The sequence below is a fragment of the Lingula anatina genome, chromosome 9, assembly GCF_051362555.1.
Source record: "Lingula anatina isolate TDL-2025a chromosome 9, LinAna3.0, whole genome shotgun sequence".
Classification (NCBI taxonomy): Eukaryota; Metazoa; Brachiopoda; class Lingulata; order Lingulida; family Lingulidae; genus Lingula; species Lingula anatina.
The window spans coordinates 12972486-13033433 of NC_141775.1; the positions used below are offsets into that span (position 1 = coordinate 12972486).

Here is a 60948-nt window from a genome sequence, read left to right on the forward strand (position 1 = left end):
GATCACGGTCTGTGCCCTGAATATCCCGCGGCATAATTACTGGCAGCGCGAGCCAGTTACTTCCGTGATCACAAGATACCGCGAATAGAAAATAGATTTTTAGAAAATAGACTTTCCATGTGAACGGTCCCTTGGTTTAAGCCTTCATCACCGCGGTTGGAGAGAGGTTACATAAAAGTTTAAATAGCTTATTGACCACCATGCTGCTTGTACCCTGACCTCAGCTCATGAGTCATCTCTCGACCATCGTGTTTCAATGGTACTGCAAGTGAAAACTGTGTTAATTACTGGTAGCAATCCCCATACAAAAACAACCGAATCCGGCTGTCATCTAAAGCAGGCCTGCCCTTCTCTGTCAAAGCCCTGAACTTATAAACACAATAGCCGTTTTTGACTTGCGGCGATTTACTTATTTTCATGTGAAAAATGAATTTCTATGAAGAAATCAGTATATTGCGATATGATACATTTTCATTAGCAGAAACCGTGTAAAAGTGACACACGATGCACGTTTAATGTGCAGTGATTCTTCACTTAAGTGGTTTAACCACCCCCTTCTCTTCGTCACCCACTGTGAGCAAGATATCATCATCAGTAGAAAAGTACTCCTGTTATATACGTATTACGGCACATCATACTGATAATGTTTGCTATATATCAACACATTTATCGCTGCTTAACCTTGCAAAATAACAATGGTCTTATATACCAATAGTTATTCAGTTTCCAAGCAAGGTTTTTATGACAGCTAGTTTAGAACTAATGGTTTACCATGGACATAATAATTATGTCCATGGGTTTACTAATGGTTCTAGACATGGTCTATCGAGCGAAATTTTATCGCGGGATGTACTACGATCAGTTGTGGGGCAATACTTATTCATCAAATAAAAAAAATATTTTAATTCATCTCCAGTCAACATTGGTATTAAAGTATTTTGTTTTCTTCTTTTAGCTGGATGAAATATTGAAGGTGACCGTGACGTTCATTGTTGTTAGTCGGGCTTTGTTGAAACTTCCCCGGCCACCAGCGCATAGAGTGACACATCTTTATCCTTTTTTGTTTGCAAGCCATTTTTTAGATTTTTTTTTCTGTTACGGTTTGGCAAAATGAAGAGGTTACAAACGTACACACAACTTAATACTGCGTGTTACCATATTATACATGCATCCCCTACGAATATACTTTATACACAAAATCTTTAAAGACAGTCTTAGCGCGTTAAACCCTTAAAATAGCACGAAAATGAATTTTCCTGAAAATCTCACCAATTTCCCCATAATGACCAAGGTATATCCTATCCAAAACCGTTCAGAAAATGAAGCTACCTAATACCGTTTTTAAGTTCAATTAAATAATAAAAGACGACTCGTCTTAAATACTCAGCTACCACCTCACAGTACGGCTTCAGAACGAGCAATTTCTCGCTAAGGCTTCGTTCACATGCAATGTCTATTTTCTATTTTCTATTTTCTATTTTCGGTATGTCTTATGATCACGGTCTGTGCACTGAATATCCTGCAGCGTAATTACTGGCAGCGCGAGCCAGTTACTATAAGTTACTATAAGTAACTGGCTCGCGCTGCCAGTAATTACGCGGCGGGATATTCAGTGCACAGACCGTGATCATAAGACATACCGAAAATAGAAAATAGAAAATAGAAAATAGACATTGCATGTGAACGAAGCCTAAGTCTCGCGGTTTACTATGAATGAAGTACTACGGCTGAGACCCGGATGTTACTATTTGGCGCCAAAACAGCAAACATGGAGACGCACGTCAAGTCTGAAGAGGAGAGCGACAAAAGGGGACGAAAGAAAATAGCCACTCCAGTTCGAAAGATACGAAAGAAAATTAGAGACAGACGAAGAAGCACTCAGACTGTGTATGTTGGGAGGGAGGTGGGGCGGTGGAGGACACTTAAAGCTGAGTTAGGAGGCAATGGCGAAACTACTCCTCGACACGTGAGTATGCGCTTCACAGGTCTCAAGTGTGTCTCATAATCATATTATCCTGTTCACAATAAATGACAATATTTGTGCTCATACAAAGTTGGTTACGTGTATAAGAGCGTTTTGGGCTTTACGTTTTCTGTTTTTGATCGGTACATGTACCGAAAAGGTGGACAGGCGGCATTTACATGTCTGACAAGTTTCGGTCTGTAGTCGTGACGTCTATCTCATTCTGACTGAAGCCTGCTGTGATTGGTCGTAAGCGTGGGAAAATCGAGGTCGTGACCTTGAGCCGGAGGTACTTCCGGCTGTGCTCCGAAATCATGATAAATAGTTTTCGTTTTCTAATTTTTTATTCTAGTTGTCTAAACAGAACTTTTGTGACCCAGACTTATTAATATAATAATAAACAATCTCACAAAACACAAATCTGACCAAAGTTTTACATAGAACCTGCTTCTATACATTAATCTAACCCACTGAGACTGTCTTTAACAACTTCCACAGGACTTTCCTGTACACTGTCCCCTGTCCCATCAAATTTGATATCTAAGTGATTACTATGTAAGCCTGTGGTATTTTTATGCGGTAGAATGAATGACAAATTAGCGTGCTATGGCTCTCTAACAGCTTTATTTCTCGAAGACTCAGAAATCACTTGTACACAGGTGTTGGCATAGCGCCGCCGCAGTTGGTCCCGCCCGCGTCTCAAACGTCAGGTGACTTTCTAACGGTAAGTGATTCTTTCTCCAAAGAGGTTTTAGAGCCGTATTTATACTTTCTTTAATAAATAAAGTGACCACATAAATCTAATTATACAATCAAAATCTATCAGTATTACAATGTGCACATGTGCGGGCCAACAAGAAAACTGCTATTATATCCAATACTGAATATTTATTTTTGGCTCTTATTAGAAAAACCAAGTACATGGCTAAGTAATAACTATGTAAACCCAAAACCTATATAATAAGTTGTGAAAGCTTAAAGATAATAAATATATAAGCTGACCAATAAGCTTAGAGACCAGTGTGTCACTGGGAGACAGCTAAAAGTGAAATATATACTGAAGATACCGGTGGTGACACTTGGTTTGTAAACCTGAATGATAGAGTTATTTAATAAAAGCTACTTAAAGTAACACCGGAAGAAGGAGTCATTAACTAGCAAGCCTTGACAGGTGCTCTTTGGAGTTCACTTAGTAGGCCTAATTTTGCACTAAGAGCGACAAGTAAACTGAAAATTATATTCTTACTCACATCACTGCGTGATAATATGACAAGATATACACACTGCATACATATAAATGTTGCTTAAACCTTAACAGATTAAAATAATAATTTATGCAACAGAATGTCCTGTGTAATAATATGCACTGGACATGCCCCACAGTGAACACGGAAACCAAGAAGAAGACGACAACTCTTTGACAAAAAAATAAAAAATGAAAATTAAATAAATAAATAAATAAATAAAAAGCGCACTTAATGCATTTAAGAATTATCGTCTTTTTCTTGGCAACAGGTTTCCTTAAAAAAGCGTCCTTTATCACATAAGATCAAGTACTATCTGTAATGTATGGCTCCGCAAGCACCTCTTTCTACGTGAATATTGCATTGACCACCCCCCCCCCCCCCCTCCAAATAAAATCCCTTGTTATGTTCAAACTTAAGTTGTGACACCAGTTGACCGAGTAAGGTCTGCCCAAGTTCACCAGGAACACATCTTTACTGTTACTTAGTAACCCACATAGTTAGGCCAATTCACATTTCTAATGATATTTCAATTTGCATTTTACTACCGAATCCTTTTTCAACCCTTTTCTTAATGACTGAAGTGCTTATGGTACACTGCATTACAGATAGTACTTGTTGGTTGTAATATACTAAAATTTGTTTTCTCACACTGAATTTCAAAGCAGGTAGCATCCTTTATAATTGAGATAAGTTATTATTGCGTTGTTCTCGTGGTCGTTTCTTTGTACATGTATATAAAATAACATTGATCTCAGATACTATATATGCTTTAATTAAACAAAGTTATGTTTAAAACCCGCGGAAATTCAGGGCGAGAAACCTGGCGTAGTTCGTTATCAAAGTGTACAAAACATTTTCATTATCAACACATGTAAAAAATCGTTTTAAGATGTGCAACTCATCAAAAAATGTGTGCAAACATAAACAAAACATATTTTCAATGAACATACAAATCCCTTTGATCGTTGCACTTAATTCATATCTTACCCTTACAATAAAGATGTCGACTTCTTCGATCTTATTTTCATTTTTCCTTTTTTTCAAAATACCTACAATCAAGCATTAGCAATAGCTCTTCTTGTTCATAATCCGTAACTTTAAAGTGGCTTACACTTATCGGAACTCTCGTCTTCAACACCTTGACTCCACCAGTAATATCCAACATATTAATCTCATATTCTTATTAATATGAATAAGGTAATCAAAACTATACAACAAGTAACATTTTTGCATTTACATTGGAAATAAATATAACAATGAGGTAAAAAAACATGCAAGTCTTCTGCCCTACATGTATCAGTAGAGTACAACCGTGTTGTTCGCATTGCTATTTTGTGTCAACTTGCATACGAAGTTCTCTTAGAACTAGATCTCTGCTTAAAGGTCTATCACACACACGTCTCCTTAACCACCACCTTGCTTTCCTCGTCCACCGTGTCTTTGCTCTCACCGAGAAGACTGTCTCTACTTGTCACTGACCCATCACTGCCCGACCTCTGGTGTGACTTCTGCATTTTGATTTGAGCAAAATTTGGCGCCGATGAGACCATGGCGTCCGAGCTTGACAGACCGATTCCCGAAGATGCTGCCGCCATAATTAACGAACGTTGCTGCTTGCCCTGATTGATTTCGTTGACGGAGACTGACTTGCACGGAGGCAGGTTGTCTTGACGATGGTCGCGACGTCTTGCGGTCTCGTGTACGTCCGGCACAGAAGACGAATGACCGGCCCCGTCTCGGTTTTCAACCGTAACTGCGGTACTGTCTGCCTCACTAAGAAGACCTGAAAAAAGATGTCTTTACATGTTCATTCGAAGAATTTGTTTGGAAAAAATGAATGCTTATTTTTCAATACTTCGTTTGCAAAGAGTCTCTTTCCGAACTATTATTCAGCAAATGAGAAAAAATAATACATGAAGCCCTAAAATGTAAATAAGTAAATGTACTATAAATAACCACACTATGAATAAATACATGCATAATCGAAAAGTATTGCTGTAAAACTACCACTATTTCACGCCCCTTGCAGTTACATACAGAGACTTGAAAATGTATGTAAAAACACTTAAAGCGTCTGGGGCCGCATATCTCAGTTTCTGTTAGGTCAAAAACTGGGTCGATGAATTGTGCTGCTATAGAAACAGTAACATCATTAACATTGGTAGTGCGTGTGTGTGTGTGTGTGCGCGCGCGTGCGCGTGGAATTGGGTACATGTACACCTCATCTACATGAACAGTGTTGAATGCCTCACGTATCTATTTTTCAAGTTTCAACTTACCTTCAACTACCTTCAGTATGATGTTGGATACGTTCCCTTGACCTATATCATCCAGAGCCTGCAAAAGAGCTGCCACTGTGGCGTCGTTGGCGCGTTTTTGCTTCCACGTTGCGAGCATTCTGTGCACTCGATCTGCAAGCGGTGCACTGACGACTGAAATATACAAGAATATGACCAACCTTCCTATAGGAATTACTCACTCTTGTCATTCTTAGTTGAAATTTTCTTGCAGCATTCCTCCATCTTATCTTTATCTACCCCATAACTTTGTTGGCTCATGTTTACATTTATATATGTTTCTGCCTTGAAACATCTACCTAATCATCGTTTCAATAATACACAAAAATTAATCATCAATTATTTCATTTATGTGTCTTTGTACGTACATAGTAATTCGTTAACATATTTTTTAGTTTTTAAACAAAGTATTTTTGCCAAAAAATACTTGACAGTTGTGATGTTTTGAACTTACTAGGATATTCTTCATATATTTCATAACGCTTAGTATCAAAATTCTCCAACAGATGTCTTCCCAATCGCTCCCAGTTTTTACCAATGTTATTTTCCACCATTCCAAATGCTTTATGCAGAGCTAAAAAAGGGAGAAAAATGAAATTCGTGTAAAAGCTGGACGACTTTAAAATGTAGCAAATCACGGTTTTGGAGCTGTTTAGTAAACACAATCAATGCACACTGCAGGTTTTTATAGCAAGTTTCAAAAGAGATCAGAGAGAGCGAGAGAGCAAGAGGCGACACATTTCATATTTCAGGTTTTCTCAACCCGATCTAACTAGTGATCTCTTTCATAAGGAAATGAAGTACTCTGACAAGGTATCAGTATGATATCATACACAACGACTGCGTTCTCATACAGGCCCGTAGCCAGTAATTTCAAAAGGGGGGTTCTTTCTGAAAACGTGGACCTTTTTCCATAAAAACTTCATGTACCCTGATCAATTTTTACCCAGAGTGGACCTTTCCCAGCCAAAGGGGCGGTTCTTTCGAACCCCCCGAACCCCCCCCCCCCCGGCTACGGGCCTGTCATACATAGATTGATATATCAGGATCGATCCATCTCCAGAGGGTTCCTCGCTAAATTGCTTTCAGCTTAAGCGGCTTAGATGTCTAGCACACCTACTGAAGCTGCTTAACGATATTAATTACCCTTAGCAGCTTCAGTAGGCTTGACAGACATCTAAGCCGCTTCAGTTGATTTCAATTTAGCCTCGATCCACAGCGTCTAGGAATGGTCCCCTAGTATATCATGAACCCCTACAATCCCAATTACCTTCCCTCTCCAAATCTTCTTTATTGCTCAATCGGTTCAGAATCTCCTGTCTATTTTGCTCGTCATCCATTTTGTTCGTTGTTCGCTTTTTATCCCTCCGTTTCTTGACACAACATACAATAATGACTAGTGCACCTATAGCACTCACAGGGACCATCACGCCAAGTATAATCTTTAGCATCTTAGGCCCTTCTGACTTCTGCTGCTGTGAAGAACCCGTCTGGTTGCAGTCCTTGGTCCAATCTGAAATAAGAAATTGCACAGACTCATGTTGAATGTCGAGTTTTCATAAATTTAAGAATGAATTCCAAGTTACAGTATAAGTTTTTTTTTTTTCAAAATAACAATTTACAATTTAACTCATGATTATTTGAACTCCAATATTTCAGTGTGTCACTTGGCACCTTAATCATAAAAAAGCAGTAGTGCAATTTTTTTTAAAGTTTAGCTAAGCTTCTGCGTTGACGAAACTATGATTACAACCGAAAAAATACTACTGAAAAAATTATATGCTGTAAATGAATTCATTATTTGTCATTTCAGTTATATAGAGAGCATATGTTGAGTAAACGACCATAACAAAAACTTAATTTAAATGACTGACGGACGTATAATTTTAACATAAATATCAAATTATTAAACGCACCGTCTTGCTTCAATTAAGAAAGTCAATATACATCTGTGTCTTCCTTCGAATAATGTCCTAATTTTGTCTATATATTTTTTAATTGATTTAAGATTTTACCTGTGAAGTTGGCTGCGCTGCAAATGTTGTCGGCGGTGGCGTTTCCCTTGATTTCCACACACTTCCCCTCTCTCCGACAACTGAAACATGAGACGATTGTTTATATTGTGTTAGGTGAGATCTACCGGTACGTACATTGTATTGGTTGCGCTCGTATTGCTTTTCTCCGCACAATACAACAAATATCATCACCGAAGACCTATTCGGGGCCGGTTTCATAAAAAGATCTACCTAAAAATATCTCTTAAAATCTGAACTCACTAAATGCTTTATGTATTTTATCAATTTCTCACTCACAATCGTTGTTGTTAATTCATAATAATTTCATATGAAGGTATTTTATGTAGAAGGGAGACTAAGACCAAAGACGAGAGTGGAGGGGGAGGTCATTGTTACTCGCATTCACGCATGCGCGCACGCACATGCACACACACACACACACACACAACGGATCCAACTATGTTTATTTCTAGTTTTTCTGGGACTTACTTCGTGTATTGCTTGCAGCTGTCACCGTTCTTGAAAAAACCCTCTGGGCACTCGGGGAAACAACCTAACAAATACAAAAAAATTATAATAACAGTTAAAAGCAGTTCATCCACTTCCCTCATGCTTGGACATAATAACGAATTTATGTCCAAGCCTCATGCATTCATTTTGACATTTCTTTTTGTTACAAATTCTTCAAAACAAGGCGCCGAGGGGTTCAACACACACCTGTGCAACGTACATGTATGACAGGAACTTTTTTGCTATAAATAAATGATTAACAAATAAACAAAACGATTCGTTCAAAGCGACAAAGTGATTCGTTGAAGACGCGGTGAGTTTTTCTGTGGCTTTGAAAGTCAATTCATGAACGACAACGACCACAGCGGGGACAAGAAAAGTGAACGGCTTTGGGGAACTCTGCTACTGACAGGTGATAAAATAAAAGTGACATAAAGTAAAATAAAATACTAGCAATAAGTAAAGATCCTTGAAATTTTTATTTTTAAAAATTGGGATGAGGCGGGGCAGAAACTAGCTCCCTATCCATGGCCTACAGTGTGACATGGTTCTGTAACAAAATATTAATCAGCTTCATTCTGTTCAATATCAACCTACATTTTGTAACAGCGATAATATAAATTGATGCAATAACAAACTATGGATATTGCCCAAATCCAGGAAAGGTAAAATTCGCCAGGGAACATCCGCTCCTTGTTCACCATTATCATCAAAATAAATCTGGTGTTCCTTACAAGACAGGAGTCAGCCATGAATCGCCGAAAATAATCAATGAAAAATCTTGAAAAGTTTGTGCAATCTTGGGCGGCAGAGTGCAGTCTTATCAATGCAGGCTATCATGTCTATGAATCGTCTGCAACAATCGTCTGTGACCCGGGAGCATAACAGTTTAACGCGGTCTGTCCTATTTAGGGAGAGTCAGATGGAATAAAAAAAGTGCTATGGTATCTGTAAAGTTCTATAGAGCTATGGGTTAGTTTTACTTCTATATCTAAAATTGTGCAATTTACTCTGCCTTATAGTAACTCTATGCAACCGAAATATTTTGCTAGCACCTTGATACATCTTCCACTTGTGTCTCCCCCATAAAACGGTCCAAACTAAAAAATCGATAATCATATGGCAATTTTATACAGGCAATTGACCTACTTTTTAACCTGTGTAGTTATCTTCGCTATTTAGTCGGTTTACAAATTTGCAGTTAAAACGTGATACGGGTCTAAAAAATGATGGTAATATTTTTTTTACGTTATAAAAATAAAGATAAAGAAAAACGCACGCCCCAAGTGACGAAATTTGTGAGTGAAAGGGGGCATAAAGCAAATCGTTTGACCTCTATATTCATTAATTTGTTTATCTGTTTGGTAAATGCAATTGGGACAACTTTGTACTTTTCCGAGAACGTGGACATTTCGAGAGGTTACATGTAATAATTAAGGACTAAAACTTGAAAAAAAGGAAGAGAATTCCTGGGAAACAATCGAGATAGCATGAAAAGATAAATGAATATCTGAACTTTGATGATCAAAATAACATATAATTGAATAAAAACCAACAAGAGGGAGATGTATAATTTTTTATCACTTGGTGGATGATATTTATACTAACAAGCACCCTCACCTGTGCTATTTTCCTTGGTCGTTTGACCAAGCGGACAAGGAGGTCTCGACGTGGTAGGCCGCACGCTGGGGTCAGGCATGCATTCACCGAGTGTTTCGTGCCATGTGCAACCTTGAAGACACGAGCAGGTCGCGTCCCTGGTCAAACTCCCGGGGTCCTTGACGGTGGTGCATTTCTGTGTGTCTGGATTCTGATCCAAACAACGTTTTCTTTAAATAGATACATATAACGCCGGAATGAATTTTATGATATTGATATTAAAGTATGATACTGATATTTATATATGCTATTAAGAAAAACATATATTATGAGTGGAGGAAATCACGATCTATAAACCTGTTTTCGAGCTCTAAATGTAAATTTCTAACAGTTAACAGTCTAAATCTCCATACTGGTAGAACTTTTAAAACCGTTTTGTGTACGATTTTGGAAATAGTATATAAGCTGTACATTGAACGGGACACGTATCTAAATTTATTTCCAGAAGAAATATTTGGCTGTGCAAAAGTCTAACGTACATGTAGTGTGTGGTTTTAGGGGTGTCAACTAGCTTCAATATATTGCCGATGTTTGTCCCTTTTAACATTGTGCTTTTAAAAAGATTTATGGAAGAATCAAAGGTTTTGATCGACTATTAGAAAGGGAAAGGCTAACACTTTAAATTATCCCCATAAATATCTTAACTCCCCCCCCCCCCCCCCCCCCCGAGCCTACGGCGAACACACACAAACGTACACAGTTGAACAAATAAAACGTGAAACAATCACAAAATCAATACACCTTTCGTTCCCATTCAGAATTCAGTGACTTACTTCAGTTTGCATTTTGTACCCAGGGGATTCACGTTATCGTCTTGATAGTGATCGTCTTCACAAGGGACGCAGCGTGACGAATCCCTGTCATAAGGTGTGCACAGTTTGGCATACTGCCCTGGAATTTTGAAGAACGGTAAGTGATGATTAACAACCCGTGTCATAAACCTATAGAACGACCAAATTCAAACCGTTTAACGAGGCAGTTGAGTCATCACGTACTGATCAAGAAAATGTGTGTGAGAAAAAGAAAATTCATTGACGTCATTGATATTCTTAATCATACACTTTCCATTTTTTTCTTTTTTTTATCACTTTTCTTCACCTGTACAGAACACGTAGTATAAAAACACAAATTTGGGGTATTTATAAAAGAAAACAGGAAGAAAGTTTTGACAGCAAAATAACACGTCTTTAAAAAAATGAAATAAAAAACGTAACGAAAGGTAGGCATGCAAGTACTGGAGTAATTACGCCGTCAAACGGGCAGACAGACAGAAAAAAAATACATACAGCATTCAGTGAGATCAATACATAAACATAAATGCGTTTAAAATAACTAATGAAACCTGTTACACTAACTATCCCATTGATAATAATACGACTCTACATGTATAGTGTGGTAGTTTTGTAATATTGTCCGAGTTCTAAGTTAAGATATGACACAATAAAAACTAAAAGCGCACTCAGAGCAAGTTGATCCGCGGACCAACAGATAAGTGGGGTCGGCCATATTTAGGCCGTGGAACATCTGTTCTAAATGCGACCTAAATGTAGAACATGATAATCGCAATGTTATACCTCTTCGGGAACAATCCAGAACAAGTAAGATAATACAAGTAGGTTTATAAATCAATTCGGTTGTGCCATAAGTCATGGATTCGACGGCACGACGGCAAAACGATGCAATCATCTACAAAATGAATATTAACCATAGCTGCTTCAAATCCCCAAATCCCCTGGTTTGAAAATACAGTTTTGAAATTAAAAATTAAAAACGATCAAACTGCTTGGATTGCTCATTAATACCATTATTTTCATTTGAGATTCTCGGCGAGGTCGAGTTATATACCATGATTCAGAAAGACGATGAATTAAACTGGATAAATCAGTCGAAGCTTGCGTGTGAATAATAAAAATAGTTTACAAAGGGATCCAAAAATGATATAATACGTTTCCTTGCGGGGCCTTAACTTAGGCCTGAAGCGTATAGTTACTTTTCCTGACACAAGCGAGGGGGAAGCAGACAGACAAAAATACATACAGCATTCACTGAGACCAATACATAAACACGCATTTATGCCTTTAAAATAACTAATGAAATCTGTTGTGCTAACTATCCCATTGATATAAATTCGACTCTTCAGTGAGCTAATTTTGTAATATTGTCCTAGTTCTAAAGTAAAATCTGATACCGTAAAAACTAAAAGCGCACTCAGAGCAAATTGATCCGCAGACTAACATATAAGTGGGGTCGGCCATATAAATGTAGTACATGACGTAAAAACTCTCCGGGAACAATCCAGAACAAGATAAGATAATAAATGTAGGTTATAGAATAAACGGTTGCACCATTAGTTATGGATTCGATGGTGCAATCAACAAAATGGTGCAATCATCTATAAAATGAATATTAGCCATAGCTGCTACAAATACAGATTTGAAATTAAAGATAAAAACTGATCAAAGTGCATGAATTGCTCATTGCAACCATTTGCAATTGAGATTTACGGCGAGACCGAGGTAATAGACCATGAATGAGATCTAGAAGGACGATGAATCAAACTGGATAAATCAGTTGAAGCTGGCGTTTGGCTTATAAGAAGAGTATCAAAAATGCGATCGCAAATTTAGGAGCTTTATATATGCATAACCACTTGCGGGTCCTTTAACTTTAGGCTTGAAACGTATAGTTACTTTTCCCGCAACTAGTGTCGTGCAGAAAGGGCGGGGAAACCTCTTGCCTACACTTGCTTGTATTCTAACACAGGTAGTTCATTGTCCATACGCTACATTTAGGCTAAGACACCTAATTAGAACAAATGCTCTAACAGTTAAAAATGATTTTGAGGATGATTAACACTTTTTTAATACGTTTAGATTTCATACTTCTTTTGAATAATCCAAACTGTAAAATGCATTGTACAGTTGTACATGTACAAGCATAAAACCGAATTCCTTTCACTTACATCAGCCTACCTCAAACTTGACTGATAACAGTGGGTAAACAAAAAAAGACCAAAATGAATAAAAATCAACAACAATGGTTATAAATAAATAAATTTAATCAACGGGTGTGATTAAACAATCATCAACTAGACCGATTAAGTGTTAGAACCGCAAAGATGAAGAAAAAAACACTCCCTATGTAAACTGTCTGGGTTAGGCCCAGAATTATCAATTACCCCAACTAAAAAAACGCAGACTTTTGAAAGTTATTTCAACGTACCTTTCCCACACTGGATCTCCCTACACTCAACCATTTTACCATAGTCCTCGTTCCAAATATGAATGTAGCGATATTCTGCCCCTACGTACACATTTGCCATGGAAAACAGTCCTAGCAAGCCTAAAATGTAACTGCGTAGAAGGGAACCCATGCTTGTTTTGAAGGGTTACCTCAACGTCAGTGCTTTTGTCTGTCCGAACGGAGTATTAAGGCCACAAGTAGACCTAGTTGACGTCCAACAAAGGTATCTTTAATTTAATTAGTCGATTGATAATGACTGTATCTCCCAAAATATAAAAAAGCACACCAAACCGCCTTGGGTTAAAAACTGGGACGCTGATCGCGACTAAAACGTAAGCCTTATATTAGGTCTTGATATCTGAAATCACAGTCCGGCTCCGCTACTAAAACACTGTCAAAATATGTAGCTCCCGATCCCAAAGTAGTAATCCAGCAATACTCGAAGTCCACAAGTTCTGCGATATCTCCCCTTTCTGTTGATTTTGTACTCCTGTGTGTATCTTTTCTCTGCAGGCATCAGTATCTACTAGTGACTGGACGCGACCACATGGGTATATATATATATATCGTGTGACCTAATTTAAAGTGTGCGGTTTTTTTTGTGTGTGTGTCATAGTCCTAAGTGAATCAGCCGTGCTGTCCCAGATCGATGTCAGGGCAAAAGGAGGTACAAGGGCGTGATTAATACGAATAAAATCAAAAAAGTGTTTTATGTTCAGCAAAGTTTTATTTTCATACATGTTTAGAATTAGATAAGATGAAAACATATAGACGTTACGGGGTAAATGGGGAAGTTAATAATGAAGATGGCATGAGAATAATGTGAATGGCCAACTAAATACGTGGCAGTGCAAAAACTGAAGTAGCCAGCTATGTACTGCAAAAAATCAAAATTTCACCTTCTCAGTCATCAATCATATCGTGTGTCTTGAACTTCAAAGTATTATTTTGGTGCCCCTTAAAAACAATTTTGACGAGACACTGTTACAGCACAATGTAAAGGGCACTCCAGAAAAGGCAATTTTTTTCTTTTACTAGACTAGTCTAAACAAAAGGGACTTTTAACGGATTTGAATAGATATCAATGTCATAGCCGAGTCATGTTTTAGGAATGTCTGAAAATCAACCGCGACTACATAATACATAATATCAGCTACTGTTTACAAACAAAACCATTTGACATGTTCCTAAACCACGTTGATACTTCGCTTGAAAATGTAAATTATTCTCCGTCCGCTTGCATTTTGTCTTTCCCGAGAGAAGCAAATACCTCCCCCCTGCCCATCCTGAGTTAAATCATGGGTTAAGTTTTAAGTAAGGGAATTTGGTGGAGATAAACAAAATATTGGGTTTGAAAAAAAAAACAAATAAATTAAAATGCTGGGATTGCCAATAATTTAGGGAAAATGTAAAAGAGAATAAGTTTCGTTTTATGAGGTATGCATACCAATAATTACCCCCCCCCCCCCAAAAAAAAATGCATATTATTGATCAATGAACTGACCTGGCTGCCGCGCTGTAAATAGATAGCATTGATTACGTTCCCGGTGTGACAGGAATGGAAGTCCTAGGAATGGAAGCCCGGGCCCATGTGATTAGTACGGGTTAGGGTTAGTAGGAGTATTGGGGTTAGTATATGGGACGAATGTCACTTGTACAAAGTTATGGGGAATGGACTACGGTTTCTAAAGGACTACCATTCCTGTCACACCTGAGCAGATTCACAGTGCTCTGCAATATAAATGAACACGTCCATTACCTAATTAAAAAGTTTAAAATAACTCATGAAATCTGTTACACTAACTATCCCGTTGATATAAATCCGACTTTAATTGCACTAATTTTGTAATACAGTCTGAGTTCTAAATTAAGATACGACTCCATAAAAATTAAAAGCGCACTCAGAACAATTTGATCCGTGGACTAACATATCTATGATCGCATTCAAAACGAGTTGAGCCAGGCTTTACAAATCCTGGGGACTAAATATGGCGGACGTACATGAAAGAAAAACCGCCTAATCTTTTAATAGTCTCTCCGCTTCTCTCACGCCTCCCCACACGTCGTCCCTGCGGGGGGACAGTCATTAAATCTCGGCTCCATTGGGACGACACATAAGTGGGGTCGGCCATATTTAGGCCGCGGATCAGGTAGTCCGCGGATCATCTGCCCTGAATGCGACCTAAATGTAGTACGTGACGAACGCCATGTAAATCCTATCTGGGGTCAATTCAGAACCAAGATCAGATAATATATACATGTAAGTTACAAAATAGTACAGATGCACCATTAGTCATGGATTCGACGGCGCAAAAGACAAAGTGAAGCAATCAGCTACAAAAAAATGTTAGCCGTAACAGCTACAAATCCCCAGCCCTATGGTTTAAAAAAAGTGGTTTTGAAATTAAAAAAAAAAAAGTCACACTGCATGAATTGCTCATTAAAAGCATTATTTGCATTTGCGATTCAAGGCGAGATCGAGTTATATACCATGATAGAACAAGACGATGAATAAAACTGGATGTGTATGTAAATGTATAGTTACTTTTCCCGCCACCAGCTAGGGGAAAGCAGGGAATCGCCACGTTTACTGGGACATTTGTTTATATTCGTGACATTGGTAGTTCATTGTCAATGTACTACTGGTGCATTTAGGACACCTAGGTACTAGTAGAAGCAGTGTTAACTGATTTTGATTATGATAACCACCTTTTAACTATGGATCTGATATAGATATGATAATATTTCATAATTCTTTTAAATAACCCAAAATGTAAAATACATTGTACAGTTATACAAGCATAAAGCCGAATTCCTTTCGCTTATCGTCGCCCTACTTCACAATCGACTGAAAACAGCGGGTAGACAAAAAAGAGTAAAATTAATAAAAACCAGTAACAATGGTTATAAATAAATAAATAAATAAATAAATGTAATCAATGGGGGTGATTAAACAATCTTTAACTAGACCGATAAAGTATTGGGACCACAAAGATGAAAAAATACTCCCGTATGTAAACTCTATGGGTCCGGCCCAGAATTATCAATTACCCCACCTAAAAAGGCAAACTTAGCAAAGTTATTTCAACGTACCTTTCTCACACTGGATCTCCCTACACTCAATACGTTTTCTCCTCCCGTCTGTTTGTTCGTCTGTTAAGCCTCTCTTCTGGTCCTCAAATCAAGTTCGGTCCCTTGGTTCTAAACTGTTTACAAGAAGCTCTGTACTGGTCCTACACCTGTAAATGTCCATCATGACGAGTTCAAACGTGTTCCCCAAACGTGTCCTTGGCTGACTCTATTATGGTCTCCAATATGTGAGGTTTAAAACTTTGAGAGGCTACCAAAAAACGTGCGTAAACTGAATGTTAGAAAGAAATGCATTTCAATTACTTAAAATTGTATTATATTTGCTATAATATATTCTCATATTTTTTAAAGAATACAAAAGTTTTGATGCGTGACTACTTTTAGGATGCTTAATACTACTACAATATTTATGGCGTTCTCTGCTTCTTGTTTTTAAGACAGTTACCTGTATATATACGTACATTCATGGTGATTGTGTGCATGTATGTGGGGGGGGGGCTACTCACTCACTATCATGATCGTGAGTTCTTTATTCCGTTTCAAGTTAGTATAACTAAGCTCTTATTTTCATATGGACGCGTTTATTCCCGTGAATTTCCTAAATGTCCACTGGACTGTCAAGAACTATAGTGATTCAGAGCTTTTAAAAATCAGAACTTAGTCCTTTATATAGGCACAGTATAATGGATTTTTACTGCATACGTTTTATAAATATATTAATACTGCAATTTATGTAAAGAGCTCCCTATGAAGGATAGTCTAGCTACTGTATTCTTTTACGCGTTTTGTTTTCAGAATTTTTTTTTTTTTCAATTTTCAGGATTTAGGGTTTAGGTATGGTCATTATAAAACTGCCAAAATGTAGGCGTTTTGTGCAAGTAGTAGAAATGGATTATATTATTTTCGAATCAGCGGATCTAAAATAAACAAAGTTTATTAATAAACGCGCATTATATTCGTAATTAAAGCCTATTTGCCTGTTTGACTGCATTTAAACTAAGACGCAACTGACCATAATGTTTGTTTGTTTGACGGGGCTGGTTTAGAGATGTGCTGCATACCTTGTTGGTATTTATACCTAGGCCTTCACAAGCTATATATCCCATATCATTCGGATAATGTTTAAGAGATGTTTTTCTACAGGATGACAATTTACCATCTCAATTATATTGCTTTAGGAGCGTACAGTGAAGATATTCTGACCAAAGATATTGTGGCGATTTGATCGACTAATGGTAGAGGACAGATCCAGTATAACTACGTAGTATAAGTATGCATACCAATGCAATTTACTGTTACACAACGCCGTACTCCCTTGGGCAAAATTAAAGGCTAACATCCCCGTTTCAATTTACCACTTCAAGGGAAAGATTCAGAACAGCGCCCTGGCCTGAATTTTGATCTTACAAACTGACCCCTAGAAACCACAGAATTTTCTTTAATGCCCGAAATCTGTGAATTTAAATACTCGATCCTACGGAGCTTTGTTAGTAATGAATTGTTGTAAAGACATGTAGGAAGCAGGGTGACTATATATGCTCGGAATTTTGTCGGAGAGGGAAATTTCTCGAGTTTGTTCACTGCCATGTGAAGCCATATTTTGTGGCCTGAGATGCCGTATCCGTTACTTCGTGACCTGACCTGTCAAAAGCACGTCTGGGCGCTCTTTTCATCTTTCGATTCTTCCACATAAATCAAGATACGGAGTAATTGCCCGGGGGGGGGGGGGGGGGGGGGGGGGGGGGGGGGGGGGAGGGGGGAGCATGAAGGGAATAAATAATTATAAGTAGTATCCTTGCGACACAAGGTTACTCTGCAATTTATATCTTTCAATTTATGCTGTGAAATAATAGCCAGCTAGTCTGTTGATCTCGCGAATCAACCAAATGACCGTTAGTTGAGTTGCTTAACTGCAAGTGATTAATCCCCTCCCCTCCCCCGAACGTCATACTGGCAGGTTTCCAAATGAAGACTATACCGCAGAAAATGTTTGGGGCCCAAAAGAGAGTCAGCCAAGGACACGTTTGGGGAACACGTTTGAACACGTCATGATGGACATTTACACGGTACAGGTGTAGGACCAGAACAGAGCCTCTGGTAAACAGTTTAGAACGAAGGGACCGAACTTGATTTGAGGACCAGAAGAGAGGCTTAACATGTGTCCACTGAGCCACTTTATTGTGTACAACAACTGCATGTATGCCACCTGTGCAACTCAAGGGCTACCTTAGGGCTATCGGTCTTAGTAAATCGATCCAACTCTGCGGGGACTCTGCGCTGAATGCAATCAGTTTAACAGATTAACACGAGCCCTCCTGGGGTTAAGTAGAATACAGAATACAGAAGAGCTGGTGATTATACAAGTACTATACGTTGGAAACAAGAGGTGGAGTGTCATTCAGTTAGGCCGATTGCACTTTGCGGTTCCCGCAGAGTTGGGTTGAACTACGTAGCCCGATAGTGTCTATGGGAAATGCGTCTATGAGCGCATTCAGATTCACACATCACACTAGCTGGGTCGATCCAACTCTGCTGGGGATTCTCGTTGAAGTGCAATCAGAGGAATCAGCTTAATTGTCTTACTCGTCTCCTTGAGCAGCTATAGGGAGTAATTAACTATAGTTTGTTGATTAAGCTGATTCCACTGATTGCACTTCAGCTAGTATCCTCCGCAGAGTTGGGCCGATCCAGCTAGTACGATGTGTGGATGTGAATGCCCCCTATGGCACAAGACAATAGAGACGACCTTGGAACATTAATGTATCCTTTGATGTCAGGGGCTTGTACAATAAAATAATATACAAAATTTAGGTATAAGCCCGTGTGGGAAAACATCCACTTTAACAGTCTGGTGCAATGAAACTACCTCCCCTACCCGCCCCCTAAACAGTGGCACTGCAGTACAGAAGGATATTGTTACCCTCTGTTATCAGCCCCCCTAAAATACGCTACATAATCACGCTGATTTTCAATATTTTTGTACCAGACCACTAGCGCACCCTGTGGTCAGAGAGTAGATAATTGTAGGGTTGAGTGTAATCACTCAGCCGGGTAGATCTGTCTGGACTACCCTCTACCCTCTATTTTTGTGGACAGTTTTTGATGAGGCGATTGTGTTTTGACACCAGACCAAAATGACTGTCTATTTATCTAGAGACATATCTGTGAAAAAATCAACCTGTCGTCCTGGTAGAGGGTAGCCTATATCTGGACCAAGTCTGAGACTTCTCGCTATCTTTTGATATCGTGGGCTTCTTAAATAGTGTACAAAATTTTAAATATGCATTACGTATCATAGGGATGCTGTACTCTGCGCCTACTGTACGTGTGAACCCCCCCCCCCCCCCCCTCCGCTGTCAAATATAAAGGGTATGACCGGCTAGGAATGTGTTCCTGTTGATTACTCGAAATATTCTTGTGTTCCACACTTTTGTAACAGACTACCAGTGCACCTTGTTATCAGGCAACGCATATGCAAACAGAAATAAATACAGCAGTCAATTTTCAAATATACGAACTCTGTTTATCTTTAACAAATAATTTTATTCAAATATAATTAAATGATAAGCGAATTTACAATCGGGCGTCTCAATATGTAATGCTGTCTAACCTAACCATAGTGAGAAATACTACGCAACTGTGTGATTTTGTTTTATCTTATTTAACTAACTTAAGTAGCTATAAACAAAACGTGTTTATTTAGCAAGCCTCCGTGTGTTTTGTTCTGTGTAGGTTTTTATCCTACAATGAGACATATTTTTAATTTAATTTTTAATTTAATTTTTCAATAACGGCTTGGCAAAATACTAGCATGGTTTAGTAAACAGTACAAAACGAAGAAGGCATAAACGTATACAGAGCTTATAACAGCGGGTCACATATTATGCATGCATCTACAGCAAATATACTTCATACACAAAATCTTTAACAACTTCCACAGGACCTTCATGTACACTGTGCCCTGCGTCTCACCATATACTTGCCTCTGGTATATACATGTAGATTGCACCTTAAATGATTAAAATAATAACTGATAGACTTTTATTTCATTTTTTAACCTTGCTTTTTAGTTTCTTTGTTTTAAATTTGTTTACGTATGTCTTTTAATATCCCTTTATTCTTATTCACTAGTGGTTTTATTCAACTATGATGCAATGATTGTAATTATCCAACCCTCGGGTTGCAAGATTGATAATAATAATAATAATAATAATAATAATAATAATAATAATAATAATAATTTATGCAATAGAATACCCTTTGGTAATGACATGCATGGACTGGACATGTCCAATATAGTGAGCACGGGAACCAAGAAGAAGACGACAACTCTTTAACAAAAAAAGAAAAAGCACTTAATGCACTGAAGAATTGTCGTCTTTTTCTTGGTTCTCGTGTTCACTACTGGGCATGTCCAGTGCATGTATGTCGTTAACAAATGGCATTATATTGTTTTCTTTAAATAAGCGTCCTTTGTTACTCGAGATCAAGTACTATCTGTAATGTATGGCACCGCAAGCACCGTCTTTCTCCGTGAATATTGCACTGACCAAACTCCCCTCCAAATAAAACCCCTTGTTATGTTCAAACTTAAGTTGTGACACCAGTTGACCGAGTAAGGTCTGTTCAAGTTAACCAGAAACACATCTTTACTGTTACTTAGTAACCCACATAGTTAGGCCAATTCACATTTCTAATGATATTTCAATTTGCATTTTGCTACCGAGTCCATTTTCAACATTTTCTTAATGACTGAATTGTATGGTGTACACCATTTCAGATAGTACTTGTTCGATGATATAAACTAAATCTTGTTTTCTCACACTGAATTTCAAAGCAGGTAACATGCTTTATAATTGAGATAAGATATTATTGCGTTGTTCTCTTAGTCGTTTCTTTGTGTGTAAAAAAACATTGATCTCAGATACTGCATATGCTTTGATTAAACAAAGTTATGTTTAAAACCTGCAGAAATAGAGGGTGAGAAACCTGGCGTAGTTCGTTATCAAAGTGTACAAAACATTTTCATTATCAACATATGTAAAAAATTCGTTTTAAGATGTACAAATCATCAACAAAAAGTGTTCAAACATAAACAAAACATATTTTCAATGAACATACAAATCCCTTTGATCGTTGCACTTAATTCGTATCTTACCCTTACAATAAAGATGTCGACTACTTCGTTTTTTTTTTTTCATTTTTCCTTTTTTTCAAAATACCTACAATCAAGCATTAGCAATAGCTCATCTTGTTACCGCAATTCATAATCCTTAATTTCTAAAATAGCTTACACTTATCGGAACTCTCATCTTCACCGCCTTGACTCCACCAGTAATAACCAACATACTGATCTCATATTCTTATTTATATGAATAAAGTTATCAAAACCATACAACTAGTAACATTATAAAATTTACATTGGAAATAAATATAACAATGAGGTAAAAAAAACATGAAAATCTTCTGATCTTTCAGTTGAGTACAACCGTGTTGTTCGCATTGCTATTTTATGTGTCAACTTGCATACGTATACGAAATTCTCTTCTAGATCTCTGCTGACAGTCATATCACACACACGTCACCTTAACCATGCCTACCGTGCCCTTATTCTGAGCGAGAAGGCTCTCTCTACTGGTCACCGACCCGTCACTTCCCGCCCTCTGGTGTGACCTCTGCATTTTGTTTTGACCCATGGCCTCAGAGTTTGACAGACCTATTCCCGAGGATGCCCCGTGTACGCCCGGCAAAGGCATGTGAACGGCCAAGTCTCGGTTTTCATCTGTAAAATTGGTACTGTCTGTCTCACTAAGAAGTCCTGAAAAAAGAAGATGTACTTACAATTTCGATGTTCATTTGAAGAATTAGTTAGGAAAAAATTAATGCCAATTTTTTCAATACTTCGTTTGCAAAAAGTCTCTTTCCGAACCATTATTCAGCAAATGAGGCAAATAAATAGGCCTACTTGAACGCCTGTAATGTAAATAATTAATATATACTATAAATAACCATATTACTGTACATACAGAGACTTGAAGAGTATGTAAGAAATACTTCAAGTGTCCAGGAGAGCATATCTCAGTTCCTCTTACGTCAAAAACTGGGTCGTTGAATTGAGTTGCTATGAAAACAGTCACTTCAGTAACATTGGTAACGTGTGTGTGTGTGCGTGTGTGTGTGTGTGTGTGTGTCTGTGAGCCAAATGGTTTACCTGTATGTCACTTTTTGGTGAAATGGGTACATGTACACCTCTTCTACATGAGCAGTGTTGAATGACATCTATCTTTTTCAAGTTTCAACTTACCTTCAATTTTTTGCAGTATGGCTTGGGATATGTTCCCCTGTCCTATAAAATCCAGCGCCCGCAGAAGAGCCGCCACCGTAGCGTCTCTGGCGCGTTTTTCCTTCCAGATCGTGAGCATTCTGCTCACTCGATCTGCAAGCGGTGTACTGGAAGCTGAAATGTACAAGAATATCATCCACCTTTTTATAGGGATTACTCAATCTTTTCACTCTTATTAAATTTTTTCTTGACGCCCTCCCCCCTCTTTTTTTTATCTACCTCATAACTATATTGGCTCATGTTGACATTTATACATGTATCTGCCTTGAAAAATCTACCTAATCATCGTTTCAACAGTACACAAAAATTAATAATCAGTTGTTTCATTTATGTATATTTATACGTACACGGTAATTCATTCACATATTTTTTAAAAACAATTTTATCATGCTTATTCACTTATTTACTTTAGAAAAGTATTTTTTGCAAAAGAAATTGTGATGTTTAAAAACTTACGAGGATATGCTTCATATATTTCAAAACGCACAGTAGTATCAAAATTCTCCAACAGACGTCTTCCCAATCGCTCCCAGTTTTTACCGATGTTATTTTCCACTATCCCAAATGCTATATGAAGAACTAAAAAAGTTGAAATTTATGTAAAAGTTGGACGACTTTTAAATGTAGCAAATCGTAGTTTTGGAGCTGATTAATAAACACAATCAGTGCATACTGCAAGTTTTGATAGCAAGTTTCAAAAGAGAGAGAGAGAGAGAGAGATGCCACACATTTTACTCTTCAGGTTTTCCTAACCTAAGTCGTGACCTCGTTTATAGGGAAATGAAGAATTTTGACAAAGTAGCAGTATGATATCATACACCAGTACAATCCCAATTACCTTCCCCCTCCAAAGTTCCACTAGTCAGTCGGGCCAGAATCTCCTGTCTATTTTGTTCTTCATTCTTTTTGTTCGTTGTCCATTTCCATGCACAATAAGCTATAATGGCTAGTGCACATAAAATAACCCCAGGGACCGTCACACCAAGTATAATCTTTAGCATCTTAGGCCCTTCTGACTTCTGCTGCTGTGAAGAACCGGTCTGGTTGCAGTCCTTGGTCCAATCTGAAATAAGAAATTGCACAGACTCATGTTGAATGTCGAGTTTTCATAAATTAAAGAATGAATTCCAAATTACAGTATAAGTTTTTTTTTTCAAAATAACAATTTAACTTATGATTATTTGAACTCCAAGTTTAGCTTCTGCGTTGACGAAACTATAATTACAACTGAAAAAATACCACTGAAAAAATTATATGCTGTAAATGAATTCATTATTTGTCATTTCAATTATATAGAGAGCATATGTTGAGTGAACGACCATAACAAAAGCTAAATTTAAATGACTGACTGACGAATAATTTTTAACATAAATATCAAATTATTAAATGCAAAGTCTTTCTTCAATTAAGAAAGTAAAAATGCACCTGTGTCTGCCTTCCAATAATGTCCCAATTTGGTCTATATGTTAATTTCTCAAAATTGATTTAATATTTTACCTGTGAAGTTGGCTGCGCTGCAGATGTTGTCCGCGGTGGCGTTTCCCTTGATTTCCACACATTTCCCCTCTCTCCGACAACTGAAACATGAGACGTTTGCGTATATTGTGTTAGGTGAGACCCCCGTGCATTGTATTGGTTGCGATCGTTTTACTCTTCTCCGCACAAAACAAATGCCGACATCATCATCAAAGACCTATTCGGGGCCGGTTTCACAAATAGATCTACCTCAAAATTTCTCTTAAAATCTTAACTCTCTAAATGTGTCATGTATTTTATCAATTTTTTACTCACAATCGTTGTTGTTAATTCATGAACCACATAATTACCTCCGCAAAGGAAGTTATGTTTTCACCCGTTTGTTTGTTTGTTTGTTTGTTTGTCTGTCATCAACATAACTCAAAAAGTTATGGATCGATTTTGATGAAATTTTCAGGAACTGTATGAAGTGGGCCAAGGAACAGATGACTGGTTTTTGGTGGTGATCTGGGTCAATAATCAATAATTAATAATAAATTGCTGCCTTGGCGGAGGTCTGCGCTGTCGGAGTGCTTTTCATTAATGTGGAAGGGAGACTTTGACCAAGGACGAGAGTGGAGGGGGGGTCTTCGTTGTTCCTCGCACGCACACACGCACAACGGATCCACCTATGTTAGTTTCAAGTTTTTTCTGAGACTTACTTGGTGTGTTGCTTGCAGCTGTCACCGTCCTTGAAAAAACCCTCTGGACACTCGGGGAAACAACCTGACAAATACAAAATAATAATAGTAAAAAGCAGTTTATCCACTTCCCTCATGCATTCATTTTGACATTTCTTTTTGTTACAAATTCTTCAAAACAAGGAGCCGAGAGGTTCAACACACACCTGTGCAACGTACATGTATGTCAGGAACTTTTTTTGCTATAAATAAATGATTAACAAATAAACAGAAAGAAACCACGAAAAATCTTGCGATTTGTTAAAGACGTTGTGAGTTTTTCGGTGACTTTGAAGGTCAATTCATTAACGACAACGACCGCAGCGGGGACAAGAAAACTGAACAGCTTTGGGGAACTCTGTTACTGCTTTCATTTTGGATCACCTCGGCCTCATAATAATTATGTCACAAAGGGTTTTCTCGGAAGTTTGAATCGCTTAGCGCATTATAACAAACAAAATAAAGATAAAGGTATCTCAATACTAGGTCTAAATGTACAACAGTCTGACTGATGCTTGTACACAATGTGTATGCCTGGATAATCAATTGTATTACCTTACTGCTAGCGTTCAAATATTTACTAAAACAAAAAGAAGTACCGGTACAACAATTTTCAAAACCTCAAAAAAAAAAAAATAAATAAATAAAATAAATAAAATAAAATAATAATAATAATAATAATAATAATAATAATAATAATAAAATAAAAAGTGGGTGGGAAGCATTTTTGATTTTTTTGGTGTTCCTTACAAGACAGGATTCAGCCATAAATAGCCGAAAATAATCAATGGAAAATCTTGAAAAGTTTGTGCAATCTTGTGCGGTAGAGTGCAGTCTTATCAATGCAGGCTATCATGTCTATGAATCGTCTGCAACAATTGGGTGTGACCCGGGAGCAGAACAGTTTAACGCGGTCTGTCCTATTTAGGGAGAGACAGATGGAATAAAAAAAGTGCCATGGTATCTGTAAAGTTCTATAGAGCTATGGGTTAGTTTTACTTCTATATCTAAAATTGTGCAATTTACTCTGCCTTATAGTAACTCTATGCAACCGGAATATTTTGCTAGCACCTTGATACATCTTCCACTTGTGTCTCCCCCATAAAACGGTCCACACTAAAAAATCGATAATCGTATGACAATTTTATACAGGCAATTGACCTACTTTTTAACCTGTGTAGTTATCTTCGCTATTTAGTCTGTTTACAAATTTGCAGTTAAAACGTGATACGGGTCTAAAAAATGATGGTAATAATTTTTTTACGTTATAAAAATAAAGAAAAAGAAAAACGCACGCCCCAAGTGACGAAATTTGTGAGTGAAAGGGGGCATAAAGCAAATCGTTTGACCTCTATATTCATTAATTTGTTTATCTGTTTGGTAAATGCAATTGGGACAACTTTGTACTTTTCCGAGAACGTGGACATTTCGAGAGGTTACATGTACTTATTAAGGACTAAAACTTGTAAAAAAAGGAAGAGAATTCCTGGGGAACAATGTAGATAGCATGAAAAGATAAATGAATAACTGAACTGATCTGATGATCAAAATAACATATAATTGAATAAAAACCAACAAGAGGGAGAAATATAATTTTTATCACTTGATGGATATACTAACAAACACCCTCACCTGTGCTGTTTTCCTTGGTCGTTTGACCAGGCGGACAAGAAGGTCGTGGCGTGGTAGGCCGCACGCTGGGGTCAGGAATGCATTCACCGAGTGTCTTGTGCCATGTGCAACCTTGAAGACAAGAGCATTCCGCATCCTTGGTCAAACTACCGGGGTCCTTGACGGTGGTGCATTTCTGTACGTCTGGATTCTGATCTAGACATAGTCGTCTGTAAATTAAAAAAAATTATATTTATATGATACTGATATTTATATTTGATGTTACGAAAAATACAAATATTATAACTTATCTCCATTCCTCACACAAAACCATGGAGGAAATCACCTGTTTTCGAGCTCTTAATGTAAATTTCTATCTTTTAACAGTCTAAATCTCCATTGGGAGACATACTGGTAAAACTTTTAAATCCGTTTTGTCTCCGTTTTTGGATAAGGTATACAACCTGTACAATGAATACAGATCGACTTTTAGAAAGGGAAAGGCTTACACTTCAAATTATCCCCATAGTTTACCCTCCCCCCCCCCCCCCCGGCAGCCTACACCAAGCTTACATGCACGTACGCGAACAAATAAAACGTGAAAAATCACAAAATGAAAACACCTTTCGTTCCCATTCAGAATTTAGTGACTTACTTCAGTTTGCATCTTTTACCCAGGGGATTCACATTATCGTCTTGATAGTAACCGTCTTCACAGGGGACGCAGCGTGACGAATCCCTGTCATGAGGTGTGCACAGTTTGGCATACTGCCCTGGAATTTGAAGAACGGTAACTGGTGATTAAAAACCCGTGTCATAAACGTATAGAACGACCAAATTCAAACCGCTTTACGAGACAGTTGAGTCATCACGTACTGATAAAGAAAATGCATACGAGGTAGAAAATTCATTGACGTCATTGATATTCTAAATCAAACACTTTTCATTGTGTTATATTCCATTACATTGAATGCATGAATTGAGGTTTTTAAAACTTTTTAGTGTCCTTAAAAATATTTTAATCGCTTTTCTTCACTTTTGCAGAACACGCTGTGTGAAAACAAAAAAAAAATGGGGTATTTAAAAGAAAAAGGGAAGAAAGTTTTGACAGCAAAATAAAACGTCCTTTTGAAAAAAAAGGAAATACGAAAAACGTACCGAAAGGTAGGCAGGCAAGTACTAGACTAAGCACGCTGTCAAACGGGCAGACAAACAGAAAAAAATACATACAGCATTCACTGAGACCGATACATAAACACGCATTAATGTGTTTAAAATTACTAATGAAATCTGTTATACTAACTATCCCATTGATATAAATTCAACTATTTAGTGCGCTAATTCTGTAATATTGCCCAAATCTAGATAAAAAGTGACAGCGTTAAGACTAATGTCGAATGCAGTACATGATCAGTGCCATGCAAAACCTCTTTCATACATGTATATGATAAGATTAGATAATACACAGGTAGGTGATTAAATAGTACCGTTGTACAATGAGTCATGGATCTGTAAGGCGCGAACGACATGATGCAATCATCTAGAAAATTAATATTAGCTATAACTTCTACAAGTCCCCAAAGCCTGTGGTTTAAAAATACAGCTTTGAAATTAAAAACCAAAAACGATCAAACTGCATGGGTTGCTCATTAATACCATTATTTGCATGATTGAAAAAGACAATGAATCAGACTGGATAAATCAGTTGAAGCTGGGGTTTGAGTAATAAGAATAGTGTAAAAAAAGCGATCCAAAAATGACAAAATACTATCCTTGCGGGCCCTTGACTTAGACCCCATTTCCAGAGATTAGATCGATCTACTTTAGATCGACCTAACTCCCTGGGGTTCACGCTAAATAGCTGTCAGCCGAGCGGACACGAAAGTTAATTACCCCTTACAGCTTGTAGTAAGCGGGACGGACATTTAAGCCGGATTATCTGACAGTAATCTAGCGAGACTCCCCGCGGGGATAGATCGATCTAAAAGCTCTGGGAATACAGCCTTAGGCTGAAGCGCGTAGTTGCTTCTCCCGCCTCCAGTGAGGGGGAAGCAGGGAATCCCCCCCCCCCCCCCTTCAAACCCCCCCCCCCCCCCCCCCGCGCCATGCACGTTTACTAGGACATTTGCTTGTATTCGTAACATTGGTAGTTCATTGTCATTGTACTACATTTATGACACCTAGTTAGAACAATGTTAACTAATTTGGATAGGCCTAATGATAACCACTTTTTAAATACGTTTACATGTCATGATTCTTTTAAAAAACCCAAAATATAAAATACATTGTACAGTTGTAAAAACATAAAGCCGAATTCCTTTCACTTATGTCGCCCTAACTCTACTGAGTGGGTAGACAAGAATAAATCAAAATGAATGAAAATCAGTAACAATGGTTAAAAATAAATAAATATAAGCAAACGGGAGGTGATTAAACAGTTTTCAACTTGACCGATTGAGTGTTGGGACAACGAAAAAATACACTTCCTATATAAACTCACCAGGTCAGGGCCAGACTTTTCAATCATTCCCCCTATAAAAGTCATAAAAGGCAGACTTAGCAAAGTTATTTCAGCACACCTACCTTTCTCACACTGGATCTGCCTACACTCAACCTTGGCACCATAGTCCTCGTTCCGGATATAAATGTAGCGATATTCCGCCCCAACGTTTACCACTAAAAACAGTCCTAGAAAGCCTAAAATGCAACTGCGTAGAAGGGGTCCCATGCTTGTTTTGAAGAGTGACCTCAGCGTCAGTGCTTTTATCTGTTCGATCGCAGTATTTAGGCCACAAGTAGATCTAGACGACGAAAGTACAGTAAATATTTTGTACTGATTATTACTATTATGTTTATGTCTCTTTCTCTGTCCTCGGCTGTCCGATTGTTGTGCTCTCATCATCTATCTAGTGTGTCCACTGGCATTTAACAGGTAAGTGCATGTATATATTGTTATATTCCATGACGTCACTGTGGTAATAAACCAGAATCAACCGGTCTGCGCGCAGTCACATATAACGGAGTAGGGGATTTTTTGTTTTCTATAAATAGGAACAAGGTTATGCCTGGTGATTAAAAATAAAGAAAAGCAACGATATTTAAGATTGTTCAACAAAGTTTTATTTTTGAATATGTTTAGATACTCTAATATGAAAATATCTACACGTTATCCAAACCCGTAACCGGGGGTGGGGGTGGGGGGTGGGAGGGGGGTTCGAAAGAACCGCCCTTTTTGTTAGGAAAAGGTCCATTCTGGGTAAAATTTGATCTATGTACTCAAAGGTTTTATTGGAAAAGGTCCACTTATTCAGAAAAAGACCCCCCCCCCTTTTGAAATTGCTGGCTACGGGCCTGTTATCGTTATGGGAAAGTTTAAAGGTGGCAGGAGAATAATGTAAATATGACGCTCTGTAAATACACGGCAGTGCCAAAACTGAAGTAGCCGGCGGATTTTGGGGAGGGAGGGGGGCTGCCCCCCCCCCCCCAAAAAAAAAAAAAAAAAAAAAAAAAAAAAAAAAAAAAAAAGAAAAAAAATCGCCTCTGACCCCTCTTCAAATAATCCTGGATCTGCCACGATTCCAAACTGAAAAAATAAATTAGTAGGCCTACTTTCTCAGTCATTATACCTATAAAATGTGTGCATTGAACTCCAAAATAGTTGGTGTCCTTTTAAAACATGTAAAATATTGGCTATGGCAGTGTTCAAATTTTGTTGAAACACCGATATACACCACAATACGAAAGGGCAGGCCCGAAAATGTGTCTCCTATTTTTTTTTTTTTTTTTTTTTTTTTTACTGTTATGTGATGCGTTTGACTAAAAGGGACTTTTAACGGGTTTATATAAATGTCACTGCCAAGCCTGAACGAGTCACCTACTAGGAATGCTTGGAAGCCAATCACGACTAATATTTACATTAAGGGCGTAAGCTTCTGTATACACAGACAATCAATAAACGACGTATCTATTTTTATAACCAAGTTTCGGTGACGTTTACGCTCCCCTAGTTGAAAACAAACATTTGTCATCCGCTTGTAATAATGGATGAATTATAGGCCTACGACAAAGGCCAGTCCCCTCCCCCCAAAAAATAAATAAATAAATAAAAGATGGTATAATTAGCGAATAAGCAATTTCCCATCACTAAGAACTGAAGAATTGTTCTCCTTTAGCATTTTGGCTTTACCACACAGTGAAAGGCTCTGGTGAAAATAATATGTAAATCACAATCATCTGGATAAAGTGTTACGATTGGGTTAAAAAATAAATAAAGTCAATAAATGAGGGTTCCTATAGGTGGGTAGTTATCACAGTTCACGGGAAATATAATGATCAATTCAAAAATAACAGTAAATAAAACTTGATTCATAACTAATTGATAATGCAAGTCGAAAGGTCTGAAAATCAAGAAAGGGGGAGAATAAAAGCCCACATTCACGAGTCACGGGCGTGGGGTGCGTCACGGATCACCCTTCAAAATATGAGCGTTTCACGCGTTTCAGGAGGTAAAAAGTGGCTTTTACGGGTTGCGATAGGAAAATACCCTTCTAAGTGGAATTAGCAGGGCATTAAGGAAAAAAGCTGCGTTGTAAATAATAAGTATCTTACAGACTCCAGACGCAGAAGTTCCATGTGCATTGCAAATTACATGAACGCACTGATTACCTCCTACAAGGAGATACGTTTTCTCCTCCCGTTTGTTCGTCATCATCCTAACTCGGAAATGTTATCGGTGGATTGTGATGAAATTTTCATGATACGAGTGTAGGTTACATACGGGCTTACTTAAAAATGAGAAAATTAAGGTTAATTATTAATCAATTAATGCAGGCCCGTAGCCAGGGGGGGGGCGGGGGGTTCGAAAGAACCGCCCTTTTTGTCGGGAAAAGGTCCATTCTGGGTAAAATTTGATCTAGGTACACAGAGGTTTCATTGGACAAGGTCCACTTATTCAGAAAAAGAACCCCCCTTTTGAAATTGCTGGCTACAGGCCTGTGATGGTTAATCTTCAGTCAATTACAAGTTAATTTACCTCTCTGCTGGAAACATGATGCAAAAAGTAATGGAGAGATGGTGACCAAATTGTGAGGAAAGGTCGGGAATAGGTACTTTTGGGGAACCCAAAAGGGGGTGAATATTTGTAGCTTCTTAATTAGTTTATTAATTAGTTTACTTATTTATTAGTAAGTTATTTAAGTAACTAACCATTATGACGAGCAATTAATCAGTTAGTTAATAGTACATTAGACAAAGTGAAGATTGAATTAATTTGTTGAATAACTAATTTACAAAAGAATGCACTCTCCGAGTGCTATTCTAGTCAACTGAAAAAATTATCATGTTAAATGGCTTATGTTGCACTTTTTTGAGACTTACAAATAACCTAAATGCTTTATTCTAATATATTTGCCTTCAGTCCACATCCTTGTCACATATCATCATTAATTGACTGCATTAACTTTACCAATTCACAGCCCAAATGACTTAATCTTACCAAATGGAATTATTGCAAGTTGTGTGATATTTTTTTTTGGGGGGGGGGGGGGGAGCTCAGCATCTAATGGATAAATGAAATGCTGCTCAATAATTTGAAAATTAAAAATAGAGTTAGAGTAAAAACAGTTCCAGTAACATTTTATAAATGAGTCAGTGGTTAATGAGATAACAATATTTAAAGTTTATTTTAAATTATAATATAAATACACTTATACTTTCAATTTTTTAAAAAGTTTTTATATTTTAGTTTCTCAATAGCATATCAAACATTCTTTATACATTGCAATCTTAACCACTTCCAACAGAAAAAGAACAGAGCTTACTATTTTTTTTTATCAAATAACCAAACACAGCAATTTCTGCCAATAAAAGAATTGTTTCCACATTTTTGAAAGTTTCATTTTTTTCACTCAGAAGATTACCATACTGAGCATCTGCTTATAAATACAGCATGTACTAGTACATTTATTCTTTACAGAACAGTTTCCCTCTGTAACACCTTTTAAAAACTTTTTCATCTTTTCTTACCTTGGAAAAACAGAGAAAACTTATAATAAATGGCAATGTCTTTCTTTCTCTAAAGTGGAAAGAACACAAGTGCTTGTTGCTAACAGAGGAAAAATAAATTAGCTCCAATGTGCAACCGTCACTTTCGAATTACTATATGCATTCTTTTATTTCCCCACAACACTTTTCCACCCTGATTTCTAATGGTTCAGTTCATAAAAGTCCACTTCAGTCCCAGCCCCTACACCAATAGCACAGCGTTAATACAGCCATCATTTTCAGGGTTATTTGTAATCTGTGCATATTTTCCCCACACCACTTTTCCACCCTGAGTCACAAGGCCCAGTTCACTAATGTTCACTTCAATGACAGTGCCCTTGGTTAGCACTCCTAGTGAGGTATACAGGGGGGAGCTGGGGTTCTTCTTCACTCCTATGATAGGGAGACAGAATGTGGCTTTTAACTCGGGGTGTGTCACATGGGCCTTCTTGTACCTCAGTCCCATTGGGCGAATAAATCGTTCATATTTTGGAGGTTTTCGTGTGAACCCATCCCCAACAAAGCATGGTTTGGTCACCATTCTCTTCCAAGCTTTCCGCTTGGATTTACCAGTTCGTACAACTTTGAAGACTTCAGCCTCGCTGACGCCTCGAACTTTAGGAAGTGGCACCTCCCACTTGCCAGCTTTTTCTTTTCGTTTTTGTTTCACCATGTTTGATAAAACCTTGGCTCTGGACTGTCCTTCGCGGTCCAGAAGATAGGCAGGCACAGCGCCCTCTGGGACCACGTCATCCTTCTTCTGTTTGGTTTTTCGTTCTTCGTGCATTTTGATGGTCTTTTTCATTTGGACCTTCTCAGCATGTCGTTTCTTGTTGTACAACTTGGCCTTCAGACCACGTAACTTCTTTGCTTTCTCTGCCATCTCATGGGGCTTTCGGCTTTCTTTCTTTCTCCTTGAAAATAAAATTTAACAAGGCAGCAAAGCTGTCAAATGTACAGACAAAAAGCAGGAAATAACAAAATACGCTACTGTCAATTCTGATGTAAAAGTACATTATGTTAAACTGCAAATTCAACATAAAATTTTAATTATGCTCAACAGGTAATACCAATGTAAGTAAAATGTGTAACAAGCATAAGGCTTCAGGCCCATGGGAGTTCAAGTTCACACTTTGAAAATGTAAAACTTCCAAAAAAAAAGTCAATTAGACTGCTTTTCCAACTCGAGCTGCATTTTAGTCCTGTGTTTCTTTTTTAAAAGTTTGACAATCATAAGTAATATGGTTTTCCCATGATGGTCATCATGGCAGCAATACCCAATATTGTGTTTTCTTCTATTTTGATGCAATATTTCATAATGCTTAACAGCATAAAGAACATCAGTTTTTAATAATAAAATATATGTATCGTGGATTTTCAGAAAATGTGACTAGCATGGGTCTTCAAGCCCAAGGTGGTTCTAAGTCACACCTTGAAATTGCCAATGTGTGAAAAATTAAATTTTCACAAAAAACTGATTAACTGCCAGAAAAATTTACCAAATAGACTGCACTGCCTAATGAAACTGTATTTTAGTCCCATGTTTCTTTCCTGTAAGTTTGAGAACAGTAAGTGACATGATTTTCCTTAAATGGTCATCAAGGGAGCAGTGTCCAAAATAGGGGTTTCTTCAAATTTTGATGCAATATTACATAATGTTTAACAGGATAATAACCATCAATTTTTAATAATAAAATATTAGTATCATGGATATTCAGAAAATGTGACTAGCAAAGGTCTTCAGGCCCATGGAACTTCAAAGTCACAACTTGAAAATGCCAAAATGTAGACAAGACAGTACTGTCCTGAAATGCATTTTTTTCCATTTTTAACAATTTTTTAACATATAACAAAATTAACACTTTACTGCCATTTTTACCAACTAACTACCAACCATTTTTATCAACTAAGAAAATTGATGAGATGGGAAAAATATCAATAGAACAGTGTTTAATGTCCAATTTCCTCCATTCTGAGTTTCTGAACATAGTGAATGAATGAATGAATCTGACAAACTGCAATGATAAGAGTTTATTTCCATTTTTGAAACTCTATTATACAATACATGATAACAAGCTTACCATCATTTTTACATAATCAACTAACAATGTTGTAAAGATGCAGGAAATGTTAAACAAAGACTTTTACGTATCTTATTAGTTAAATAATGAGACTGTTAACATGCCTAAGAATTGAATCTGAGGAAATGTGAAACAAGACAGTACTGTTATGAAATGCGTTTATTTCCATTTTTAACACTTTTTTAACATAAAACAAAATTAACAGTTTACTGCCATTTTTATATGATCAACTAAGAAAATTGATGAGATGTGAAAAATATCAAAAGAACAGTGTCAAATGTCCAATTTCCTCCATTCTGAGTTTCTGAACATAATGAATGATTGAATCTTACAAACTGCAATAATATGAGTTTATTTCCATTTTTGACACTTTATTACACAATACACGATAACAAGTTTACCATCATTTTTACATAATCAACTAACAATGTTGTAAAGATGCAGGAAATGTCAAACAAACACTTTTACGTATCTTATTAATTAAATAATGAGACTGTTAACATGCCTAAGAATTGAATCTGAAGAAATGTGAAAAAACAGCATAACTTATAAAATAATGGCCCGATTATGCTGATTTTCGAACTTGACCTGCGTTTTAGTAAGATTGATTACTCTTGTGAGTTTCATGACAACAGGCCTATCAGTTTTCATTGAAATGTGTTAACAGTGTTGCATATATGCTGAAAAGTGAAAAAACAGCATAACTACTAAAATGGTGGCCCGATCATGCCGATTTTCGAACTTGACCTGCGTTTTAGTAAGATTGATTACTCCTGTGAGTTTCATGACAACAGGCCTATCGGTTTTCTTTGAAATGTGTTAACAGTGTTGCATATATGCTGAAAAGTGAAAAAACAGCATAAATTCTACAATAATGGCCCGATCATGCTGATTTTCGAACTTGACCTGCGTTTTATGAATATTCATCAGCTCTGTAAATATAAAGCCAAAAAGTAAAACTGTCTTCCACTTATGGTGTTAACGCTGAAAGTGCACGGCGACGGCGACATCGACGGCGACATGAACGGCGACGGCGACGACAGACGCAGGTGATGGCAATATGTACAGACACATCTGTGTCTGTACATAAAAACAATGTAAATTTTCTTTTCAATTCCACTGAATACTTATCATATGCATCGAAAGACTTCTCTTTTTAAAACCAGACATTTTGAATAATTTACTTTTTCTTTTAATATATCTCTATATGCAATATCTTATCATAAATCAACAACCATTTACTAAACAAGATGGAAACATAATGATCTGGTTACAATGGAAATATTTCCTGTGGTTTCATACATTTGATTCCAGTCCTGTGTAACTGGCACATTTTCCAAATTTTACTCTGTGCTTGCAAGAAGAAGGACATGACAGACTGGGCAATAATAACACATTTAGAGTCTCAATCAAATGTTTCTCTCATACATTGTTGTTGCCTACTGGGGTACAGTAAACAAGCTAAACAATATCCACCTACCCCCCAAGTCTCTTATTCTTAATATTTAATATACTGTAACCAAAATTATGTTATTATTAAGTGATGACTTTGACCAATGTTTCTGCTATTCAAGTAAATTTATTGGGGAATTTATCCACTTATTTCCTTTTTTTTTTAATTTAACTTTTATACTTATTGACTAGTAAGATTACAGCATATTTTCAACCCAGTGATGGCCCCAGCCCTCACAATATTCCAATGACAAAGTTTCATGCAAAAAACATTGTTAAGTTTGTAAATAATTATGTATCCAAATAGCCCAGACACTGATTAAAGTCACCTAACAAACTAATTTAGAAAAGATACTGAAAGTCACAGAGTTAAATAGTGGAGATAAATACTGTCAAAGTGCCCTTGTGGGAGTGCAAGATTGAATGACTTAATGAATGTCTTTTTAAATTAAAAATGTATTTGAGCACTTACTTTTTCTCGTGGTAATCCAAGCGGTAGCCATGCCGCTTGCGATGGAGCTCTATGTGCTCGTTCTGTGGCATATTTAGGAGTTGATGCGGTTACTTGAGCAAGAATCTGAAAACAGGAATTTACGTTGTTGTTCGATGAATCGTTAATCATGTTTATTAAAACAAAAAACTCCTTATTTACCTGTCCACAATTAAACACACAATGAAATTTGTAAACGAGAGATTTATAAACAGACAATATGAAATACTGGACTTGCCTTCAAATAATTTTAAAACGTGTCGAGAAGAAATCTTGAATACTGATTTTAGGAGCCACGTCAGCTAATTGTCTCCACAGGTTATCGAGGAAGGGCTTTACTAAAGTAACTGTATATTCCATCATTATAAGTTCAACTTTAATAAAACATAACTGATCTTACCTATTCAATTTCGACTGAATGTGGAAATTATCTTGTTGACCACGAGGGAACAACATGGAAGTCTTGCAGTATCGCTCGCTAGTTTATCTCCAATGAAGTTGAAAACGAGGCTACGTGAGGACGAGGTGAGAAAAAGTTTATTATTGTACTTTAAAAGTACCCAGGTACTCTTCGCGTCTTTTATTTACCATGCTGATCCCTTAGATTACTTCAAATATGATGCATATGACAGGTTTTTAGAGAGACATGAGAAATCTGGAACAGAAGACTAGATTTCATACTAGGCTCCTGCAAACAAACTTGCACTGAATGAAAGTTGGAAATATGATTGGAAATGATACTGTGAGTGTTAACAGGGGGCATTCTCGCAGCCCCCAGACGTAACTTCAGATACCTTTCTTGCGCAGAAGTTCTAGCTTTACAACGAAGAACATGCACATGTATTAATGTCCATGGCTGCAAAAGTAAAACTGTGGTGTTAGCAAACTCCAATCCCAAAGAATCTCTGTAGTGTAATTTATTACTGAAATAAATTACAGCAGCTACATGTCAATGCAGTGTCGCCATCTATAACAACACAGTTACTGAAGTGGTCTTTTTGCCAGAGTGGTGAACACGATCTTGATGTGACTCTGATGGGGAGTGAAAAAACCCAGAAGATCCATCATTCTGCAGACATGTCTACTGTACATTTGTCATATTAAGTTCATAGCATGTAGTTATAGTTACTATACACAGGGATGGAGGGATGCCGTCTTCTGGGTCTTCTGGCAGATGATCAGAATTTTTTTAGTTTTTATTAACGGGCATCATATTTTTCTGTCGGAAAATGGTCAAGATTTGAGGATGGATCAACAGATAATTTAAAAGACTGTCGGAAAATATCTTTGGATCCGTCCCTGCTACATTACAGTGTTTAATTTAAGGATTAACTGCCCAGTATTTGGTACGATGTAAATATTTGAAAGTCTTTGGAGTCCTTAACCGTCTTCAGAGATAAATATTAAATAAAACTTAAAGGGATTGTTTAGCATATCAGATGATTTTTTTTCATTTCCAGGATGCATCAAGCCTTAGGCCAACAGCTGGTAGCAGGCAACAAGAGCAAGCAAAGAGCATCATCAAATCAGTCTCCATATTTACATATCTTACCAACAGACTAATGTAACCAGGCAACCAAGCTGCTGTAACCAAGTAAAAACCAATGTTACTAGGCAACAAGTTAATGTGTGTTGGTAACTAAACTAATAAGAATACAGTCCACATGCTGGATTCCCGTGACCTGCTGCCCATCCTTTTTACCCACAATCCTCTCTGTCATGGGGTCCATCGGTGAGATTGAGGTCTGTCTCCCCGTCCCTGTGTTTGTGGCTGCTGTGAAACTGACCCAGGAACAGTCCGTGGATTACATAGGAGCAGACAAGCATGGTCAGTGCGAGAAACGAAAATGACATGGATGTGCCTTCTGGTCTCATTTCAGTTAAAATTTTAGAATTTTTATATGGAAACTTCAGCACTTTTTGTATAATTTTTAATATATGAACCTTTATTTTTTTAAGGATATGCAATTTTTTGTAAAACCTTTAATCATTATGAACCTTTTTTCAAGAACATTGTATTTAATTTTATTGTCCAAAATGAATGTCACCAGTCAACAACAGAAATAATTCAAAAATTAAAATTAAAAAGACCAGTTCATAGTTCATAATTATGTCAACAGTTTTGGAATTGGGTTACCTTGGTGAGGAATTTTCTCTCTGAAATTAAAGACTTGCTACTAGTATATAAAGGTCTGATGCTTGTTACGTTAATCCCCCCCCCCCCCAAAAAAAAAAATAATAATAAATAAATAAAATAAACTAATTGATAACTTGCCTTTGTTTTGGTGTAACATTTTCATTTGGCTAATGTTCTTCAGTAGTCTGCATAACAGATTTTTCTCATTTCCCCAGGTGTCTTGTGAGATATTATTTAAAGCATTTTAATATAGGAATGAAAGGAACTTGAAGTTTAAATTCTGTTATAATTGTACCATAGGAATTTTGTAACATTGTTTGGTGGTATTATCTGTTTTCTTAAGATAAATATTTTTATGTATTTTTCATCCAAATTTTATATGAATTGCAACAGATCACTAACATATAATTATGTCTTACTCTGTCCTAGTTGGTTTATGATTTGTTTTCTGTTATAGGTGACTATAAGTATGGCCTGCACATAACACGCAGTAACAAGTTAGTGTCCATGAAAGTCTCCCTGCTGCGCTCTGGGGACAGCGACGGCCATTTCAAGATTCAGATTGGGGATGTCATGCGAGTTGTTGCGCCTTCTAGTGACCAATCTCATTCAAACTCTCCTCACCTTGAGGCTGTTTCTTCACCAGAAAAATACATCGAGGTATCCAAAGAGCGTCGGTCGTCACCAGACAAGGATGTGGAGTGTCTTGGGACTACTTTTGCTCCAAATCCAAGGCGTAGTCTTGCACCAGAATATACAGGAACACGTAAGCGTAAACTAATGGGACGTTTTATTGGTTCTCTCACTTCTGCTCCCCCAAACAAAGTCAATTTACTGTCATCGGCTTTAAGGAGGGATTCTCAGCAAAATGTGAGTGGTGAGTTACAGCAAAGACAGTCTAGTGGAATGGTCAACGGTGGTGTCCAGCCTTCCCTTGACCACCTGACTCCCTCTTCTCCCCCGTCACGGCAAAGGAGCACCTCCCACTCCTCCGAGGATATCAATAACTCCTCTCAAACTGACCTGAGGATCACAGATGTGAGGACAGATTCAGCGAACATTAATTTCACAACCCCCAATGCTCCCACAAATAATGCTTACCATTCCCAGAATTCCATGCCACAGGCACAGGCAATATACGAGGCAGGCGAGTATTTCAGTTTAATGAACTCTAGGATCAGTCCAAGTGTAACGTCATTAAATGCCAGTATGCAAAGTGAGGGTGCAAGTGACACTCCGCAGCAGACTGACCCTCAAGGTCAAGTTTATATTCCTGTGACCTTGAAAAATGATGGTCAAGGTTATGAGGGGGTGCACATAGAGGCTAGTGACTCTGCAGCGACTTTCACCTCCTCGAATGTATTGTCTTCAGTCACCACTTATGAAAACAAATCTATGCCTTTTGATAACCGATCTCTTGCAAAGAAAGTCAAAAGGAAATATGTCAGCTGTAGATTTTGCCCAATATGCAACACTCCTCAGAGAAACTTACACACGCATTTGGAGCGCGTGCACCATCTCAATCGCGACGCTCGCCAGGAGTGGTTGCAGAGAGAGAAAATGGCAAGGCTTGAACGAAGGAACAATTTGGTGCGACGGATGACCCTGCCTCATGTGCCAGTGAGTTCTGAGTTACCCCAGTCCGATCAGACTGTCAATGAGGAGGGATAAATGGATAGAACTGATACCAGGAACCTGTTCTACAATATAATTCTAGCACAAAAATTGGTCTTAGTCTTTAGACCAAAAATATAACCTTCTTCAGGTTAAGATAAATTCAATAAAAATCCAATAATGAATCAAGTAGGTTGTGATCTACAATGTAAACCTTGTCTGCTAGGCTTCAAAACAGGCGCAATGTTTCATTTATTTAAACAGCTGCTGATTTCATTTATGTCATAGTAAATTAAAATTTTGGTCTAAAGGTTTTGGACAATTTCCTGGTGGAATCTCCATAATGAGGCAAGCACCATGGCAGACGGCTATGGCATGAACTTACAGAGACACCTTTACCAAACACAGAAGTCATGTCCTATGGAACTTAGCTATTATTTTTACCTATTTTTCAATGCCTTGTTTGGTATGCGGTGTCTAACTCAACTTCTACACCCTGTCAAAGGACTGGAGTTTCTTGTTTTTTTTTTTAAAACTGAGAATAGAGAAACTTGTATATAGATTTAATAAAACCATAGAAAATAATCTTCCACACTGGAAGATTGATATAATGCTCACTGGAAGGTATAGAATTAATTTTGTATCAGAGAATTCTTGAGAGATTTGTAATTATGTGCAAAGAAATGTAGTTAGTCAGTATGGTTATTTTTCATGAAATCGTAATGATCATTATTTTATTGGAATTCTACAAAGCTTTGCTTTTGGGAATTATACGTGACAACATGTGATAGCAGTGCTAGAAATGTTTGTTAATAAACTGATGTGAAAATGATGGCTTTTAGACACTGAAATAAGAAGATGTTTAAATTAGGAATAATTACTATGAACATGGAGGCATTCTTGAAGGGTCAAATGTTGTTGTGCAATTATAAGAGAGGTTTTCAGTTCTGTCCCTAAAATATTTAATATTTAAGGCAGAAACAGAACAGTCATACTTTTGTAGGTTCAGATATTGTCTTCAAGTTTTTAGATATTTGATTTTATTATGCAACAAAATGAAAATGTATACAAGACGTAGATTAACCCACGAATGAATATTAACACTACATTGTGTAATTTTATTTGTATAGACTCTCTGATTATTTTAATGCATTTTATTTTGACAGCAGTCTGTTTTCTTTGACTTACGTTTTAATTTTTTAAAAATGCATGGTGTGATAATTACCCAAATAAGAAATTTATATGATAATAGATATAGTTACTGCAACAAGTGGAAATGATAGCAAGAAAGGCATCGAAAGAAAATTAAAAGGTTAGAATCTCATTTCTATAATTTTGAAGTGGCCTACTTACAGACTTCTTGCAGGCTGAATAGAATTTCAGTGCAGTCAAGAAACCAAGATGCCTTGGTATCATTCATAGAGCGCATTCAGAGCTGCAGACTAACAGCAGATCAAATATGGCGACCAACTAAAAAGTTTGCCACTTAATTCCCATTTAGACACTGAATAGATTCCCTGAGGGAATTATGCAACAAGTATCCAAGTGGGTCAGCCATATTTGATCTGGGATCAGTAAGTCCACCGCTCTGAAGGCGCTCATATACATGTAGAGAGATCAAAAAAAGATGATTTTAGACTGGAAACCCCCCACAAACTGTCCGTATAGGATGGGGCATTCTGGACACATGGAATCATATTCATTGCTACACATTGTTATAGCAGTGCCCAGATAGAAATTTTATTACTTGCTGCATATTTTTCACATACAAGGCCTATGTAATGTGGTATATGCATGGAGTTATAGGTTTAGCAGATTTATTTGCCAAAGTGTTGAATTCAGCTAAAAACATAAGATTAGCGCCATGCAATTAAAAAAAACCATTACTAGTAACCAGTAAGACATTGCAATATTTGTTAATTAGTTATCTGTTTATGTTAGATATAATGCTTAATCATAAATGCAGTCAATTCTATGTACTAAACCTCTCGTCCACTCACCCGAGACTGTGATGGTTGCTGATGACGTGACAGTAACATAAGTCATAGAGGATATCTAATATTGCAAATGTTGGGGCAATATGATGGGAGTTGAATTATGTCTTACATTGATGTTTAATTAATGCTGCTTAATAAACTACATGGTTGTTGTTGGAGAACTACTCGAGCAACTCTCCTAGGCTGTAATTATATATACAGTAATTTTAAAGGCAATACACAGATTGTAAAAAAATATATATATAAATCATAGGTATACTGTATTATATAAATAAGGCAAGAATTCAGTAAGGTATAGTAAACAGGAGTTTATAGATAGATATGTAGATGATAAGAGTTCTTACTTATAAAGATATTTTATATAACAAATACTAGTGCCACAAATAGCTGGTAAAAGTTAATAATACAGATTTGTACAGAGAATGTTCAGATTATGTACAGAATATATGTTATATAAAAGCAATAATACAATCGAAATGCATGTGTGTATTTACATCTTGATTGATAATAGAGTAATTAGCCTGATCAAGATTCAGTTCAGTGGTATATACCTACTCCCAGGGTGGGGGCCAGTCCTGTGGTGCCCTCTGACTCTCAGGGTGGGGACCAGTTCTGTGCTGTTCTCTGACTCTCAGGGTGGGAACCAGTTCCGTGGTGCCCTCTGACTCTCAGGGTGGGGACCAGTTCAGTGGTGTTCTCTGACTCTCAGGGTGGGGACCAGTTCCGTGCTGCTCTCTGACTCTCAGGGTGGGGACCAGTTCCGTGGTGTCCTCTGACTCTCAGGGTGGGAATCAGTTCTTGCTGCCCTCTGACTCTCAGGGTGCTGATCAGTTTTTATTTTTTATGACCCTTTAAGACTTCGGGTGGAGACTACATGACTGAATACAGTTAAACAATGACCAAGGTTGTGTCACCTGCAGAACGTATTTGGCACAAGTTGACATTGTCACCGCTTTTCTGACGAAACACACTTATCGTCTGAAGTGTCAACATACCTGTGGTATTTCCATTACGAAGAGAGCAAGAGATTTCCGTATAAAAAATACAAGAGACTTTTTTCTGGGGTTGTGAACATTTCTATTGTACTTAAATGAGTCAACCTTGCAACTGTCAAGTATTAAATCATTAAAGAAACTTCTCATAAAGCAAGTGTTTTCAGCCAATTAATATTTCATCTAGCTATCTTACCGAAAAAAGTAACTTATTACAAAATAAGCCCTAAGTATTATTGCGATTAAAAATTACCCTGCCTCGTTTTCAAAACCATCGTGCATGAACCTATACCTTTCAAACGTCCATAAAGTACATTCTCCACTTCCAGTTTCTTTCACTAAATCTCCCTCCCAGTGTATGCACAGTATCTGGGATCCAAAATTTATCTTATCTCTTAGAAGTAATACTGTCAACTAAAACTGAAGGTTGTCCTAAACAAGAAAACTGTAAGCGACTTCACCGCCTCGGCTGTGGACCCTGTTACATTAATATAGGGCGCACTCAGAACAAGTTGATCTGCGGACTAACTAGTCTTTCTTACGACGAAGGACGAAACAAACAATCAAATATATTGATATATTAATGTACACAACTTACGGTCCAAATTAAATGGTTTTTTGTTGTTATATAGAGCTCTATAATCGAAACAATACGACATCAAAAGTTACAGTCCTGTATATACCAGTATAGCGCCGAATGCAAATGCTGACGTTTACATGTACTTGCAAAAGACCATGTTTTGCTAAGGAGTTATAACTCCTTGGTTTTGAATACAACAAATAACATAAATAAACCATCCGCAGATTTCACCAAGCACAAAATGCTGCTCATAAGGCCGCTTTCTAGCCTGCAGGCGAAGACACTGTGAACAAGATAGACTGCCAACAGTATATTATGTGCTATATCAATTTCTCGTTATTGTCATTATAACGGTGCGACAGATGTCGTTGATGCCTGCACTTTGGGAAAGTTGCCTTGCGCTTCATTTCTCGTAGTTTTGCCCTCTGTGTCCTATAAGCTGATTATAAGCTGATCAAAAAGCTACGTTTAATGATAATAAAAAGAGCGTTGTTTTTTATCGTTTGGTAAAAGAGGATATTCAAAATTCAAAAATAAACTTTTCTCCATTGTCTTTCTCTTCCTACCTATCACTTATCTCTTCTCTGTTCTAATTATCGACCAAATGAGTATGGCATTACCACTTGTTTCGAGTTTTTATTGGATTTGGTAAGGGTACACAAAATGGGTCTCTCTTTCCCGTTCGAGTTCATCATTAACTTGTTTTCCTTATTATATGAATCATCATGACTGCGGTCATAATACAATGTTTCTATCTCAGCCTGAGGCGGGTGCATTGTGTTAGGCTAATAGCGACACAATAACTTGGCAAAACCCCGATGAATTTCGAACAAAATAGATTTTGCCTCTGAACACAGAAATTTCTCTCCGTTTCTCTCCTTTTATTCGCCGCTTTTCCCCCTTTTGCTCATGCCTGTTTCTCATTATCTCTCTCTAAATAAATTTAAAAAGAAAGAGAGACATGAAAAATATTATCAGATTTTCATGATTCCTATTTCATACTGAGCAGTATTGGAGAATAAGGAAGCAATGATTGAAAAAAATGCTTAAAGAAACAGTACGTTGGGAAGATATCGCCTACGAATATGTCATGGCGTATGGCTACATCTAAATCGCCATCCTATCTCTCTCTCTCTCTCTCTCGTTTTTTTTTTTTTTTTTCTTTTTTTGATAATATGCAGACGAAGAGAGGAGTAGATGAATGCAACCCACGTCGCTGCCTAAAATAAAATTCATTCTTCTGCAAGGAGGCAAAAGACAATTTGACCACCACACTCCCCCTCCCAAGAACACACAAACACACACACACACACACACACACACAAACTAGCTTAAAAAGTCCTTTCCTTTACATGAGGACCAAACGAACATTTTCATCCCCCTCCCCAACAAACACATATACATTAAATGTCTAGGTCGTTATATGTGTACCTTTTGATAAAAAAAGGCGATACGCACCCGTTTCCTCTTTGGCGAGAACAGTTGGAACGAAACGTGCGACGTGCTTTTATTTTGGCTCGGATGTGTTTTTATATGTTATTTGCCAAATTTTCCCAATATATCAGATTCGCACCTGTCATCTGGTTTATTATATTTAGCGGATAAGCATTCTCTTCGTCTGACAGGTGTTGTCGAAATGTTTTACATTTATGTCGCGCTCTTGCTTTCACAGTAGGCGCCATTAATGTAACAAGGAGGGACGCCAGAAACGAAATAACGGGAAAATTATCAACGAGAACTAAGACTGTGGACTGTAAAATCGCGCCAAAAAGCCATGATGAGGATCATTGCAAAGGGATTTTGTTTTATTTTCATTTTTATCGTCGTTTTGTTGAAAAGCGGCTGCTGTGAATTAACGAGGAGCGCTTGCGCGGGGAATAAACAGCGAAGTTTAGTAAGCGATCCGGAAAGTTGTAACAGGTATTTGTAGACTTCAGTACTTTATTGCTCAAGTTGATTCATTTTCATTATTAATTCAGCACAACGAGATGACGCTGGAAGATGAAAACAGCAATTCCAAAACAAAAAACAGAGCTAATTTGCGAGTAAGAAGAATTTCTGAAAGCTTCTCGTCAGCTGTTTTGTGAACTCTTTTATTAAAGCATTTTAGCGACGATTTGTATAACGGTGTTGCATTTCCTCAAAATCAACCGATCTACTTTTCGTTTTCTAGAAATAAATAAAAGGACATGCAGTGAGGAAAATTCAAAGGGCGAAGGAGGTGGGGGGAGGGAGTGCATGTCTCATTTTAAGGGTATTTCAACCCTCCAGGGATCTGTCATGACTTACGTTAAATTCCCAGAGGGGTAAAATAATTAATTATCATTTTTCTGCCTCTCTTTGCACGACATGTTTACAATAATATATGATAGGAGTGAGTAAGTGTGTGTGTGTGTGTGTGTGTGTGTGTGTGTGTGAATGGAGGGGGCACCAACCCCCTAGATCTGCCCATAGCTTATCTATACCCTCTACTCCAGGGTGGCAGGCGCATTTTCCTCCAGCCAGTTAGAAGATTAACCATATTTAGCCAGAGACATTATCTGTGAAAATCTAGTGAAAAACGAATCAATAGACCTGGTACAGGATAGCATATCTACATGTATATAAGTTCTTTTTGTACGGCAGGTTTATCGTGTGTTGGTACGGCTACCCAGTGTACACGCTGTCCTGTCCAGATGGTCTTCACTGGAACCCAGTTGTACACACCTGCGTCCATCTCCGGGATTCTATATGTGACTGTAAGTAGTCCAGGGAGAGTGCCTTATTATTATTATTATTTTTTTTTTATTATTATTTTTTATTTGTGTGTTTTGTAGAGTTGTGGATTTTTACTGCCTATTGTGTGTATCTCGTAAAATCGAAAAAAATCGGATTTTTTCGTTTGTATAATTAGTATATAATATTTATTTAAATAATGCTCGGAGCCTATTTGTACCAATCAACCAATGAGCGCATATTTTACATGTGGATTAGTCATCTGCCAATACCAGTAAAGAACGTGCTTAGAACTGTAATACTCGTCTACATTGTTTGACACCCAACGGACTTTGATAAATGGACCCCCGCAGCCTAACCATAGATTTTAACATTTTCAGCATTAATAGGTGGTCAGAGCTCATTCAGTTTTGAAGGACCGTCCAGTCACCCAGGTGGCACGAAGACAGACTCGTCTGCTGGCGGTGATAGCGAGGCCTCGTTATCGTCAGCCTCCGCCCTGACGTCATCAGAAGCATCAGGTGATGGGGAGGAGGATTTATATGTCACATCCAAGAGTAAGGGGGGCTAAAACTGGCATTACCATTTTTTACCATTATAGCCCGTATCACAACCTTTTTAATTAACTTTGACATCACATAGATATCTACAGCATTTCCTGTCTTCCAGGTGTGACAAGTACACTTTATATAGGGCCTACATGTATTTCTCCTTAAAGGGCATTTACAAATAATAATAATAATAATAATAATAATAATAATAATAATAATATACAGGAGACGTTGTTTATTCGGTATATTTAGTAACCTATACTGGATTGGGCCCGTTTTTGTCTGTGAAAATATATTTCTTTACGAATGTCATTTCAATATTTCTTATCATGGCGTTGTTATATTACAGTACACCACTTGTGTATGAAACATAACTGGGGCAATAATCCGGAACCGACCGACTGCAGCCGATATCTCTCCTGCTCTGGCGGAACGGTCGTTGCCAGGATGCGACCCTGTCCATCCGGTTTGCTTTTCCACCCCGGACTTCAAATCTGCACGTGGCCGACTGACGTAGATTGCGGAGATCGCCCTTATCCGGGAGTAGCACCTGTTTCAACCACCTTTTCTGGCAGTAGTACTCGAAGAAGTACAACAGTTCCTACAACTAGAAGCACTGGCACCGATCCTCTATGTATGACACGCAAGTATGGCAATAATCCGGAACCAGACGACTGCAGCCAATACCTCTCTTGCTCAGGCGGAACTGTTGTCGCTAGAAAACGGCCCTGTCCATCCGGTTTACTTTTCCATACTGCGCTACAAATTTGCACATGGGCAGCTACAGTTAACTGTGGAGATCGCCCTAATCCAGGTGCTACTTCTATCACTGCTCAGACTACTAGCACTACTCCTGCAACAATGCATACCATAACAACGGATACTACGACAACCAGGCGTCCCATGACGACGACATCACCCTCTCCAGCTATGACTAGTAGTGTTATGCCTATTTCCTCCACTGCTTCTATTAGCACTCAAAGAAGTACACCGAGCTCTGCAGCAGAAACTACAAGAAGTACTGACCCTCTTTGTATGACGAGGAAGTCGGGAAACAATCCGGAACCTTACGACTGCAGCAAATATCTCTCTTGCTCTGGCGGAACCGTCGTCGCTAGGATGCGATCCTGTCCATCCGGTTTGCTTTTCCACCCTGCACTACAAATTTGCACATGGGCAGCCTCAGTTGATTGTGGAGATCGCCCTTTGTCAGCTGCAACCACTTCTTCTACCACTGCCCAGACTACTAGCACTGCTCCTGCAACAACGCATACCATAACAACGGTCACTACGACAACCAGTCGTCCCATGACGACGACATCACCCTCTCCAGCTATGACTAGCACTACCATGCCAATGTTCTCCACCTCAGGCACTAATAGCCAAAGTAGTTTAACACCCTCCTCTAACTCCGGGACAGGCGGCGGTGGGGTGGACCCTCTCTGTGTGAACGATGGGGACAACCCGGACCCCAGTAGTTGCAGCCTCTATCTGTCATGCGCACACGGCCGGGTTGTTGCTAGGATGCGGCACTGTCCCACTGGACTCTTGTTTGATTCTGTACTGCGGATGTGCAACTGGCCCGCTTACGTAGACTGTGGCCACCGCCCTTTGCCTTGACTGGACCATGCTACTTAGAAAGAGAAGGTAGAACATTAAGATATGTCGTTTTGTCTTACGTGGTGTCCGTAGTTAATAGTATTTCCTCATTCAAATGTTGAAATGTCTTAGATACCAATATTGGACAATATTGAAAATCGCAGTATAAAATATATCATATCCTTTTATTTTATGTTTATGTATTGTAGTATTGGTATTATATCTGTTTTACTTAAACGTCACGTCTGTTAGCGAGCGGAGCAGATATCATAGAAATGATGTCTCTCTTCATCAATACAGAATAAAGGATTAATTAAAAAGTATAACCTAAATCATTGTAATGTACTTTGCCATAGATATTTGTGTATATATAAAATACTTCGGTTATGTCAAAATCTTACCATATGCGGCATCAAGCATTAAAAAGTTGTGGCAAGGGGTTCTCTTTGATTAAATGCTATTAGAACGGCATTTACAAGTTGAGCTAGCTTGTTCCAAGTACGATGAAAGTTCACAACGGTTTCTCGTTGACTGCCGTTTTATATTCATTTTGTATTATATATGTTCTGTTAATATTATCTGAAGGCCTATTCATAGATATACACTTGCAGAACTTCTTTTTAGAAAAATTAATAAATTTAAGTATCAGAAAATAAAGATGGATTAATAGTGTCATGAATCCGCGTGCATGCAACGACGTAAAAGAATTATATGTTATCAAAATATATTGGATTACGGAAAAAATCATCCACTATATTTTATGAAATTTTGCAAAATGCTGTACATTGTTACTTGCTGGTGTTTAATGATAAAATAATTGTTCCAAAATGCTTTTTGTGACATTACGTTTACTCATGTCTCGTGAGTTATGCTTTCTGAAATCACTAATATTCCATACCACGACAGCGATCTTTAATAATCGATTGATAAAATGAATCAATAAATGGGATGCACTCTTAGTTGCGAACAGTGAGTGTGGCGACTAAAAAAATGCCTTATTGTTTATTTTCCTTTAAATAATATTCTTCATGATTTAAAATGAAAAAGACAACGTTAAACGTATTTTTCTAAAAAAAAAAAAAAAAGAATAAATAAAATAGATACCTTGGAACCAATTTTACTTACATTTTATCTTCTCCGGCGTCATTTCTTCATATTAAAGAAAAAAAATGTTGAAAAATAGAAGTCAATATTGCGATATTATCTGTGTTTTTGAAAATTATTAGTGCTATAAATAGTGCTATAAATCAGCAAAAATTTTGTGCTGAAGGACCCTCCACCCCAACGTCGCTTGCGCTATGAAAGCCTTGTTTGTGTATGGTTTCCCTATACCTATACACCCCCTTAGTATTAATTGCGTTAGTTGCGAACGCCAATGCACGACACATTCAACTTAGTTCTCAGTTCGAGAATGCTTTAGATGTGACGCGCAGAACATTCTTTGAAATGCACTTGCTCTCTTTTTCTTACTCACAATCCCCACAGCGAGAGAGCTTTCAGTGCCCGAAGCAAAGCTTTTGTTCATAATAATATGTAAAACTGTCCTCCAGTAGCTGAAGGCAGCCTTGTTCTGTTACAACGGTCGTCTGCCTAGCTGGCCCTTGTTACGTACAGTAACAACATACGTACAGCTACGTGTTTATAGAGTGAAAAAGAGGAAATACCCGATTCTAATACCAGGTTGTAGAAATTTTGGATTGTAGAGGTCCATGTTACTCCCTACCCTGATTCTAACTGAAATACCGCTTGCCACTGAAGCATGGGCGGGGGGATATACAGTGTATAACAAATTTCCATCTTCAGTGCCAACTCAAAAGTCCCTTTATTCTGGCTAGAATGTATGCTTTTAAGCACTTTAAAGTACACTTTATCTGTACATGGAATCAATATGCATGCCTCGGTGGCCCCAACTGATCTACATACCAATTGTTGTGCAATGTTAATAGGTGACTTCTTACTAATAGGGGTTTTAGATGTGCATCTGTATCAGGCATTCCGGCCAGAGAATGATAAATATTCATGCAACACGGAAGCAAATATAATGATACTCTTTTGACTGTATATGATAATACAATATGGAATAAGGGGGGTCCACACGCCTTCAATTACTTCCTTTCCCACTAAAATTGGTTACATAATTCTGTGGATTTTAGTTTCCTTTTTAGAGCCATCTCAGTATCATAAACATAGTTTCCCTTTTAAACGATATTACGCTTCTCACAGATACCTTTTATAGGAGGTCTTTATTACACTTTAATCTAAAACACTACCAACTACAAAATATTCAAATATGAAATTTTAATATTTAATACTTATATATAATATCTATGCCACAATTACTGAAAAATTAAAATAGGAATTCATCCAATAACATGTCTTCAATCTTTCTTAACTGAGACCCATTATAATTCAATTATATATTATTCAATTCAATATGGATTGGAAATACTAGTTGTGATTTTCATTAGGAGAGTGTTTCCCAAATAAAATATCCCAAAATCAAAAAAAAAAAAAAAAAAAGGAATTGGTTTATAGATCATAATTCTGTCAAAAGTTTTGGATAGGAAGTGCCGCCGCCATTTAAGAAAAACGGCTAGAAATTGCTGGGGAATTGACATTTTACTACACTGTATGTACATGTAGAAAGGTGTGGCCATTATTGCGTGCTTTTTAAAGTTAATCGCAACCATCCCTCTTGGGCAGCTAAAAATAAGCTTTGGCATACATCAAATAATAAAGGGACGTGGAATGAAAAATTGCAGCTTTTGTTTTATGTAATACAGACTGTTCTAACCCATATCACAACATTCAGTTATTTAGAAAGCTTATAGATGGAAACGCGTTGTACATCAGGCCCGTATAGCCAGCACTTTCAAAAGGGGAGTTCTTTCTACCCCCCTGACCCCCCCCCCTCCCTCTCCTCTGGCTACAGGCCTGTACATATATATGCTCAAAGAAAATAAATTTACTATTGCAGGTGCGTAGGGACCGAAATTTAAGTGTGTGTGGGTCGTGAGTTGGTACACCTCTTGTATTATATAACACAAACGGTTGTGGCCCATATTTCAATAGCCGTACAGAGCCTTTGGATGTAGACAGTGCCTTTATTATCACAAATGAAAATTAAAATTGAGGGGGGGGGGGAGGGCGAGTCGAAAAAAAAGTAGATTGTTCCCATTAGCCGTCTATTTCTTGGGCCTACAACACGTGGTTACAAAAAGTGAGGGTTGGTTAGCCCTGCCCCCCCTCCCCACACCCCCCCCTCTCCCCGCCCCTACCCGGTTCATATTTGTATCATGGGTAACGAGTGACATTTTTGTTTTGAGCGTGCTTAATTTCTACAGTACCATTGTAGGCAATATATTAAGCCATATTTCTTTAAAGGGATAATAACTCTTCGTATGAGATCTATATTTCACAATAAAACATTGTGAACAACTCATAGAAATATAATATATTCTGTTGTACAAGAAAAAAGGCAGTTAAAACTATTATTCTGATATCTGAGCTTGTCTTAAGACCATGTGACCTCCATTGATGGCTATACTCTGTAATAAGAGATTATATAAAAAAAAAAAAACTTTTAGAAAAAACCAGGGACTAACTTTGAATGTAAAAATGGATTCATTAACCATTGGTAAGTATGGGAAAATTGTTGTTTACTCCAGGAAAATTCATTTTTTGGCCAAAACGAAGAGTTATAATCCCTTTAACAGACACTGACGGTTTAGTCGGGTCTTTTAAACAGTCAAAATATCATATTTTATTATTGACGAGCCGGCTGATCCAAAGCTTAAGAATTAAAATAAAAGATAAATAAAGGGCGCTCACTAAGTGCAGTGTATATGGTCATCCCCATGCGGCTCGTATACATGTAGTTTATAAAGATCGTACCATGCGTCATATATGATAGACTATAAGACAATGAGACGACACTGATATGCGTATCTATATAGTTGTTGGTCCGATAAGCTGTACAACGAATCGGTCGCGCTGGACGTGAGTCGCGCAGGTGTATAGGAAGATGTACATGTAGTTTTTCTCCGCCCTGAGGTTCATTTCAGGAGCATTGAGACGCAGGTCCTCACAAGTACTGTGAAATTTAGAAGTGTCACATTCTGCAAGGGGATTATCGAGCAACCCGTAACCTAACTCCGTACAATAATGACATCCTCAGATGGGATCTACAGGGGTTGGATTATACTGGCAATTTCTATCATTTTATTTATGGTGAGCACGGGAGCTGAATCGTCATGGGGGACGATGATATTATGTTTTCGGCGGGACGAAGACTTCCTGGAATCGTCGCTTGCACAGCTTGGTAAAATCTTTTTTGTAGTTGCCTTTTTTAAAATTAATTAATGAATTAATTAATTAATTTATTTATTTATTTATTTATTTATTTATTTATTTATTTATTTATTTTTAGGGGGCAGGGGGTAGTACTAGTACACTAGTTGAAATAGGTTTACAGATTGTAAATAATTAAGCATTGGTCCTTTAGGGAAAATTATATTCACAGGGAAGTTATTATTATTATTATTATTATTATTATTATTATTATTTGATATGAAGGTCTAACGCCAGTCAGTGTCTTTTAAGGCCTATATGCTGCAGTCCAATATGTTTACTCCCCACATTAAGACATTAATGTTAAGACGCGACTTTGGCAGAGTTTTGGACTACATTAAAACGTGGTGGTATATCATTAAGGGCCTGACACTGCTGTTATAGCCACCTATATAAAGGCCGAGTCACTTGTCTATTTTTTTAACGAAAGAGACGTGCAAGATTAACATTAAGATTAGAGACCAATTTTTTTAATCAGCATCAACATCATCATTTTATATGTGGTCGTTTGGTGTTTTTTTTTTTTTGCACAAATGTGAGTCATTGTATTCCACTATCGGTCCCCATTTTTACTTCCGGTATATATTAAATTCTAATTGGCCTATGTGTTTCAAACGCATCTAGACGAATTCAGAACAAGAGACACACTGGCTGTGGCATTCAAAAAAGGATACATGTTACCTAGAGGAATCATTCGCTGGATTGAAATTATTTTTTGTTGTGCCTGTCAGTTACTATCACAAGAGACGAACCAGTTACAGTGTGCGTTTTTTTTTATCCTCACCACGCATTTTATTTTCCAGGTTCTCCTCTCACCGTGTACTTTGCATTTAAAACGGCCCTGAGCAACCTCGTCTTTACGGCACTGCTCAGATATGGAGAGTTCAGCCTTCGCCAGTTCGCGGCCCTCGGGCTATCTCTCATGGTGACGGGACTATTTCTAACGTCCTTTGGGAATGGGCCCCAACCCGTGGCAGTATCTTTTGGCATTATGTTTGGTACTGGATGTGGATTGTATCTAATTACTACGTATTTGGTGATAGCACGCTGGTTTCCGTGGACGCATCGGTTCCACGTATTTGCAGCTAGTGCGATGGCCGTTATGATTTTCCTAGGTTAGTAAATGACAGATATCCGTTGCAAAATGAAAAGTTTGCAGCAATATTGCGGCAAAATTGCAGCAGAAAATTTTGTATAACAGCTAATTTGCAGTGAATTTGCGAAAGAGTTTGCGGCAGGCCTGATATTTTGCTAATATATACAGACTTGACATTTAATATGGAATATATTTTTCCAAATTATTTTTCATCAGTTTTTTCCTATTTTGCTGACTGATGAATGAAAATTGGGATTAAACTCATGTTTTAATAACTTTTATGTATCTCTTTGATGTCATTGTGACATCAGTTCATTAATTGAATTCGCCAGTGAAGCAAACAAAAATGCATTGCCTATTTTAAGTCGTACGACAACCATTGAAAGCGATATTTTGGATCTCCATATTTTCCTAATTTTCGTCTTTAAAAGAGTTACACGCCCCACAAAGGACCCTCATGTCAGTGTCTTGCCACAGCAACGGTCGCTGTTACACCTGACCTCATCTGGCTGCTACCAGAGCTTTCAAGCGGCAAGGCATTCCTTAGGATAGGTTTTTAGAGTTTAATCTGGAAAAAAAAATCCAGGCAACGGTCAAAACTTGTCCAATTTGGTTCAGAATTGTTGTAGGACATGCAGGCCGTTGATTCGGCGAGTAATAACCTACCCACGTATTGTCTATGTGGTTCAAATATGGCGATTTTGATGACCAATGTATCTGCTCAATCCCTTGGTTCTGTAAGTTATCTGCTATTAAAAGTGCTCTGTGTGAACGGGTAATCTCATCGTGCAACCTAAAATTGTTCCTAAGGTGCCCCCTATCAAATGATAGTCAAATGGTTCCTAGATTATTCCTTTATTTCATCTGGTTTAGGTTTTCATCAATGACTACCATTGGTGTTTTGGCACCAATGTGGTATCCACTCCAAATGCTGACGATGCCAATGACCCTAGTCACTTTAGAAGCGACACACGCCTTGTCGTAGGCCTCTTCAGGATGTCTGTAAACTCTGTTTTGACCAGTTAAGCGGTACAGGTGAAATCTGACCTCAATAAAGAAAGCCACGCGGTTTCAGTATTCTACCCAGAAACGGTCATGGTCCTCAATTCATTAGAGAAACTGACGACGCTGTTTTGCTGTTTACAGTGGCTTCCTCAGAGGTCGTTTGGTATTCTAACCTGCTAAAACCAGTTTGGTATTCGCTAAGAGCCTTGAAAAACGCGTTTTGGTCACAATTTGCCCCTCATTCTGAACGGACTGGGTGGCTTTTGTTTAGTTGCAGCAGCATATCCTGAAGGACAGTGAGTCCTGTGTCCTGGTGGTAAAATGTCAATACATTGGGCGTGGTCTCTGTGTAGATACATCAGTCTGGGCATAACTCCATAGAACTGTGTAGACCATTCCGTTTGCCACAATAATCTGTCTTGCAATGTCTGTCTTTTTCGCGCCATTCTGGCACAGATTAACAACTTTGTAAAACATTGTTGAACCCATTTTACGCACTGCAAAACCGACCGCTTGCATGCAAATTTTCAAATTCTTCTATGCAGTAGTTGCCGACATATGGATACTTTTTTAACGGAACCATGCTTCGCCAAAGCCCTGCTTAGACCAGGCCAAAGGAGCACTACCCAATTAAATCACTGCATATTACACAATGCAGCAGTGCAACAGACTTGGTAGTCGGTTAATTGTTAGCGACACACCTGACTTCACACTTCTCCAGTCAGATGTCTTATATGAGATCTGAGTTTTATGAAAAAAGAACGCATTTTTACCTAAGCATACCGTTGAAACTGAAATATTCCATATTAAATGTCAAGTCTGTATATATATATAACGCTTGATATGACACACGTACTTGTGCAGCCGCAAAAGCAGAGTGAAAGCAAATAATTCGAATAATGGTAAATAGAAATTTTTATTACCTCCGACTAGGAGGATAAGATTTTGGTTAAGATAGTTAGTTTGTCTGTTCGCAACACCATGCAAAAAGTAATGAACGGATTCTGACTAAATTTTCTGGCTAGATCACAAATGGGCCATGGAAACTTGATTTATTTTAGGCTGATGTTGATTACCTCTGAGACGCGCTCTTCGTCGAAGCTACAAAAAATGTAATAATTACGTATTGACCTACCAGTATTTTAATGGTACAGGTCACAGGCCTTTTTGCAAACTGTGACCTGGCGTTTCACACGCGAACGCATTCTTCGTTAACCCATGGTACACTTCACACACGTATTGAATCACTTATGTCGATTGTCTATAATTTCTAACAGGTAAAATTTTTGGCAGAGGTTTGCGCTCTCTGAGTGGTTTTCTAGTTAACAACTGAGTTAAGTACTGAAAAACTGAGCATTCAATCCCCTCCTCCCTTCCTTCCTTAATACCACCATTCCTTCCTTCCTTCCTTCCGTCTTTTCCTCCCCTCCGTTTACTTTAACATGGATATGTTTCATCTTCAGGTGCGTCGGTTATGAACAGCATCAGTTTGAAGATGTGTAAAAACCCGTTGCTAGGGTGGCGATGGGCGTTCCGAGTTTACGCAGCCGCCATTGGAGCACTTGGTCTTCTCCTGGTCATGGTATTCGGGCGCCCTCCAGCGGTGACACACGCACACCAGACTAGTTCTACTAGTAATAAGTACACATCGTTTCAGCATTTGCTTTTTAAGTTCCGAACTTTCGTTTTCGAGATACGTGATGCTCATTGGGCATTTATATAACAAAAATAAATGAAGCCAATGAATAATAACAGTACTGAGAATTTCAATAAGTTTATATCCGCTCCAAATCTTTTGAATTGAGATCAATAAACCTTTATTAAGTTCTTAATTGCTATTTAAAGCGTTACGATTGGATGTCATTATTTTTAATTATTAAATTATTAAAATTGTCCTTTTTCCGCAGGGAACTTCATGATGTTGAGTAAAGATTATCTAATTAACAGACGATTGCTCTTTTTAGGCAAAACGTACAAAAACCGCCCTGGTCAACAAGTTCCACATTTGTCGTTCATGGAATATGGGCCCTTGCAGCTTGTGGGGTGGGGTATGCCTACTATCTGCCTTTCGTTATATTAGTAAGTATAGCATGCATTCATGGCAAGCATTGAAAAATGTCTATTTGCCACAGACACGCGTACGTGACGCCGCATACAAAAGTGCAAAATGAAGTACTTAATAGCAAATATACAATGCACACCTAATAATCTTACATATTCGATTTTATATCATATTTTGTATTTATTTAAGGCAGATACCACAAAAGGTAAACAGTTAAACACATTAGAAAATTCTCTTTTTTTTTTTTGTATTATTTCTCTCACTCAGCCAAAACACGTGACCGATCTAGGATATAACGAAGACGAGGCCGAGTACGTGATGATGGTTTTGGGAATCATGGGCATGATTGGGCAGCTTGTGTTCTCCTGTGTTGGAGACTATGTGAAAGGCAAGCTAATGCTGGTGAACCTGATTGCAATCTCCTTGGTGGTCGTTAACAATATTGTTGCTGCATATTCCACAACTTTGGCAGCCGTTTTTATGTATAGCGCTAGTAGGTATTTTTTATTTATTTGCACTAGTTAATTATTTGTTTCGATTAGAAAAACAGCCTTGTTACCCTGCAGACAGAAAAAAATGTTTCCGCATAAGCAGACAGAATATCGCACGGTATATACATGTAAATCCTGAATTTGTGAATAAAATGGTAAGAGAAAACATTATCCCTTTTAAATTATTCATCTGTTGTGAATTTTTTTTAATTTGAAGGCACATTTCTGACAAATTCTGAATGGTGTTGTGTACTCATGGTCACTGAATTAGAAATTGTCACCAAATGTGAAATACTTGTGTAGTCGTAGGTGTGGGCTGCGGCGTGTACCTGGCAGTCTACTTTCCCGTACACAACGAGATCATGGACGGAGAGAACGTCGCCACGCTGTTTCTGACGATGCGCTTCAGCAGAGGTGTTGGAGCCACTGCAGCACCGTATATAGCTGGTAGGTGACCGTTAGGTGCATGGATGCCAATAATTATATATATTCTATATACAGACTTGACATTTAATATGGAATATTTCAGTTTCAACGGTATGCTTAGGTAAAAATGCGTTCTTTTTTCATAAAACTCAGATCTCATATAAGATATCTGGCTGGAGAAGTGTGAAGTCAGGTGTGTCGCTACCAATTAACTGACTACCAAGTCTGTTGCACTGCTGCATTGTGTATTATGCAGTGATTTAATTGGGTAGTGCTCCTTTGGCCTGGTTTAATAATCTGGGAACCATTTGACTATCATTTGATAGGGGGCACTTTAGGAACAATTTTAGGTTGCACGATGAGATTGCCCGTTCACTCAGAGCACTTTTAATAGCAGATAACTAACAGAGCCAAGGGATTGAGCAGATACATTGGTCATCAAAATCGCCATATTTGAATCACATAGACAATACGTGGGTAGGTTATTACTCGCCGAATCAACGGCCTGCATGTCCTACAACAATTCTGAACCAAATTGGACAAGTTTTGACCGTTGCCTGGAATCTTTTTCCAGATTAAACTCTAAAAACCTATCCTAAGGAATGCCTTACCGCTTGAAAGCTCTGGTAGCAGCCAGATGAGGTCAGGTGTAACTGCGACCGTTGCTGATGCAAGACACTGACACGAGGGTCTTTTAAAGACGATAATTTGAAAAATATGGAGATCCAAAATATCGCTTTCAATGGTTGTCGTATGACTTAAATAGGCAATGCATTTTTGTTTGCTTCACTGGCGAATTCAATTAATGAACTGATGTCACAATGACATCAAAGAGATAAATAAAAGTTATTAAAACATGATTTTAATCCTTATTTTCATTTATCAGTCAGCAAAATAGGAAAAAGCTGATGATAAATAATTTGGAAAAAATTCTATATTAAATGTCAAGTCTGTATATATATATATATATATATATATATATATATATATATATATATATATATATATATATATATATATATATATATATGTGTGTGTGTGTGTGTATGTATATATGTGTGTATGTTTGTATATATGTATCATGCAATTCTGTCTAATTGTACAGTGTAATATAAAGTTATTATGACAGAAAGATAATTAGGGGAAAAAGGATGTAAGACAAAAACGAAAAATCCTACTGTTTATGTTAAACTTCTTCATTTCTTTTCATGGGAATAAGTCTTTTAAAATGTTGTTTCACGTCATGGCACTCACTGCTTTATATTTACTTGGTTGTTTAGTGTTTCACAGGCCCTTTGGGAGAGAAGTGAATAACTGAGGTGTCGTGCCAGTTAGAACCTATAACATGCATTGCCTTTTACAATTTTAGTTAGATCAGAATTAGAATTAAAATTCTATTATTTATATGACTTGCCAATGTTCTCGAATCATCTTAAAAAACATGTATTCAAAACCAAAATTTAAAAGAAACATATGAATAAGGTGAGTCGTTCGATACTCGGAGGTCAATGTTCCTGTCACAAATACTTCATTCTTGTGCCCAGTATTTCCCTGGTTATCGTTACAGGCTACATACATGACGTCACCGGAAGCTACAGCGCAGCTTTCCTGTCCGTTGCGTCAAGCTTCGGGGTGTTTGTAACGGCAACATTGGTGCTCATATGTATCAACAAGTTTCGGGACATGCAGAGTCTTGACGAGGAAATGCAACAAGTCACGGGGTTGAGCTCAAGATAAATTTCATCGTATTTTTTAATCATGTGATATATGTATAATTTGCAAATGTTTTAAAAAATAGAAACTACCGTAACGACCATCTGAGCTTTGAGTAAGATAATTGTTTATTTAAGTTTCCATTTTGGGGAACAATTATTAAACCATATTTCATATGATCCAGTTAAGTTTTATTTTTCAAACTGCAGCGACAGTATAATCACCAGGTTTAGTCACGTTGGCTTATCTAGGTTAAATCGAACAACAGGTGTAACGAAACTGAGGGTCCGTGTAAAAGAAAGTCCGCCCTCCATATAGTTGTAATGGTTAGTGGTTGTCTGACATATGTGGGTCAAAATCTAGGGCGAGGCTCACCTGTACAAATGAATGCGAAACAGACACTCTGTTATGGGGGACTCTGTCACTTTACACCGGCACATAGCAAAATTAATCAATTCTTGGTTCTGTTTAAAAGGCGGTTTGTCGCACCTGTACATGTACATTACAACATCACGAGACTAGTATTATAACAATTCCATTAAATTTTTGTAAACGTTAGCTTTGATCATGTCGATGAAATTTTGCTTTTAATGCTTTGGCTTTTGCATTTTAATGTAATACAATAGCAAAATACCATCATCATTAAAATCGTCGCCTAATTAACCTCTCTCATTATCAAAATTATCATGCCGTTCACGGAATAATACAGAACAAATTTGTTAACTGATACATTGTACCGGTACTTGCTTTTTTTTTTAAATAATAGCATTGCTTTCCAGCACAAAATGTAAATACTTTCAATGGGTCATTGGAAGGAATCAACTGTAACAAAATAATAATCGATCTCAAATTGCGAACATGTAATGTAGCATAAGGCACATATATATTACGCAATGGTGCATTAAATGGTATTCTTTATTTTGATCGGTATGCACTGAATGAGTAAATACTTAAGAAATTTTATGAAAAGTTAAATTTGAAAACCGATGCAACCATTAAGAGAAAATTTATTTTTCCACTTTTCCACAAATGAAGATATATATTTTACATCATTGAGTATATTTTACATCATTGAGTATGTTATTTTACTTTTTGAGCAGGATTCACGACTATTGTTTACATTTCTCCAACCTTTGTACGAATAGCCAATAGCGATATCATTCTAGATGTCAGTGTTACAAATTGTAAAATGTGAGTAAAACATATTCATTGTAAGTACTGGAATGTCTTAACTTTGCCCCACTGCTCTGCCACCACCAGCTGACCAGCAGGATTGATGGCTAATGCTGTGGGATACTTCAACCCATCATCCTTAGTGACGATGTATTTGACAAACTCTCCTTGTGGATTCAGTGCCACTATCCTGTGGTTAAGAAAGTCAG

General features: G+C 37.6%; 5 protein-coding genes across 7 annotated transcripts; 3 read left to right on the plus strand and 2 right to left on the minus strand.

The window, feature by feature from the left end:
• Positions 1-2117: 2117 nt before the first annotated feature.
• On the minus strand, positions 2118-29134 carry LOC106159283 (uncharacterized). Of its 2 annotated transcripts, XM_086995245.1 has the most exons (10): positions 28757-29134; positions 26829-26946; positions 26195-26403; positions 24545-24608; positions 23865-23944; positions 23206-23430; positions 22824-22946; positions 22329-22481; positions 21782-21842; positions 2118-4932 (listed from the first exon to the last, which is right to left on the minus strand). In XM_086995245.1, exons 1-10 carry the CDS (start codon positions 29073-29075, stop codon positions 4599-4601), a joined length of 1686 nt encoding a protein of 561 aa, XP_086851371.1. In that variant the 5' UTR covers positions 29076-29134; the 3' UTR covers positions 2118-4598. The 2 variants fall into 2 exon arrangements, with proteins under 2 accessions (XP_086851371.1, XP_086851372.1); XM_086995246.1 differs by lacking the exons at positions 21782-21842; positions 22329-22481; positions 22824-22946; ... (4 more) ...; positions 26829-26946; positions 28757-29134 and adding exons at positions 5490-5642; positions 5962-6081; positions 6778-7020; ... (3 more) ...; positions 10465-10582; positions 12914-13496 and having other exon boundaries at positions 2118-4993.
• A 2692-nt stretch (positions 29135-31826) lies between these two features.
• On the minus strand, positions 31827-36796 carry LOC106159458 (ribosome biogenesis protein NSA2 homolog). The gene is made up of 3 exons (XM_013535744.3): positions 36639-36796; positions 36221-36325; positions 31827-33129 (listed from the first exon to the last, which is right to left on the minus strand). Exons 2-3 carry the CDS (start codon positions 36289-36291, stop codon positions 32418-32420), a joined length of 783 nt encoding a protein of 260 aa, XP_013391198.1. The 5' UTR covers positions 36292-36325; positions 36639-36796; the 3' UTR covers positions 31827-32417.
• On the plus strand, positions 36608-42467 carry LOC106159457 (uncharacterized). 2 transcript variants are annotated; one of them, XM_013535743.3, is made up of 3 exons: positions 36608-36763; positions 37699-38066; positions 38833-42467. In XM_013535743.3, exons 2-3 carry the CDS (start codon positions 37958-37960, stop codon positions 40044-40046), a joined length of 1323 nt encoding a protein of 440 aa, XP_013391197.2. In that variant the 5' UTR covers positions 36608-36763; positions 37699-37957; the 3' UTR covers positions 40047-42467. The 2 variants fall into 2 exon arrangements, with proteins under 2 accessions (XP_013391197.2, XP_086851069.1); XM_086994943.1 differs by lacking the exon at positions 36608-36763 and adding an exon at positions 36808-36980.
• Positions 42468-45838: 3371 nt separating this feature from the next.
• LOC106159453 (uncharacterized) lies at positions 45839-49383 on the plus strand. The gene is made up of 4 exons (XM_086995619.1): positions 45839-45864; positions 46184-46296; positions 46654-46830; positions 47174-49383. Exons 1-4 carry the CDS (start codon positions 45839-45841, stop codon positions 48442-48444), a joined length of 1587 nt encoding a protein of 528 aa, XP_086851745.1. The 3' UTR covers positions 48445-49383.
• Positions 49384-52539: 3156 nt separating this feature from the next.
• LOC106159278 (monocarboxylate transporter 10-like) lies at positions 52540-60630 on the plus strand. The gene is made up of 7 exons (XM_086994944.1): positions 52540-52744; positions 53577-53888; positions 56338-56515; positions 56839-56953; positions 57204-57429; positions 57731-57874; positions 59421-60630. Exons 1-7 carry the CDS (start codon positions 52588-52590, stop codon positions 59588-59590), a joined length of 1302 nt encoding a protein of 433 aa, XP_086851070.1. The 5' UTR covers positions 52540-52587; the 3' UTR covers positions 59591-60630.
• Positions 60631-60948: the final 318 nt, after the last annotated feature.

Bases quoted from the DNA above. Each gene is read 5' to 3' on its own strand.
- LOC106159283 (XM_086995245.1), bottom strand. From the start codon at position 29,075: ATGATGAGAGCACAACAATCGGACAGCCGAGGACAGAGAAAGAGACAT. The intron at 23,431-23,864 runs GTAAAATATTAA...TTCTTATTTCAG, and splicing joins CAGCGCAGCCAACTTCACAG to ATTGGACCAAGGACTGCAAC. The intron at 22,482-22,823 runs GTAAGTTTTTAA...TGTACATTTCAG, and splicing joins AATATATGAAGCATATCCTC to CTTCCAGTACACCGCTTGCA.
- LOC106159458 (XM_013535744.3), bottom strand. From the start codon at position 36,291: ATGCCACAGAACGAGCACATAGAGCTCCATCGCAAGCGGCATGGCTAC. The intron at 33,130-36,220 runs GTAAGTGCTCAA...TTTATTTTCAAG, and splicing joins TTGGATTACCACGAGAAAAA to GAGAAAGAAAGAAAGCCGAA.
- LOC106159457 (XM_013535743.3), top strand. From the start codon at position 37,958: ATGGGGTCCATCGGTGAGATTGAGGTCTGTCTCCCCGTCCCTGTGTTT. The intron at 38,067-38,832 runs GTCAGTGCGAGA...TTTCTGTTATAG, and splicing joins CATAGGAGCAGACAAGCATG to GTGACTATAAGTATGGCCTG.
- LOC106159453 (XM_086995619.1), top strand. From the start codon at position 45,839: ATGACTTACGTTAAATTCCCAGAGGG. The intron at 45,865-46,183 runs GTAAAATAATTA...TTTGTACGGCAG, and splicing joins TACGTTAAATTCCCAGAGGG to GTTTATCGTGTGTTGGTACG. The intron at 46,831-47,173 runs GTAAGGGGGGCT...GTTATATTACAG, and splicing joins TTTATATGTCACATCCAAGA to TACACCACTTGTGTATGAAA.
- LOC106159278 (XM_086994944.1), top strand. From the start codon at position 52,588: ATGACATCCTCAGATGGGATCTACAGGGGTTGGATTATACTGGCAATT. The intron at 52,745-53,576 runs GTAAAATCTTTT...TTTATTTTCCAG, and splicing joins ATCGTCGCTTGCACAGCTTG to GTTCTCCTCTCACCGTGTAC. The intron at 53,889-56,337 runs GTTAGTAAATGA...TTTCATCTTCAG, and splicing joins GGCCGTTATGATTTTCCTAG to GTGCGTCGGTTATGAACAGC.